The sequence below is a fragment of the Adiantum capillus-veneris genome, chromosome 10, assembly GCF_014529385.1.
Source record: "Adiantum capillus-veneris isolate H3 chromosome 10, ASM1452938v2, whole genome shotgun sequence".
Lineage (NCBI taxonomy): Eukaryota > Viridiplantae > Streptophyta > Polypodiopsida > Polypodiales > Pteridaceae > Adiantum > Adiantum capillus-veneris.
The window spans coordinates 160981203-161053291 of NC_140940.1; the positions used below are offsets into that span (position 1 = coordinate 160981203).

Here is a 72089-nt window from a genome sequence, read left to right on the forward strand (position 1 = left end):
ACAATATAGAAGGTTTCAAGTACTACAATCAAAAAGTGCCTTTACAAACAGACTCAACATCTTGTGGATGGAAGGTGCTTGCCGATGCATGGAGATATCTTGAGTCAAGGTGCAGAATGACTACACTCACTGTAAGTGTGTATCTCATGTGCCATTGATTTATTTTGATTTCTTAATGTATGTATGTACTCATATCCTTTAATTTCTTTCTTTATTTGTTTCAGTTGCATGACTATCCAGAGTCTTGGGTCACGTGGGTGAGAGAGAAAGTTGTTTCTATGGTTTTGGAAAGATCAATAAACCCAAATGATCCAGAATCTCCTTTGCCACCAAAGAAAGGTGGAGCCACCAAGGGTTTGGATGCAAAGAAAATGGATCAGAAGAAGAAGATTCCTGCAAAGAAGATCCCTACAAAGAAAATCCCTTCAAAGAAAAGGGATCACAAGAAGAAGAGTCCTACAAAGAAGAGCCATGCCAAGAAGAGTCCTGCCAAGGGGAAGAGTCTCACCAAGAAGAAGAGCCCTGCAAAAAAAAAAAGAGCAAATACAAAGGGCCATCCATTCCACTCACCATTGAAATTCAAGGCTTAAAAGCGTCGTACAGCTAAGAACGGTAAGGGGGAGGCACACAGCTCACCTTTCAAGCTACCATTCATGTTGCCAAAGAAGGTTGCCAAGTCACCCAAGCCAACCACTCCTCAGGATCCCAAAGCACCAACCCGTGCCAATACCGCCCAAGTCACCACCACCCACTCCTGAACTTTCACCCCCTCCTGAACACAAAAGAAAAAGGGTCTCTGAGGATGCAGAGTCCTCTCAGGCAAAAAGAAAAGTGGAGTTTCATGATTGATTACTGCACAAAAGTTATGTACACTTTTGTTCAATTTTTTCATATGAACATATACCCTTTGGTGATTCATAATTTTGGACTTCAAATACTTAATACCAATTATCGATTCTTAAATGTGTATCATGGTGTCACGTAAGTTTAAAACAACATAAATAATGATCACAGTAAGGCAGAGAAAAGATAAATATATTTGCAAAATGCAATGATTACAATATTGAACTTGTTTTTCCAAGTCCTTGCAAGTGGCTCAAATACAACTTTTTTGGGGAGAAGGCATGTGATGCAAGAGGTTGAATTCTCCATCCTTGTGCTCACCACAATTCCATCCACTTTGAATCTATACTCAGGAGATGTTTCATCAAGAAACTCAAGAGATTCTCTAACGTCATGTAGTCTCCAATTTGTTGTTACTATAAGGCTCTATACTCAGTGTGTGGATGGACTGTAACCTTTAGTTCAAACTCTGGACAATTTTCCTCAGAGTTGAGAGGGGCCCAGCTACCTAATTTGCTTCTCCATCTCCTATAGTCGTAGCCGAGAACTAATGATTGACGACATAGTTGATATGAGATAGACATAGAATTTGGGCTTACTCTACAACTAATATTATCGCCAATATAGAAAGTTTCTTTTGGTACTCCATCCGTCTCCAAGTACATTATCCAGTGTTCAGTCATAGAAAGTCTTCTATTAAGCCACATCGTCTTTGTCCTCTGCAAGTCCATTGTTTCGAAACATGCCACAAAGACATGTATAGGCAAGAACCATTGAACTTTAATCCTTCTTGATATCCTACCCGGAGACATAGCTTTAAGGATGTCTTCTTTGATCTTGGATTTGAAGCTTGATATAGTACATGCATCAGGAGCGTCCCGGTCAAGTGAACTTATGGTGGGAACGGGTAACTGATGTAGTTCTCCATATGCACCTTCTCGTGATGGAACCTTGTATTCTGCAAAATAGACAAAAGGAAGGTGGCTTGTCAGCATACATAGCATATGCAATCCCTTTATGCATTGCTTTGAACGTCCCTCTTAGACTCTCCACACGCTACCATTCCATAGCTGTTGAAGGAAATATATCTAAACTGGAATCGAAAAATGAGAAAAAATAATGGGAGAATGAAAAATACATTGTATCAAATAGGAAATTTTTTTTAACTTATAGTAAGAATGTAGTGTGGGATATTCTTCCAAGTCTAACACCATATCCTTAGCCATGTACTCATGTTGAACCTTAGCTAGCCAGCCATTGCCGGTCACTTTGAAAGCAAGAACACGACCTTTCCAATGGTTTTTTACTTTATCACGTTTAATTCTCTTCACTCTGTGTACACCTTTGCATGAAGGAAGCATTGTTACCCAATCATTCACACAAAAAGATATGGGCTTCCAAAGACCATCCTCTCTAACGTTATGAAAGTCACAAGAAGTTATGTTATGTGAAGGGCGACGTGCAGAAGACGCCATGGAAACTCAGAGATTAGAGAAGAAGAAAGAAAATATAGAGACGGAAAGACTTAAACCTCTCACAAAATAGAGAGAGTGAAAAAGGTATACGTTTAAAAAAAAGTAGGTGATTTGTCATTAATGGCCTTGTTTTGAGAGCCTTCTGACATAGATTTCGTATCTTTTGACAACGCTTTTGTAAAATATAAAATAGAATAAAAGATGAGACTGCATTACTTTGGGCCGCAAATTTAATGAGCTCACTCGCTGAAAGCACTTAAATATAGCAGTTTCAACCTTATGATAAAGACATTTAGCCGTTCTCTGTCAAAATAGGACCACCAAAACCCAAAATAGAGGAGACAAGAGTGCCATACTTCTGTATATGTATCAAATGACTATTGGACTATTCTTTAATCCTTAGATTAACAAACAACCCTTTTTGAGTCGTTTTTTGTCCTAATGCATTAAGCACCTTAGTCAACAAGCACGACAAGCACCTCAAGATTGGGTCGGGTTCCCACCTCAAGCACAATCCTAGCTTGCCTAAGTCTAAGGACTTTTGACACTGACCTTTGGAGGTATTTAATGAAGCTAACCCCAAGGTCTTTAAGCTCCATTAGCTAGCCTTGCTCTTTGACAGACCATCTCTCATTTGAATCCCTTTAACCTTGGCCCCATGTTAGGATAGATCCATAAGCACATGTCTATATTCTAACCCTTCTTCCCGTTTATTCTCCCACATTAAATATTTAGTTTGATATGAGAAAATCATTTGGGTTGATTAAATATTGGATTTTATGAACAAGTTAAAGTCTCTAACTTGTTCTTTATAGTTGTTGACGCATTCATTACCCACCTGCTTTCTCCTCCTTGTTTGCAAAAGAACCCAACTCGCAATGGTGATAGTGGTGGATAGTCATCAACCATGGTCAAGATCGAAGCTATTGAACAGTTCTTCTCACTTGATACATATGGACCTACGACGAAATCGTCGACTCTCCATTTATGCTTTCTCTATGTGTATAGTGCACAACACAAAGACGTAAACAACAGTGTCTGAGAGAGCAACATCAAAGATAATCGATCGTTAAGAAGATGGTAAGCAAAGCGCAAACTAGAGGAAATGAGTGGAAGAACCATAAGAGCTCTTAATCAAAAAAGACCTACACGCTTCAAATCCGTATGCCTGCAAGCGAATACATCCCAATACTTCTGAAACAATTGCACTTGCATTCGATATGATTTATGCCACATTCATCCTTACCAAAGGAAGATTCATGCAGATCGCAATATATCTCTAGTGTTACATTTTTTAAGCGATTGAATATTGTTTTCACAAAACACAAAAAGTTGAAATATAAATGAAATAAATTGAAGCGACTTTACGATAACCTAACCTCAATTGGTTGAACCACAATTCTCTTTGTAGCGCCTAGACAAATATCAACAAACGAGAGTTTTTGTAGAAAACAGCTACTCTACATACATATACTAAATTTACTCAACAAGTCTCTTAGGATATGGTGACCATTTAAAGCCAATAACGGCTAATCTCTATACATCTACAACATCCTATTCAACATGTCTCTTAAGACTCTCTCTCTCTCTCTCTCTCTCTCTCTCTCTCTCTCTCTCTCTGTGTGTGTGTGTGTGTGTGTGTGTGTGTGTGTGTGTGTGTGTGTGTACACATGCCTTGCGAGCACAACACAAAGCAGTGAAAGAAAGAGTAGCATGCTTGATCAAGAAAGTGTAAAAGAATTGTAAATATATTGTAAAAATTTGATAAGCACAAACTATACACATGGCTAAAAATAAGTGCAAAAATGAAATGCATACTTTCGCGGATGATTATCACATCTTGCAACACAATTCAAACTTTTATGCTTACATAGAAAGAGACCAACCTTTTGTCATGTTGGAGGAACATACTGCATGTTTGAAGGATAAAGGGGACAATATTAACAAGGATGCATTAACGCACATGAGAGTGTCGCAAAGTGTAGAATATGTAGATTGGTCATCTTTCTCATTCTCACTTATGAGAACGCACATTCATGTGGTAAGTTTTGAAGAATCTCAAGGAAAGTGTAAGGAGAATTTGGGAAAAATTGATACTCACACACAAACGTATGCATTGTAAAAAACTGTACAAACAACTAGACGTAGGCAAGGTTCACAATCCGATTGCATGCAACTTCGCATACATATGAGAGTGATATACTGAGTTTGCTTGGGAGAGAGAAATCCTATTGGTGTAAAGCAAGAAAGCCCACTTTCACCACAACCACTAGGGAGCTATGGTTCAAGAAATAGTTAAACAATGAGCTATAAATATTCAATTGGGTGGAGGTCAATAAGGGTCATTGTCATCAATTTACTTACTTTGGATAATTTAAGCATGTAGACAATGATTTATCGTTTCTCACATATAAATGCTTATTTAATTCTCGCTTTCAATTGCAATAGTGTGATTATGTGATGAGAACTCTTCTTGCAAATGTAAGTCCATTTCAACTACTACTTTTGGAGTTTAAGAACAAAAAAAGGTGACTCTGTTTTCGAAGCAAACACAAATGAGTATCCACAAAGCCCCGGGAGTGATGAGATCTTTAAGGGTGCTTTTTGTTGTGTTTGCTTCAAAAATAGAGAAGGTAACTTTTTTTTAAAACAATTAACTCCAAAAATAGCAGTTGAAGTGGACTTCTATTTGCATAGAGTGTTTATCACATAATTACACTTCCCGCTGTAAGCGAGAATCAAATGAATTAACAAGTGTGAAACAATAAATCATGGTCTAGATGGCTAAGATTATCCAAAATAAGTAAATTGATAACACTCATACATGAATGTGCTATACATGGTCCTGATGCCAAGAAGAGAGCCTACTATGCATTTGCCAAGCAAGGGAATAATTGAATGTAGATATCTCAAAAAATATCGAGTTGACACCTTCATTGGCACATTCAAGAACTACGTAGCTGCAGACTTTGGCCCGTCTTTAGTAGTCAAAGCACATTGAATTAGAAACAAAGAAATAAAGGTACCAACCCACATATATTCCTGCTGTGTAAAATGTAAAACAAATTAATACAACCGGTCTTAGTATACAAGTGCACGAGATGGTTGCCTGCACCTCAACATCCACGAATTCACAAATTTTATACCTCTGCAACAAGCAGCTGAAGTTATACTGCTTTACAGAACTTGTAACTTCTGTAGAATTTCATGCAAGTGGCCTAATTCCTCTTAAAAGCTGCATTGCCTGCAATGTTTTCATCGGAACCTAAAAATTCAAAGGAGCATTATATTTTAGTGAGAAATCATAAAGTGAAAGCTAGATGTAGAAGTGAAGTACCACAACCTGCTCCAGCATTTCATCTATCTGTCCACATGCAAGCTCTAGAAACTTGGAGCAGTTGTACAAGCCAGAAGTTGGATTGGTCGTAAAACAACTCCTTATAAACACATCTTGTGCACATGCAACACTTTCGAGCAACTGCCAACAATCCAAAGAGCCAGAAAAAACGTTTTAGAAGTAGAGTACTAGAGATTGTACTATGCAGTATATCGTGCGCAACGGTAAAGTACTTCCTGGACAATATCCTCCTCAAGCTCAAACTGCTCTGCCACCTTTGGCAAGCTTGTTTCAAGGCTCTCATAAATCTCACCAAGGGCTCTGCAATGCACCAGATTGCAAAGAACATACACTATTAGAAGTCTAATACTTACTCAGAAGTTTTCAACGTCGGCATTAAGCTTCAAAGCACTGTTGCCAGGCCAAATGACAAGGCAACTGATCATTGCACAACACAGCTGCTATGTAAGGAAAAACAGCAGCAACCTAGACATGAGTCGACAACTAAAGCTCTAGTTCAAATGCTTTGGTAACGATGGAGAAAAAATATGCTTCGTTATTGCAAAGAATGCCAACACAAAGTATACGTATAAGGCAGGAAAGGCACTACAGGTAAGTACTGAGTATAAACATTACCCACTTAAACCAACTTAAAACTAAGCCAATATGACAATTCACATCAGCTAAAATGATTCCCATTGAATGCTTGCCCACCTTCTTGGGTTTTGAAGATCTGCATTCGACACAGTTTTTTGTGTAAAAGACTTGATATCCTCACAAAGCTCCGTTAAAGAATCTCGCGCATCTAGAGTCTCAACAAGTGCTTGCTCAGCTGGATCCACGAAATCTTCACCAGGTGAAGAATGGCAGTTCTGCAAGAATCCTAAGCAAAGTGATATTAGTGGAATGTTAAAACAGGCATACAAGGAAAGAACGCGCTGCAAAAAGCATGAGCTCTAAGATAGATTTCATGAAAACCAGGGCTTTACGAGCCTAGCAAATAAAGCATAAATTTATTCCATGATCATGGAAGATTTACTAGCATCAGCACGTGATAAAAAATTCTCTCGTGAAAATAGCATCAAAGGAAACCAAGTACAGAACTTTGAGCTGCTAACGGAACAGAAAAGTGAAATTGCTTTGGCATATATTCCAAACGAAGTGCTGAACTGCAAAACTCACGTGCACATCTAGCCCTATGTGCATATGGACAAGCTAACTCCTACTTCTAGCGTTAAGGACAGCCTAGGAAGTGTTTGAAGTGTTCTGGCACCCTTGTGAGCATGTACGCAAGACGTCCATGTTTGGGCACTTTAGTATAGTTGTTGTAACAAACTTGGACACCCAAGTCAAGATTCTACTGGGACACAGCAGAGATTCACTTCACAAAATAAGAGAGTCGACACGGCCCGGCATAGTTCCGTGCCAAGAGATATTGGCCCCAAAGACTCGCGCCAGGCTGGACAAGACCCTTTTCCAAGAGGTCTTTCACTTCCTTTCGGTATTTCTTTTATATTAATCTTTGAGCAAAGTACAATAGCCCGCGGGTGCTCGCTCTGAGACTCTACGTCCAAATGCTCTGCAAAGTGAGCCCCTTGGGTCACTTATAAAGGTTTTACAAGGGTTGCTAAAAATAGAGCCCAAAAGCATTAAACTCTTAAAAGCAATGGCTCCCAAAAATAGCGCTGCCCAAAAGCAGCAACGGAAATCGTGGAATTTCCATACAACTTTGCCACGTCAGCAGCCAGCGCGTTTTACGGCAGTCCGTACAGCCAACGCATTTTTTCCCGGGATTCCGTACACACTGCCGCATCAGCCAGTCAGCGTGCATTGCGGAGATCCATACTGTCAACCACTTGGGTGCGTATGTGTGTCCGGGCACTGCCACATCATCAATTTGTGACAGTTGCATAGCCTCTAATTGCACAAGAGCACCGCCAATGTCTGCGAGGTGTAGGCAAGGGGGAGTGTTCCCATTCTAGTCTATAGAACCCAACCTGGGTATTTACCTGCATGTGAAGCACCTCTTATGATGAGTTTAATAACTTATTATTACCCAGCATAAGCAAAGTCATGGGGCTCTCTTTGGCACTATGCTCGACCCACTTATTTTGCAGTATAAAGATGACCCCCAGGGTCACCATTTGGATTATCCAGCGCGGCACCACCATAGGCAGCCTTACCCACAGAACCCAATTCCCTTGCGTTTTGCCAAAACCTCAGCGTTTTTCTCCCGGTATCAACCTCAGCCATCATCACCATCTTCTCCAGCATACCCATCCCCAACCTAGCGACAGCAATTTCAGCCATAAGTATCATCAACCCTGGTGCTTTTGCACAAGATCAGCCTCAGACAACAGATCAGCCTAGCGTTTCCAGCTTCAGCCAATAGCATCCTCAGATCGGCGTCAAGTTGCAGATCCAAGCCACAAACACCAGTGTTTTCAGTTCTCAGCCCATAGCCTCGTCGAGTTTGCAAATCCCAGACAGCCTCCCTAGCGTTTTGCACTTTCAGATCTTAGCCTCTCAGATCCAAGCATCAATAACAAGATCCCATTAACATCTCAGCATCTAGGACAGTTGTATCAGCACTTGTGCAATCTAAAGCAAATACCTCTCTACTGATAGAAAGGGAGGTCCTGTTGTGTCACAAAGTGATGACATGGCGGACAACAGAAACCCTAATTTCTGCTAGAAACCCTAATTTCCGGAAATCGCGGAGACTATTATAAATAAATTAAAAAAATTTGGAAAATGATGAGCGACACGAATTTTGCTTTTTTTTAATAAAAAAAGAGAAAAGACTCTCTGAGAGAGAGAGATAGAGAGAGAGAGAGAGAGAGAGAGAGAGAGAGAGAGAGAGAGAGAGAGAGAGAGAGAGAGAGAGAGAGAACTGATGCTTTTTATTTTAAAAGCTTTTGGGGCTCTGCTTTTGGGCATCCCTTGTAACCTTTAAATTAGTGGTGAGGGCCTCACTTCTCAGAGCATCTAGACGCAGAGTCTGAGAGTGAAACCCTAGCCACTCTCTTGTACTTTGATCTGATTAATATAAAAAGAAAAACCGAAAGGGGCGCCAGTCTTTGGGGCCAATATCTCTAGGCACGGAACTCCGTCGGGCCAGTGCAAATCTATTGTGATCTGTGAATTGTTTTGAAGTGGGTATTTGGTGCTGTCGCGGTTGATTCTTGACTTGGAGTGTCCAAGTCTGTTACAGTGGTATCAGAGCACGGCCAATTTCTCTTCTACGGGAAATCCGATCCCCGAAAAATAAAAATTCCGCGGCACCTATGGCTTCAGGCAATGATCAGTCGACTCCCTCTGCATCTGGAGATGCGGGCTGGGATCACAACGAAGATTCTGGCAGAGAGTATGGTCCGCCTCGGCCTACTCAGGCGGAGCAAAGAGAGATGGATTGGCGATGCAACAAAGATGATGCTCAAGTTTGCCAAGGACCCAAAGATGGCAAAATATATGAACCAGACCTCTTTGGAAGAGGTACAAATGGAGTGGCAAAGAACCACAACACCACTTCCGAAACCCGCTAAACCTTCTGCCTCCAAGAAAATATACGGAGAAGGAACTGGAGAACATGGTTGATGCACGGATTGCTCAGCTTTTTGACGCGCAAAAGAAAGCCAAAAAGCACGGCAAAAAGCAAAAGAAAGGCACTGACTTCCCGGGATATTTGGGTCGTCGGTCGACATTCGACTAGTCAAAGAAACAGAAGAAGCGTGTTCGATTTGAAGGAGTACCCAGTTCTTCTTCTTCTTCTTCTTCTTCTTCTTCTTCTTCTGACAGTTCTTCGAGCTCTTCAGACTCGAGCGAAGAAGACAGGAAAAGCAAAAAGCGAAGCAAGACACAAAGCTTCGGAAAGGGCAAGAAAAAGGCAAAGAAGGCTACATCTCGCCCAGAGTCTGACAGTTCTACTAAGGACTCGTCTACAGACAGCTCAGATTCCGATGACGGAAACTTTTATGCGAACAAGAAGAATTTTTTTAACAAAGCTAACCAATATGACTTTCTCGAAGATAAAAGCAAGAAAGTTCGAGAGATTAAGGAAGGTGGCCACTTGATCAAGTTTGATACTTTTTCAGGATACTCAGATGCTTCGAAGGCTTTGTCTTTTATACAGCAGTTTGACATCGCTTTCGCGAGAGGACGCTATTCAAAGCACTCCAAGATTCGGAGAGTTGCCTCTTACTTTAAGAGGAATGCTCGTACTTGGTGGTCCACGCTTCTTTTAAACAAGACTGCGCCAGTTAAATGGCTGAAATTTAAAAAGCTTTTTATTTCTTCTTGGTTGACGCAAGAATATGAACGAGATGTACGAGCTGCTTGGAACCATCTTCGCATAACCAAGAGCGATACAGTAAATACTTAATGTGAAAGATTCTGGAGCTCTTTCTACCCGCCTCTTCATTCAAGAAGACCTCGTTCAAAGAACAGATTGAGCGGTTTACCTTGGGTCTACCTACAGAGATCCAAGATCACTGCTTGGAACAGAAGTCAGCTTCTATTCAGGAGTTGATGAGTCATGCGAAGCGGGGCTTTGCCATTCACTCTGGCAGTTTGACCTACCCCACAGATAAGGCCATGACACAACGAGCCAAACAGACTTCTGGGAATGAGAGTAGAAAGAAAAAGAGCAACACAGAGAAAAAGGCTGCACGACCCAAGCTTACTCCTGAGGAGAGAGCTCGCTTTATCAGAGAGGGGAAGTGCTTTGGATGCGCGGAACATGGACGTATCTCCGCGAAGTGCCCTAAAAAGCCACAGAAAGAACACAATGATAAGAACGACGACAGGCCTGAGAGTTCGAGAGCAGCTGAGGAATGTTGCAGAAAAGGCAGATAGAAAAGCAGAACTGGTACCACATGGCGTGGGACCTGTACCGAATCTAATGAATGAAAGTACAAACTTTGCCGCTTTTGCCGCTTTTGGGGCAAAGTGAAGGATCAGGAAGCTCTTTTGAAGGAGTAAAGGCCAACTTCTTTTCACTTGGAATTGGCGGCTCGATTTGGAATTACGCCCGACAGACTGACGCCACAGGCACAGGTAGTTCGACTGGCACCCGGATGGGATGTTGCCATTACACTGAGCATTGGCAAACTTTGTTTGCAATGACAGGGGTGTTCAGGGCACGCGAGTGACGTTCTACTCAGGATCCCTTGGTACCACAAGAACTACGCCATGGTTGACTACCGGGCCGAGAAAGCGACTTTGATAAATGAAGGGCTTAGAGATTGTACTTGATGAGCTTCAGTTTCTTACTCATTCTTTTGGGAGAGAACTAAACGATGGATAAAGGTTGAATATGTTTTGACCTGATCAAAAGAACGCCAAGATTTTTCTCCACACTCATGCCGATTGCTTTTCAGAGGGCCTGAAGATCAAACCATTGATCTGATACCTGGAAGCACGCCACCGAATCGGCCACCTTACCATGTGGGCCGAGTACAGAATGAAAAGATTATGAACCCAGTGAAAGACCTCTTGGAAAAGGGTCTTATCCAACCTAGTACTTCACCGTATTGCTCTCCAGTGTTGTTGGTTTTAAAAAAAGACGGATCTTGGAGAATGTGCATTGATTATAGCACTCTCAACGAAATCACCATCAAGAACAGATTTCCGATTCCTAGGATCGATGATATACTCGACAGGTTACAGGGATCCTCGTGCTTTAGCAGGATTGACTTGAAGAGTGGATATCATCATATCAGGATAGCGCCAGGAGATGTCTACAAGACAGCTTTTCAAACGACTTTTGGGTTATTTGAGTTTTTGATAAGCCTTTTGGCTTAACCAATGCTCCAGCGACATTTAACCGGATGATGGAAAGGATTTTTCGAGAGTACAGGCTATTTGTTGGCACTTTCTTTGACGACATCATTGTTTTCTCCAAGAATGAGGCAGAACACAGAGATCATCAGCAGCAGGAGTGCAAATGGACCCGGCCAAGATAGAGACTATCCGTGATTGGCCCAATTTGAGGAATGTCCATGAAGTTAGAAGCTTCTTGGGACTGTGTTCGTACTACAGGTGGTTCATACGAAAGTTTGCAGAGGTTGCTTCCCCTTTGCATACCTTGACACAGAAAGGAGTATCTTTTTCGTGGGGACCCACAGAGGTGACTGCCTTTCGGACATTGAAAGAGAAATTGACTACACGACCAGATTTGACTTTGCCGGACTTGCAGAAGTCATTTGAAGTATTTTGTGATGCTTGTGGTCGTAGTCTGGGTGCGGTCTTGATGCAAGAAGGCCATGTCATAGCTTATGAGAGCCGTTTGTTCTCTAGGCCGGAGATGACAGCACAAATCTATGAGAAAGAGCTTTTGGCGGTTATCCATGCTCTTACTCAGTGGCGGTATTACCTAATCGGAGCGGATTTTACTGTCTTTACAGACCATCACAGTTTGCGCTACTTCTTGTCACAGAAGCAGCTTTCGGAAAAGCAGATGCGGTGGGCGAACATCTTGTCACAGTTCCACTTCTAGATTGTCCATGTGCAGGGTTAGAAGAATGTGGTGGCAGATGCTTTGTCTCGGAAACCGTTGGTTCTAGCTGTTTCCGCGATACATCATAGGAGCTTCGAGGATATGGTCGATCACTATGCCACAGGTACAGATTTTGCAGATATTTTCACACGGATACGGGATGGGGAGACAGTAGCTGGATACTCCCTTCGGAAGGCTACTTGATGAAAAAGACTATGTTGTGCGTTACATAGCCGTTGAGGGATAAGGTTATGACTGAATGCCACTGTCCACCTTTTACGGGTCACCGCGGCATTGCTACCACCATGAAGGGGGTAGAGAGATACTTCTTTGGGCCGAGACTCAAAAAGGATGTGGAAGAGTTTGTGCGCAGTTGCTTGGTATGCCAGAAGGTCAAGTTTGACAAGCATAAGGCACAGGGATTGTTACAGCCTTTACCCATACCCACCCACCCCTGGGAAAGTATTGCAATGGATTTCATTTTTGATCTCTCGAGAACACAGAAAGATCACGATGATTTTCCGATTACATGGCACGTCTGAGACAATTGTCTCCGACAGAGACCCCAGATTTATGAGTTTGTTTTGGAAGGCAATTTAGAAGAACATTGGCACGCGGTTGCAGTTCTCGTCATCATTCCACTTGCAGACTGACAGGCAATTTGAGATTGCCAATTCAGTGATTTTAGATTTATTGAAGTCTTGTATCTCGGATCAGAAGACTCAATGGAAAAAGAACTTACCTTTGGTGGAATTTGCCTACAATAACACGATACACTCTTCGACGAGGAAGACGCCATGTGAGATTGTTGAAAGTGCTACGAAGGTTCCATCCTTCCTGAGCACGAAAGATTAGATATTTGAAGTGGATGAAAATTCGCGAGATTTGGATACGGCTTTTGCCGAGGTTTGCGAGACTTTGCAGGAGTCTCAAGAACGACAGAAAAAGGCAGCGGATCGCCATCGTCGCGACTTGAAACTGAAGGAGGATGATTGGGTGCTCTTACTTTTGAGAAGGCACGCCTACGAAAGAAAAAGGGAAAGGAGAGGCTTTTTCCAAAGCTTAGTATGCGATACTACGAACCTTTCCAGATCACTGACAAGATACATGATGTCTCCTTCCGATTGAAACTGCCAGATACTTGGAGGATTCATAATGCATTGCATGTGAGTCTCTTGAACCCTGTTAAGGGTGATGTGCCTAATGATGGGGAGCCTGATGAGCAACCCGAAGTGGAAGAAAACGAGGAGATCCTTGTTCCTAAACAGATTTTGGCACATAACGATATGAAGAAAGGTAAAGTCCGAAGGCGGTTCTTGGTTTAGTTCAAGAACTTTCCTGCATTTGATGCGAAGTGGATGGAGGAGGAGGATCTAGCAGATACTCCTCGGATTGTGAAACTTTACCTCAATGTTTTGGTTTAGCATAGTCTACTCCAAACGGAACCCAGAATTCAGCTTGGCCGGAGATCTGGTGCAGTGGGATGCACAAGAGGGGAGTCACTCCGCTCCCTTGTCAACAAATGCCTCGATTTTGATACTAAAGTCACTGATGTCTCTTTGAGCTTCAGGGATACTAGAGCTGACAGTATTTTGTTGGATGACTTTATGAAATGGAATTCCTGATTATGATACTGATTTGTTCTTAACTTCTTGTGAGTGCACGAACCGATAGCCGAAATGACTGCAGAATTTTGGTCTGATTGATCTTGAATAGACATGGTTGCAATAGGGGTTAGTCAATCCGACGTCGATGAGGTCCCGATTGGACCTAGATGTGATTGCTAGCTACATTGCCGATAAATCAAGGTCTAAGATCCGAATGAATGTTGCATGTCATGTGATGTCCTGTGATGTCTGGTGATGTCGTGTGATGTGACTGTTGTTTTTGTACATGTGTTAGATGTATGTTCCTAGTACGTAGGTACTAACAATCAGTGTCTGCTAAGACGGTTTATGGCTTTTGTCGGTTTTGCAGGCGTAATCGCGGTCGATTACAATGCTTTCAAGAGGGGGGTATGTCACAAAGTGATGACGTGGCGGACAGCAAAAACCCTAATTTCTGCCAGAAACCCTGAAATTCTTGCAAACCCTAATTTCTGCCAAAAACCCTAATTTCCGGAAATCGTGGAGACTATTATAAAAAAAAAAGGAAAATGATGAGCAACGCGAATTTTGCTTTTTCTTAATAAAAAAAGAGAAAAGACTCTCTAAGAGAGAGAGAGAATTGATGCTTTTTATTTTAACAGCTTTTGGGGCTCTGCTTTTGGGATCCCTTGTAACCTTTAAATTAGTGGTGAGGGCCTCACTTCTCAGAGCATCTGGACGCAGAGTCTGAGAGTGAAACCCTAGCCACTCTCTTGTACTTTGATCTGATTAATATACAAAGAAATACCGAAAGGGGCGCCAGTCTTTGGGGCCAATATCTCTAGGCACGGAACTCCGCCAGGCCAGTGCAAATCTATTGTGATCTGTGAATTGTTTTGAAGTGGGTATTTGGTGTTGTCGCGGTTGATTCTTTACTTGGAGTGTCCAAGTGTGGTACATGTTGTCACGAGGACGTGGCAACTGTTAACTATGTCACGAGGACGTGGCAACTGCTAACCTTAGTTGTTGGTTTCTTTCCAATGATTTTTGTTTTATTTTTGAGACCCTCTTTTTGAAGTTGCGGCCAATGTAAACGGTAGTTTCACCCGCAGACGGGAAGTTGATCGGCACTGGAATTCGTATAGTAAGAGGATGTCCAGGCTCAGTTCAAGATCACGTAGGTCCCCCCGTCGCACTTAGCAAGTTGGTGGATACTAGGCAATAAAGGCATAAAGTCAAGGTGGGGTCACCAAAGGAAAGTACCCGATAGTTAGCCACATTGCACTTTTGGATGCGGTCCCAATGGGGATAGATGGTCAGAAGACCAATGGGAGCCCAACAGAAGCATCTCCTAAAAATTAGGGAACTGCTATTTTGGGCCATGAATCTATTCGCGTCATTATCTCCGGAATGACAAGGGAAACATTTTAGAACTCTACCGCAAAGTCAACTGGGCAACCAGTCGGGATATTTTTAGGCGATAGCCCCGAAACGAGAAATTGCTTGTAAACGCGCCGAGTGGCACAATTTGGTGCACTTTCCTCATGCAAGAAGAAGAGGCGCTGAATTTCTAGCTGGGATGCTCATTTGCAAGCTCCTGCCACAGGTTAAGAGCTATTGTGTGCAAGCTTTCCCTCTCATGTACAGTGTAGTGCAAGAAGTGATGTCCTGCACACTCTACACTGCTCTCTCTCTCCCCTACGTGCAGTAATATGATGCCCCACAAGAGGGCTCTTCATTTGACTTGTGTACAGCTGTGTGGTTACATGCGTTTTTGTTGAGGCAAGAGCCTCTCTGAGCAGGAACAGGAGTAGCTAACTGCTGCTCCAAAAGCAGGCACCGATGAAGGTGATAACCTCACCGTACAGGTGCGATTCAAGCATTGGTTGTGCGCTGTATTTTGACTGTTTTTCAGCCATACGCACGCTAGAACCCTTGGGAATAGTGCCCCACTGCTAGAGGGCAGTTCAAGGACTGTTTAGGGCTGAAAACAGGGCAAAAACTAGCAAATACAGCGAGCTGAATTTACTGTTTTTGGGCAAAAATCAGAGGGTTTATGCCGGTCGAAGTGAGTTCTAGCAAGGGAATTGCTTTCGGGCAAGTTTTGGGGCTGTTATGCTGCCAAAAATTTTGCCAAAACAGGTGGTATCTAGCTGGATATAGGTAAAGAATTCCCGGGACTCTTCTTTGTAATCTACCCTCTTAAAGTATAAAGAAATACCAAAAGGGGCACCAATTTTGGGGCCTACAGGTTGTCGGCATCCGCTCAGAGCATATTAGCCTCCGAGCCGTGTGTGTGCATAAGTGTTAATTCTCATTGCAGGTTACCTTTCTGAAGTGCTCTCTGTGTGTGTCTAAAGTAAAGAATTTCGGGTGAAAGCCAAAAAGCCTACCGCCCCATGGGCCGGTTTCAAGGTTCTCTTGCCGAGACATCAATCACTTTTTCCTCAAGAATTGAGCCTCGGTTGTTTTGGGTAAAGACACAGAGTACAAGAACGCGGGATTATACTAGGGCATTATGGAAGAGGGTTCCTCTTCGAAGGACAGACAGGAAATTCATATGGTGTTCGAGATTGGCGAGAGCTCACGACCACGCCTGTCTATACCTCCTGTTGACGTGAATGTCCCTCCAGTACAGGGGCTTTATGACTGGGCAACTTGAGGATGATGCGTTCCGGACTCAGTTAGTTGCCGCGGTGAATGTGTTTTCGCAACAAGTGCAGAACCCAAGGTTTATGGAGTTCTTGCAAGCGCCACCAGTGCCGCAGCAAAATAGGCAACCTACACTGCGAACAGAGCTTGTTGAGGCTCAAGCCCAAGTACTTCATGCGTCTCAGCAGGATAGGGAACACTCGCATGTTGCGGAGTCAGGGGCTCCAAACAAGTTCCTCCCGTCCTTGAGCAGGTGGTTAGAACGCCTATTCCACAGGTTATGCCAGTTCAGCCCGCCACCTTTTAGAGCCTACATGTTGTTTAATAGACAGGGAACTGGTTACCAAGCAATGCACCAAGTTTTTCCACCACCCACGGTACATCCTGGATATTTCGGGGGTGGATCTGTGTTCTAGAGAGTCCTGCTTCTTTCGTCTTCAAGAATCTCCATGGCTGAAAATTCCTGAAACCATCTCTAACACAAAACCATGAACATACCCATTCCATGTAAAGTGAAGGAAAAAAATCTTGTCTTCTCTAGAGACTGTGTATGCAATGTAGATGAACATAGAGACGGAGTGACAACCCGTTCATCAAACACATGCAAACAATGCGTTCGAATCTTTTCTGTTTGATCGAAATCAATCAACTGTGGCAAATCACAATGGAAATGCCCATGCTTGGTGCTCATACTGTCATGTGATCTTTCGGAAACTGTGTCATGCCAAGGAAGAGACATGGAATGTGACTTCCATACATACAAACCTTTCAGCTTTTCATGAACAATCCGCATACATTCGTGCTCATCCATGAGAGAAACGTGCTCAACATACAATATGTCATGCCGAGGAAAAGGGATCACATAACGATGCTGACTAAAATACAGGAAACCTTCACGAATGAAACACTCAAACAATGCGCGAGTATCAATCATGCGAACACATAATACTTCCTCTGAAGGTTCTTTGGACCAAGGCTCAAGAGCCAAGATCGATCCTTCATGACTGATCGAATCTACAACGAGGTTAGCTTCGCTAGAAAAAGCATCCACTAACACATCATCCTTGTGAACAATCACATCTTCTTCATGCAACTCATCATGCTTGTGAGAAATCACATCTTGATCATGCAAATCATCGTGCTTATCTTTGTCATCCAAATCATCATGCAAATCATTATCCTTCAAATCATCATGCTTCTCATAATCATGCAAATTTTGTGTGTCATGCTGTGGAGAAAAAGAGACCGATAGAGTCTCCTTCTCCTGAATCCTTTCAATCTTGTCCTGCATATTAGCAATGAGAGATGGAGAAGGAACAATGTCCTCTCCATGAATGACAATGGGAGAATCGCTTTTGGCATTGAGAGTAAAGGTGTTAGCCTCCCAATCAATAAGAGGGTTATTATCACGAAACCATCGAATGCCCAAAATCATATCACATCTTAAGAGAGGAGAAACGACAAATCTTCTAGTGAAGGCAGCTTTTTGAATTGCAAACAACACATCAAGGCATTCCTCCGTGATGAGAGCGTCCATACCGGAAAGAAAGCTAGAGACCTCCATAGGAGATCTCGGACTAACTTCGAGGCGGGCTCTCTCAACAAGAGAGGGACTGATCACATCATGCATACTACCTGGGTCAAACAATATGACAAAACGCTGCCCCGACGTACGACCATAACATTTAGTGAGAGAATCATCAATGGGAGGGTCCTGAGAAACTTGGGATGCACTCGTGTTATCATTCATTGCATTAAAGATGTAATGGGTACTGTGGGTTCTTTAGATTCATTCGATTCAAGCTTAGGACATGCTCTTTTTATGTGACCCTTAAATGTGACAATGAAAACAACGACCTTCCTTAGAATAAGTGCTTTGTTCTTCCGAAGTGATGTAACCTCCTACAATTCCTTGTGCTACCTTTTCATCTAGAGTAAGCTTAGGTTTAGCAGTTGTGTTAGCCTTACCCTTAGATTCATTGGAAGAATTCTTTGATGAGATATTGTTGGTAGATTGGTTAGAAGAGTTATCATTCTTACCGTTCTAAGAAGTCTATGAAGTACTTGTAGAAGTCTTGTTCTCCTTAGGCTTTCCCTTGTTGTGCTTCATCTCCTGTGCGAGAGCAATCGCTACCGCCTTGTTGAGATCGATTGGATCGAATACCTCGACATCGTACTTGATATACTCGTCCAATCCAAAGAGAAAAGCCTCTTTGCGCTCATCATCCGACATGCGTAATTGGGTACCTAGTTGCAAAACACGATTAGAAAAAGATATAACCAGCATACCATTTTGCTTGAGAGCGCGCCAATCGTCCTTCAATCGTGCGAGGTACTACGGTGGCATAAACCGCGCCTTGAGCTTGTCTTGGAAATCAACCCAACTAAAAGAGAGGGACGTGAGCGTCGGCTGCCTCTAGATGCGCGGCTAGTTGTGCCTCTTGCCATGCATGGTACCAATTGATGGCATCACCGGCAAGGTACATAGCTGTCGTCAAAACTTTGCTATTTCCTGTCTTCTTAGTTGTCGCAAAATAAGCATTAAATTGATGCAACCAAGAATGAATAACCATAGCATCCATCTTACCGTCATACTTACTGAAAGTCAACTTCTCTGTGATTGGATGGTTGGAATCCACATCGTGGCTTGCGCCACTTGACGAACTCCCACGATCTTTGGGTGGTTCGGTCTTCGAGGCTAGGACTTGGGCAAGCAATTCTTGAGTGCGTAGCTCTCGTCGAGCTTCACGCTCTGCCTCCAAGGCTGCGGCTCGTGCTACCGCTTCTTCATTTCGTAGTTCTTTTCTTTCTTTTCTTGCGTCGCGTTCGCGTTCTAGAGCAATGCGATTTTCTTCTTGTTGTGCGACCTTGGTTGCGTGGTCTACGGCCATTCTTGCAATTCTGTCGTCGCGCTCACGGTCCTGAGCAAAGCGCTCACGTTCCTGAGCAAGGCGATTTGCTTCTTGTCTATCCATCATAACCATCATCTGCTTGACAATTTCCTCCATAAGGTTTGGTGCACTTGGTGGCGTAGATGGCGAAGAGGGAGGGTTGAAGAAATCATCTCAGGGTAGGGACGAGTCTTTGTCGCCTCTCTCATGCTCATCACCTGTATGCGAAGTATCCATTCCGCTTCGGGTAACGACCATGCACTATGATCTTGGGTTCTTAAGCTCGCGAGCAACTTGGGTTCTTTGAGGGTCTTGAGGTTCTTGAGGTTCTTGAGTCTTGAGGGTCTTGGGTTCTTGAGTCTTGAGGGTCTTGGGTTCTTGAGGTTCTTGAGGTTTTCTTTCGCTTGCAAATCGCGTTTGAGAAGGATCTTCTCTTCATCCGAGTTCTACTCCTTTCTGCGGGCGCACCCCTTGGCGGTATTGCGCTCACACCAAGGTTGCTTTTTCCCACCTCACGTCGATTGGCCGGCCGCTAAGTTTTCGGTCCGCTCTCAATGAGTGAAAAGAGACACAAAGGGAGGCTGGACAAACCCTTCTTTCTTGGGATTCCTATCACTCTTCAACAAAACACGATTAGGAATCGCCACGCCCAAGTAAACTTGGGTTCGTGCGACCTCAACAAGCAAAAAAAATTCTTCTGGTTCTTTCCTTGAGTAATGCAGAACACTTCCAAAGCTCTCATACCAATGCAAGGTGCAGCGGAATGAATGTTGTATTTTCTCAAGATTAGTGATCTTTATTGCTCAAGGTTCCTTTTAGTTCTTAGGGAAGGAGAGAGCCTTCCGTCTTATGGAGAATGCTATGATCACGAACAAAGTGAGTGGATATTGTGCATGCAAGTAAATGAGACTGAGAGAAGGAGAGAGAAGAGATACGACACCGAGAGGTTGTAAAACCCTCCTCCGAAGGCCCCACTCTCATCGGCGAAAGTGGTCTACTTTGATTGCACAATGGTGTACAATGCGAATGCAATGGACTGATGCAAATTGGACTATGCCGATGATGAGGACGTGATGAAGACGACGACTTGATGGCTGAAATCTGTGTTCTTCTAACTGCTGAATTTCGAGACTGTTTCGGTGTCACGAGACACATCCCAACCCTATGTGTCCGTGGACAACACGGACAAGCTACACCACAGCAGGGTTCAGTCAGTTCAGTCAAGTTAGATTAGCAGTGATCTAGCACTTTTGTGAGTCTATTCGTAGACCGTGCATGCCCAGTCACTCAGCATAGATGCATATCCTCCGGTTGCACACAGCATGATCATCGGAATTCCCATCAGAATCCATTAGCATCAGTTAGGGAAATTTTCCAGTGCATTTAGCCTATTTTCCTATTTATTGGGATTTTCACTTATTATTTTTAAGTGACTTTCCAACAAAAGTAGGTAGGGCAATTTTGCTGAGTTTCTATATAAGCAAACCCAAGTTAGCACTAAATGGCAGAAGAGGCAGCAGGAGCACCTTGCTCAACAGGCAACTTCTCAGCAACACCAACCCCCGCGACTACTCTGGCGTTTTCTCCACAGAAGATCTAGCGTTTTTGCATCAAATCAGCCTTGGCGATTTGTGCACAGCAGATCAGCCCCGGCGTCATCACGACACAGCAAGTCAGCCTAGCGTTTTTGCATTTGCAGAACCCCGACGACAGAAGGACCAATTTCAGCCCTTGGCGTTTTTGGATTTCAGCAGCAAATTAAGACCGGCATCATTCACCTAAAGTGTAGCAGATTCAGCCCGTAAAGACCATCAGTTTTCAGCCCTAAGAAACCTCATTTTTCAGCCAAGAAAACGCAGCGAAAACAGTCATTTTCAGCCACCGAAACAGTCCCGAAATTCAGCGATTAGAAGATCTCAGATTTCAGCCATCATCGCCGTCGTCGTCGTCATCGGCATAGACCAAGTTGCATAGTCCATTGCATACGCATTGTACACCTTTGTGCAATCAAAGAATAGACCACTCTCGCCGACGAGAGTGGGGCCTTCGGAGGAGGGTTTTACAACCTCTCGGTGTCGTATCTCTTCTCTCTCCTTCTCTCAGTCTCATTCACTTGCACGCACAATATCCGCTCACTTTGTTCGTGATCATAGCATTCTCCATAAGACGGAAAGCTCTCTCTTTCCCTAAGAACTAAAAGGAACCTTGAGCAATAAAGATCACTAATCTTGAGAAAATACAACATTCATTCCGCTGCACCTAACATTGGTATCAGAGCTTTGGAAGTGTTCTGCATTACTCAAGGAAAGAACCACAAGAACCACAAGAATTTTTTTACTTGTTGCGATCGCACGAACCCAAGTTTACTTGGGCGTGGCGATTTCTAATCGTGTTTTGTTGAAGAGTGACAGGAATCCCAAGAAAGAAGGGCTTGTCCAGCCTCCCCTTGTGTCTCTTTTCACTCATTGAGAGCGGACCGTGCACTTAGCGGCCGGCCAATCGACGTGAGGTGAGAAAAAGCAACCTTGGTGTGAGCGCAAGGCCGCCAAGGGGTGCGCCCGCAGAAAGGAGTAGACCTCGGGTAAAGAGAAAATCCTTCTCCAACGCGATTTGCAAGCGAAAGAAAACCTCAAGAACCTCAAGAACTCAAGAACTCAAGAACTATAAGAACCCAAGACCCCCAAGAACCCAAGTTCCTCGTGAACTCAAGAACCCCAAGAACCCAAGTTCCTCGTGAACTCAAGAACCCAAGTTCCTCGTGAACCCAAGAACCCACAAGAACCACGATTGCAGAATGATCATCACTCGAAGCGGAATGGATACTTCGCTTGGAGATGATCAGCATGAGAGAGGCGAAGAGAATTTTCCCCACCAGGAGGTTTTTCCGACCCTTCCCCATCTACGACAAAGATTGCACTAACTCCTATGGAGAAGTTGGACAAAGCAAGAGAAGCAGAAAGAAAAGCCTACGAAGAAGATATGGAAGCCATCGAGCGTAAGTACCAAGAAAGAAGGGCAGCCATAGAAGCAGAATTTTATCCGAGAACAAAGCACGAATGCAAGAGATGTTGCGACTCTTTTCTCAAGTTCAAGCACCGATGCAAGAGATTCGGGAAAAGAAGATTCTCTCAGTCTCTTCTTCTCCAAAGTATGACACACAAGATTTGCATGATTGTGTGAAGCATGATGATGATTTGATTGACAATGCCTTGCATGATGATTTGAATGACAAGGATAAGCATGATGATTTGGATGCCAATGATTTGCATAATGATTTGGATGACAATGACAAGCATGATGAATTGCATGATCAAGATGTGATTTCTCACAAGCATGATGAGTTGCATGAAGATGATGTGATTGTTCACAAGGATGATGTGTTAGTTGATGCTTTTTCTAGCGAAGCTAACCTCGTTGTAGATTCGATCAATCACCAAGAATCGATCTTGGCTTGCGAGTCAAGGTCCACACATCCCCCACAAGAAGATTCGATAGATCCCGAAGAACCGATCTTGGCTCTCGAGCCTTGGTCCAAGGAACCATCACAAGAAGTATTATGTGTTCGCATGATTGATACGCACGCATTGTTCGAGTGTTTCATTCGTGAAGGTTTCCTGTATTTTAGTCAGCATCGTTATGTGATCCCTTTTCCTAGGCATGACATATTGTATGTTGAGCACGTTTCTCTCATGGATGAGCACGAATGTATGCGGATTGTTCATGAAAAGCTGAAAGGTATGTATGTAAGGAAGTCACATTCCATGTCTCTTCCTTGGCATGACACAGTTTCCGAACGAGCGCATGATTGCATGAGCACCAAGCATGGGCATTTCCATTGTGATTTGCCACAGTTGATTGATTTCGATCAAACAGAAAAGATTCGACCACATTGTTTGCATGTGTTTGATGAACGGGTTGTAACTCCGTTTCTATGTTCATCTACATTGCATACACAGTCTTTAGAGAACACGAGATTCTTGAAGACGAAAGAAGCACGACTGTAGACGAAGTTGAAGCAAGAAAGGAGATACAGAAGACTTTGTGTCGCTTTCGGCGCGGCCCAAAGAAGCAAGCGTTGCAGACCTTTATGAAGTTCAAGTACCGCACGATCCACACATCAAAGTGGGCCGGCGAAGAGTCTCTTCCAGGATTCCGGATGCTGTTGGCGATCTCCCTCGACGCCATACAGTTCGGTACCAGTACCTCACTTTGAAAAGGAGAGGATGTCACATGACACATCCCAACCCTATGTGTCCGTGGACACGCTACAGCACAGCAGGGTTCAGTCAGTTCAGTCAAGTTAGATTAGCAGTGATCTGGCACTTTTGTGAGTCTATTCGTAGACCGTGCATGCCCAATCACTTAGCATAGATGCATATCCTCCGGTTGCACACAGCATGATCATCGGAATTCCCATCAGAATCCATTAGCATTAGTTAGGGGAATTTTCCAATGCATTTAGCCTATTTTCCTATTTATTGGGATTTTCACTTATTATTTTTAAGTGACTTTCCAACAAAAGTAGGTAGGGCAATTTTGCTAAGTTTCTATATAAGCAAACCCAAGTTAGCACTAAATGGCAAAAGAGGCAACAGGAGCACCTTGCTCAACAGGCAACTTCTCAGCAAGACCAACCCCCGAACCCCCGCGACTACTTTGGCATTTTCTCCACAGAAGACCTAACGTTTTTGCATCAGATCAGCCTTGGCGATTTGTGCACAGCAGATCAGTCCCGACGTCATCACGACACAGCAGGTCAACCTAGCGTTTTTGCATTTGCAGAACCCCGACGACAGAAGGACCAATTTCAGCCCCTGGCGTTTTTGGATTTCAGCAGCAAATTAAGACCGGCATCATTCACCTAAAGTGTAGCAGATTCAGCCCGTAAAGACCATCAGTTTTCAGCCCTTAGAAACCTCATTTTTCAGCCAAGAAAACGCAGCAAAAACAGTCATTTTCAGCCACCGAAACAGTCCCGAAATTCAGCGATTAGAAGATCTCAGATTTCAGCCATCGTCGTCGTCGTCGTCGCCATCATCATCGTCATCGTCATCGTCGTCGTCGTCATCGGCATAGACCAAGTTGCATAGTCCATTGCATACGCATTGTACACCTTCGTGCAATCAAAGAATAGACCACTCTCGCCGACGAGAGTGGGGCCTTCGGAGGAGGGTTTTACAACCTCTCGATGTCGTATCTCTTCTCTCTCCTTCTCTCAGTCTCATTCACTTGCACGCACAATATCCACTCACTTTGTTCGTGATCATAGCATTCTCCATAAGACGGAAAGTTCTCTCTTTCCCTAAGAACTAAAAGGAACCTTGAGCAATAAAGATCACTAATCTTGAGAAAATACAACATTCATTCCGCTGCACCTAACATTCGGTGGCTGAAAATGACTGTTTAGGCTGCGTGTTTATGGCTGAAAATGGGGGAACATCTGCAACCATCTTGGGGCTGATCTACTGCTGTCCATAGGGCTGAAAACGTTGTGGTCTGATGCGGTAAAGGCTGAGAATCAAACACGCTGGTTGAATCTGTCGCTTGCCAAAAACGCTAGCTAGGCTGGATCTGGTGGCGACAATGGTAACCTGCAGGCACTAGGGTACTGATGTTGATGGCGATAGCCTGCTGTGGAAGGAAGCGCCAAGGATGGGGTGAGGATGCAAAAACGCTAGAGGGTCATGAGGGGGTATTGCTGAGAAGTTGCCTGTTGAGCGGGAAGCGCCTGCTGCCTCTTCTGCCAGAAAGTGCTACCTTCGGTTTGCTTATATATTAACTTAGCAAAATTGCCCTACCTACTTTTGTTGGAAAGTCACTTAAAAATAATAAGTGAAAATACCAAAAATAGGAAAAATAGGCAAAATGCACTGAAAAATTCCCCTGACTGAATCTGATGGATTCTGAAGGGAATACTGATGATCATGCTGTGTGCAACCGGAGGATATGCATCTATGCTAAGTGACTGGGCATGCACGGTCTACGAATAGACTCACAAAAGTGCCAGATCACTGCTAATCTAAATTGACTGAACTGACGGGAACCCTGCTATGGTGTAGCTTGTCCACGGACACATAGGGTTGGGATGTGTCACGTGACACAGACATGGCACCTCTGATGCAAAATGTTAATGGCCAAGATGTGCCGATGATGCCTACTACAGTGCCCATGTTGCAGACTATTCCTTATGACAATTTGGGGGCACTGGAAAAGCCGAAAGCTTACAAAGAAGGTGGTGCAATTGTAAAGTTCAGCACTTTTAGTGGCTTCGAGGATAAAACAAAGGTTCTCACTTTCCTCCAACAGTTTGATACAGCTTATGCAAGAGGGAATTTTACAAAGGCCTCTAAGGTCAGGAAAGCTGCCACTTTCTTGAAAGACAATGTGCTTACATGGTGGACGACATTGTTAATGCAAGGACAGGCACCCGCCACTAGGGTTTACTTTAAGCAAATGGTTGCATTTGCTTGGCTGTCAAATGAATTTGAAGCCGACGTCACGAGAGATTGGCACCAGCTTACTTCGGCTACATGCAAGAGCTTGCTGGAGTACAATCGGAAGTTTTGTAAAGCGTTACTCTCAATGACCTCCTACAGATTTGTGCCATTGACAGAGCAAATAGAGAAGTACTGTTGTGGGCTGCCTAAAAGGCTTCGGGGCTACTGTACCAAGAACAGAGTGGCTACCATCACCCAGCTCATGGAAGTTGCTAACACTGGTCTTGCCTTGTTGAAAGGAGAGGACAGTGGGTTTCCGAGCAACGAGAAAGGAGGACAGCAAAAGAAAAATTCAACGAAGAAGTCCTTTGTGAAAACGGCTCCTGAAGCATCACAGTGGTCAGAAAAGGCCACAACATCACAGGGGTCAGAAAAGGCCACCAAAGACAAGGATTCAGCCGAGACTTCTGGAGCGCAGGCAAAGAAACAGAAAAGAAAGCCTTTTGTGCGTAAGTCGCTCGAGGAAAAGAAGGTCTTAATGGATGAAAATAAATGCTTTATATGCGAGCAGCTTGGCCACTTTGCTACCAATTGTCCACAAAGGAAAAGACCAGCTGACTCAGATGATAAAGAGGACCAGAAAGGCAAGAAGCCTAAACCCACGGCAGGTTTTGGTGCCAAATATGGTGGGTGATAGGCCCAGTACAGATGCCAACGAGTTATGCAGAGCATGGGGTAAAGTTAGAGATCAAACGGCACTCCTCATCTTCTTTGATCCAGGTACCAAAGCAAACTTGATCTCATCAGAGTTAGCTATGAAGCTCGGCATTAAAGCTGAAGAGATGGGGTACACAGTAGAGGCAGGGTTGGCATGTCGTGGCCGCTCAGAGTGTGTTACTCCCATTATTGGAAAGCTACGTCTGCATATTTAGTCATATGTAGACAGAAGAATTTTATATCATGCCACTGGAAGGGTGCGATGCGCTACTTGGAATTCCGTGGATGTTCAGAGTACATGGCGTGTTGGATGCCTTCGGCAATACGATCACCCTTCAGCATAGGGACAAAACTCATGTTTTGGATGTAAAGCTCAAAGGGGAGTCTGTCCCTATTGTATCTGCTTCGGCTATCACTTCTGAATAAAGAATCATCTTTCTCTGTACTTGATTTTTGGATGTGATGTCTCAAATAATTGTCAAATTTATCTGTGTTAGATAAAGAAAGGTCAACATTTTTGCAAAAGTTTAGTGACCGTTTTTCTGATTCATTACCGTCACAATTGTCGCCAGAGCGACCTGAGGACCATCGGATAGATTTGGTGCCAAGGTGTAGCCCACCAAATAGACCTCCCTATAGGGTTAGCGCGGCGCAGCAGAAAGAGATTATGGGCCACGTTGAGGAGTTATTAGAGAAGGGGTTGATTCCGCCTAGTTCCTCACCCTTTTTCTCCACAATGCTCCTAGTGCAAAAAAAGGATGGCTCATGGCGCATCTGTATTGATTACCGAGCGTTGAATAAGAATACTGAAACTAGCCCGTGGGGCGATAGGCGTTGGCTTTCACCCGAAATTCTTTACTTTAGACACACACAGAAGGGAACCTACGACGGGAATTAATACTTTAGCACCCACACGGTTCGAAAGCTAGAATGCTCCGAGCAGACGCCGACAACCTGTAGGCCCCAAAATTGGTGCCCCTTTCGGTATTAGCACCCACACGGTTCGAAAGCTAGAATGCTCCGAGCAGACGCCGACAACCTGTAGGCCCCAAAATTGGTGCCCCTTTCGGTATTAGCACCCACACGGTTCGAAAGCTAGAATGCTCCGAGCAGACGCCGACAACCTGTAGGCCCCAAAATTGGTGCCCCTTTCGGTATTTCTTTAGACTTTGAGAGGGTAAATTACAAAGTAGAGTTCTGGGAATCCTTTACCTGTATTCCGCTAGATACTACCTGATTTGGCCAAATTTCGACAACATAACAGCCCCAAAACTTGCGTGAAATCAATTCCCCTGTTGGATCTCACTTGCATTGGCGTAAATATCTGATTCCTGCCCAAAAACAATAAATTCAGGTCGCTGTATTTACTGGTTTTTGTCCTGTTTCCAGCCCTAAACAGTCCCCAAACTGTTCTTTGCCAGTGGGGCACGATTCACAAAGGTTTTGGCGTCCGTATGGCTAAAAAACAGTCAATTTTCTGCGCATACACAGCGCTGAATTTGCACCTATTCGGTGAGGTTATGACCCTCACCGGTGCTTGCTTTGAAGTAGCAGCTAGCTATGTCACAAAGTGATGACGTGGCTACCGAGAGTAGAAACCCTAATTCCTGCAAACCCTAATTTCTGCCAGAAACCCTAATTCCTACAAACCCTAATTTCTGCCAGAAACCCTAATTCCTACAAACCCTAATTTTTGGCGGCTGAAATGCCACGTGGCAAGCAGTACGGATTCCCAGAAATTGCGGCGGATATTACGTGCTGAAAATCCCGCTTTTGAGCGACACAAAATTGCTGCTTTTCTCTACGTTGGGCCAAGAGAGAGAAAAATTGATTGCTTTACTTCTTTTCAGGAAGTGCACGAGCAGTGGCAAAAAACCATTACACCACCCCCGAAACCCGCTCTCAAGAAACCTTCTGCTCACAAGAAATATTCAGAGAAGGAATTAGAAGAGGTGGTTGATGCACGGATTGCTCAGCTTTTTGACGCGCAAAAGAAAGCCAAAAAGCACAGCAAAAAGCAAAAGAAATGTCACAATTGTGACTATGTTAACAGCAATACATCTCTTCCTAGTCGCAGATACGCAAAGTGCCATGCCAAGGAGGACCCTTGCGCTTGGATGGTCACACCCCTTCGCCCAAGCGACGTGCCTCTTCGCCAAAAGCCACACTCCTTCGACGAATGGTCACACTCCTTCGCTCTACGAGTGCGACTCTTCACCCAATGATTGCACCTCTTCGCCGAAAGGATGTGTCTTTACATATAAAGTCGTGTCTCTTCACCAGTAGACATGTCTTTTCATTTGTGCCTCTTCGTCTCCTATATAAGGAGCCCTTGTATCACATTCATTCAATCAATCAAACACAGAGTCTTCTGAGTCTTTCTTTGAGTTCAATTTCTTAAGTCTTAATCATGAGTTTAAATACTTAATAAAGGATTAGTACCTAGAATCCTCACAGTGGTATCAGAGCAAATTTTTTTCCTCCTCCCGTGGATTATGCAGACCACTTAGCCTCTTCGCTCAACGTACCCCCCTCGACAACCCGCACGTGCGTTGTATGGAAGAAGGAGAACGAATGAAATGCCCAAGATTTTTCCCGCTTTTCCCCCACACGTGTTAAATTACCACTTTCGGGCAACACTAGTGCAATGCAAGATGCTCTCTTAGAGTCTCGTAGGTTCAACATGGCAGTGATGGCAGTGCCCTGTCCCGCGTGACGCATGGAGGTACTCAAACTAGCCCCCCCATGTCCATTTTACCCTCTCGGAGCCTCTCCAAGTGATGCACCCTTCGAAAGGACACATCTTTTAAAACATGCCCTTTCACATGGAAATGACCTTTTTCTTTAAAAAAAAGTGACCCTGGACTCTTTTTTTAAAACCTAACCATTGGGCACCCTCTCCTACCTCAAAAAACGGACAAAAAACATACTTTTTTTTTCAGTCCCCCTCTTTGACGCGCGAGCATATCAGTCCCCCCCCCTCTTCGATTGCGTGCAAGAAATCAACCCCCCGTCCCTTCCTTGGGTGCGCCTCATCAACGGCCAGCCCCCCCCCCCCCTTTCCTTGCGCGTGATGTGGGCTCGCAGTGTGCTCTCGAAGGTGGATTTGCATGGCTGTCCAGATATTACAGCAGCAAAATACTTCAATTTTCAGCACCAAATGATCTTCTTCTTCGCCACTTTTACCTCCCAGGAGTGATGGTTATCAATCTCCCTTTCTAATGCTTGAGTACTACATGCTTTTTCAGCCCGCTCTATGGTGAACAGTTTTCATTCCCCTCAACAAGAAGGAACCCCTTTCATTGGCGTCCGAGCAAAGCCTTCCTTTTCATCAACGGTTCATGCTCGAGTATGGACTCTCACCTCTCATTGTGGAAGCAACGGGTAGCCGCCTTGAAACAAGACATCTCCTCACTTACAGTGAAATTGAAGGCTCTTCCGGCGACAATTGCAACAACCTTTTGGTATCAAACAGTTTTCGACAGTTTCTCAGCAATCTATGTCTCACCCTCAGCATGTTTCTTCAGAGACAACCCAACACAAACTCACTTTGCTTGAGCAACAACGTGCTCAGAAGCAACATTCTTTGCAGCATGATTGCTATAACAAGCCTCAACCTCAAAATGATCATCGGCAAAAGCAGCAACATGAAGCTTTCAGAAGATCTCCCCTTGAAGAGCATTCAACCTCTTCGAAGTGGGCTCACATAGTGGCACATATTTCCGACCCTAGTCAAGTACTCGGTCGTGAGCGCCGCAACACTGGACAAGTTCCCCCTTGCGAGCCATGCCATGCTCCTCCTAATCTGGAAGCCTTAATACCCGCTGATAAAGCTGAAGATTCAAGAGATTTTGGTTCATGTGTGGCATCCCAAACGCACACAACTTCTTTGGTTGTGATCCAGGCAAAAACAAAAGCCTCGTCACCGCCCTTGCAGAATGAAGTCTTTGTTTTTCATGAGATAATTGATGCTGTGGTGAATGATAATTCTTCAAACTTGAAGATACCAATTCTTACCTTCAATGATACAAAGGATAAAACGGATACAGAATCTTGCAGCACGACTTCAGTCGCTGCAATTGAATATTTGGACACAACTTGTTTCACAGATAAACCTTTAAAGATGGATGTACCTCCAAACACTACTCTGTCTCAATCTACAACATCCCTTCAAGAGGTTCTTATTGTTCCAAACAAACCAATGAAATACCTTACAGATTTCCAACCAGTGGTCATCACTCAACAGAAAACTCAAGTCAATCTACCAATAGTTTCACTCGAAGCAGATACAGATTCAATCTTTTATTGGACAAAGCTCAAAGTTACAAATAACTTTGACAAAGGCACTTATCAAGTTCAAAATATAATTAGTTTTCAGTTTGGCAAAATAGTCATGGTCAATAACAGTGCCATGACATGGCACTTAACAGAAAGAGCTTTGGATGCAGAAGCACTACAACAATACATTTCCTTCTCCCGGAGTTTCTACAACTACCCTGGGTTTTATTTAAAGAGGGAGGGAATGTCACGATTGTGACTATGTTAGCAGCAATACATCTCTTCCTAGTTGCAGATACGCGAAGTGCCATGCCAAGGAGGACCCTTGCGCTTGGATGGTCACACCTCTTCGCCCAAGAGACGTGCTTCTTCACCAAAAGCCACACTCCTTCGACGATTGGTCACACCCCTTCGCTCTATGAGTGCGACTCTTCGCCCAATGGTTGCAGCTCTTCGCCGAAAGGATGTGTCTTTACGTATAAAGTCATGTAGGAGCCCTTGTATCACACTCATTCAATCAATCAAACACAGAGTCTTCTGAGTCTTTCTTTGAGTTCAATTGCTTAAGTCTTAATCATGAGTTAAAATACTTAATAAAGGATTAGTACCTAGAATCCTCACAAGAAAGGCACTGACTTCCCGGGTTATTTGGGTCGTCAGTCGACACTTAACAAAGCAAAGAAACAGAAGAAGCGTGTTCACTATGAAGGAGTACCCAGTTCTTCTTCTTCTCCTTCTTCTTCTCACACTTCTTCTAGCTCTTCAGATTCGAGCGAAGAAGACAAAAAAGGCAAAAAGCAAAGCAAGAAACAACGCTTCGGAAAGGGCAAGAAAAAGGCAAAAAGGTCTAAATCTCGCCCAGTGACTGACAGTTCTAAAGAGACTCGTCTACAGACAGTTCAGACTCAGATGACGGAAACTTTTATGCGAACAAGAAGAATTTTTATAAAGCCAACCAGTATGACTTTCTGGAAGATAAGCAAGAAAGTCCGAGAGTTTAAGGAAGGTGGACACTCCATCAAATTTGATACTTTTTCAGGATACTCAAATGCTTCGAATGCTTTGTCTTTTATACAGAAGTTTGACATCGCTTTCGCGGGAGGACGCTACTCAGAGCACCCAAGATTCGGAGAGCTGCCTCTTACTTTAAGGGGAATGCTCGCACCTGGTGGTCCACGCTTCTTTTAAACAAGACTGCGCCAGTTAAATGGCTGAAATTTAAGAAGCTTTTTATTTCTTCTTGGTCGATGCAAGAGTATGTGTCACGAGGACGTGGCAACTGCTAACCTTAGTTGTTGGTTTCTTTCCAATGATTTTTGTTTAATTTTCGAGACCCTCTTTTTGAAGTTGCAAATGGTCGAACATTGTATGGCCAATGTGAACGGTAGTTTCACCCGCAAACGGGAAGTTGGTTGGCACTAGAATTCGTAAAGTAAGAGGACGTCTAGGCTCATAGCAAGATCATGTAGGTCCCCCTGTTGCACTTAGCAAGTTGGTGGATACTAGGAAGTGAACTCAATAAAGGCATAAGGTCAAGGTGGGATCACCAACAGTAAGTATCCGACAGTTGGGCCACATTGCACTTTTGGATGCGGTCCCAATGAGGATAGATGGTCAGATGACCAGTGAGAGTGCAATGGAAGCATTTCCTAAAATTTAAGGAACTGCTATTTTGGGTCGTGAAATGTGTTCGCGTCATTACCTCCGCTATGACAAGGGGAACATTTTAGTACTCTGCTGCAAAGTCAACTGATGCACTAGTTGAGAGATTTTTAAGCAGGAAGTCCAATGCGGGGAAATTGCACGCATGAGTGCCAAGTGGCACTTTTTGGTCAATTTACCAAGTCTGGGAGAACAGAACCCGTAACTGACTTTCTGGAGCAGTTTTGGAGGCTGATAACTATGATTTTTAGCCATTTCTCTCCATTTTTGAGCTTCCCATGACTTTACCTATGACTATGGAACTCATTTTCAGCATTGGAAGGCATTAGATGCGTGTTTACAGGGCTGTTTTGCTGCATTTTCAGCGATACGCAGGTTTTGGCAGCCATGGAAATCTTCTCCTTTTTGCATCTATTTGTTCACAGATGCATTACAGGTCAAGGGCAGTAGAGGGGACGCTCGATTTATGCTTGGGGGATGCTTCATTGCTGTCTCACAGGTTAAGAGCTATGGAGTGCTTGCTTTCCTCTCTATGTATAGTGTGGTGCTAGGAGTGATGACCTGCACACTACACACTGCTCTCTCTCTCCCCTACGTGCTGTTATGTGATGCCCCACAAGAGGGCTCTTTATTTGACTGATGTACAGCTGTGTGGTTTCATGCTTTTGTGCTGAGGCAAGAGCCTCCTTGAGCAGGAACAGGGGTAGCTAACTGCTACTCCAAAGCAGGCACCGGTGAGGGTCATAACCTCACCGTACAGGTGCGTTTTCAGCGCTGTGTATGCGCTGTAAATTGACTGTTTTTCAGCCATACGGACGCCAGAACCATTGGGAATAGTGCCCCACTGGCAGAGGACAGTTAGAGGACTGTTTGGGGCTGAAAACAGGGCAAAAACCAGTAAATACCGCGTGCTGAATTTACTGTTTTTGGGCAGGAATCAGAGGGTATACGCCAGTAGAAGCGAGTTCCAGCAGGGGAATTGGTTTCGCGCAAGTTTAGGGGCTGTTATGTTGCCGAAATTTGGCCAAACAGGCGGTATCTAGTGGGATACACTCAAAGGATTCCCAGGACTCTTCTTTGTATTTTACCCTCCTAAAGAATAAAGAAATACCGAAAGGGGCGCCAATTTTGGGGCCTACAGGTTGTCGGCGTCTGCTCGGAGCATTTTAGCTTCCGAGCCGTGTGTGTGATTAAGTGTTAATTCCCGTTACAGGTCTCCTTGGCAAAGTGCTCTGTGTGTGTAAAGTAAAGAATTTCGGGTGAAAGCCAACACCTACAGCCCTACGGGCCGGTTTCAGTATGAATGCGATATACGAGCTGCTTAGAACCATCTTCGGATGACTTCTTGGTTGACGCAACAGTATGAACGCGATATACGAGCTGCTTGGAACCATCTTCGGATGACCAAGAAAGATACAATCAATGCTTACTATGAGAGATTCTGGAGCTCTTTTCTACCCGCCTCTTCATTCAAGGAGACCTTGTTCAGAGAACAAATTGAGCCGTTCACCTTGGGTCTACCTACAGAGATCCGAGATTACTGCTTGGAGCAGAAGTCAGCTTCTATTCAGGAGTTGACGAGTCATGCGAAGAGGGGCTTTGCCATTCACTCTAGCAGTCTGACCTACCCCACAGATGAGGCCATGACACAACGAGCAGAACAGACTTCTGGGAATGAAAGTAGAAAGAAAAAGAGCAACCCAAAGAAAAAGGATGCACGACCCAGGCTTACTCCTCAGGAGCGAGCTCGCTTCATCAAGGAGGGGAAGTGCTTTGGATGCGGGGAACATGGACATATCTCCGCGAGGTGCCCTAAAAAGGCACAGAAAGAACAGAATGATAAGGACCACGACAAGCCTGAGAGTTCGAGAGCAGCTGAGGAACGTGGCAGAAAAGGCAAGATGAATACAGGACTGGTTCCAGATTGTGTGGGTACAGATCCCAACACCATGGACGAGAGTACAGAACTTTGTCGAGCTTGGGGCAAAGTGAAAGATCAAGAGGCCATGATCTTCTTTGATAGAGGAGCCAAGGCCAACTTCATTTCACCGGAATTGGCGGCGCGGCTCGAGATCACTCCCGATCAGATGGGACCACTTGCGGAGGCAGTTCTAGCGGCACCCGGCAGGGACGTAGCCATTACACCTGTCATTGGCAAGCTTCGGTTGCATCGTCAGGGGTATTTGGGGCATGAGGACTTCTTCATAATGGCTTTGGAGGGTTGTGATGTTCTCCTAGGGATTCCCTGGTACCACGAACAACGTCGTGGTCGATTATCAGGCGAGGAAAGAGACTTTGACTACAGAGAAGGGTTGAACCATTGTACTTGATGTTAAACTGAAGGGCGAGTCTGTCCCTATTGTATCGGCTTCGGCCATTTCAAAATTAATGAAATGCGGTCTGTTTGTTTACTCGATCTTTATGAAATAATTGAGCGATAAGGATAGGACAAATATGTCTAAACTTGATAAAGAACGCCAAGATTTTCTCCACTCTCACGCCGATTGCTTCTCAGAGGGCCTACCAAGCGAGTTACCACCTGCTCGTCCTGAAAATCATACCATTGATCTGATACATGGAAGCACACCACCGAACCGGCCACCTTACCATGTGAGCCGAGCACAGAATGAAGAGATTATGAACCAAGTGAAAGACCTCATGGAAAAGGGTCTTGTCCAGCCTAGTACTTCACCGTATTGCTCTCTAGTGTTGTTGGTTTTGAAGAAAGATGGATCTTGGAGAATGTGCATCAATTATAGAGCTCTCAACAAAATCACCATCAAGAACAGATTTCCGATCCCGAGGATCAATGATATACTCGACAGGTTACAAGGATCCTCGTGCTTTAGCAGGATTGACCTGAAGAGTGGATATTATCAGATCCGAATCATGCCGGGAAACGTCTACAAGACAGCCTTTCGGACTACTTTTGGGTTATTTGAGTTTTTGGTGATGCCTTTTGGCTTAACCAATGCTCCTGCAACATTTAACCGAATGATAGACAAGATTTTTCGAGTACAGGCTATTTGTTGGCACTTTCTTTGACGACATCATTGTTTTCTCCAAGAATGAGGCACAACACAGAGATCATCTGCTTCAGGTCTTTCAGGCATTACGAGATCACAAGTTAGTGATTAATGCAAAGAAAAGTGAATTTTTCCTACCAGAGATACACTTTTTGGGACATATTGTATCAGCAGCAGGAGTGCAAATGGATGCGGCCAAGATAGAGACTTTACGTGATTGGCCCGATTTGAAGAATGTCCATGAAGTCAGAAGCTTCTTGCTGTGTTCGTACTACGGGCGGTTCATTCGAAAGTTTGCACAAGTTGCTTCCCCTTTGCTTGTTGTCACAAGACGGGCACTGTCACAAAGTGATGACCTGGCGGACAGCAGAAACCTAATTTCTGGCTGAAACCCTAAAATTCCTGCAAACCCTAGAATCTGCCAGAAACCCTAATTTGCAGCAAACCCTAATTTCAGGCTGAAACCCTAATTCTGCCGGGGGTGCCACGTGGCAGCAGCAGTACGAATTTCCGTAATTTGCGGCAAAATTTGCGCTGGCAGCTTTTCTGCTTTTTCTACGCAAATAGCAAGAGAAAGAGAGAGAAAAAGTCTTTTTGCTTTTTCTTTGGGTCTCTCAGAGAGAGAGAGAAAGGGCAGATGCTTTTGGCTTTCAGAGCTTTTGATTTTGAAGCTTTTGGGGCTTTGCTTTTGGGCATCCCTTGTAACCTTTAAATAAATGGTGAGGGCTTCACTTCTCAGAGCATCTGGACGCAGAGTCTGAGAGTGAAACCCTAGCCACTCTCTTGTACTTTGAACTGATTTATATAAAAAGAAATACCGAGAGGGGCGCAAGTCTTTGGGGCCAATATCTCTAGGCACGGAACTCCGTCAGGCCAGTGCAAATCTATTGTGATCTGTGAATTGTTTTGAAGTGGTTATTTGGTGCTGTCGCAGTTGATTCTTGACTTGGAGTGTCCAAGTCTGTTACAATGGTATCAGAGCACCGCCAATTTCTCTTCTACGGGAAATCCGATCCCCAAATTTTTTTCCGCGGCACCTATGGCTTCAGGCAATGATCAGTCGGCTCCCTCTGCATCTGGAGATACGGACAGGGATCACAACGAAGATTCCGGCACGGAGTATGGCCCGCCTAGGCCTACTCCGGTAGAGCAGCAAGAGATGGAGCGTCGTAAATTGATTGATGATGCAACAAAGATGAAGCTCAATTTTGCCAGGGACCCGAAGATGGCAAAATATATGAACCAGACCTCTTTGGAAGAGGTACAGACAGAGTGGCAGAGAACCACAACACCACTCTCGAAACCCGCTCTCAAGAAACCTTCTGCTTCCAAGAAATATACGGAGAAGGAACTGGAGAACGTGGTTGATGCACGGCTCAGCTTTTCAACGTGCAAAAGAAAGACAAAAAGCGGAAGAAAGGCACTGACTTCCCGGGATATTTGGGTCGTTGGTCGACATTCGACAAGGCAAAGAAACTGAAGAAGCGTGTCAAGTTTGAAGGCTTACCCAGTTCTTCTTCTTCTTCTTCTGATAGTTCTTCTAGCTCTTCAAACTCGAGCAAAGAAGACAGGAAAAGCAAAAAGCGAAGCAAGAAACAACGCTTCGGAAAGGGCAAGAAAAAGGCAAAGAAATTAGGGTTTCGATTGTCCGCCACATCATCACTTTGTGACAGGCACCACATGCCAATAGGAAAGAACAGACTTTTAACACTTCAATAACAACTGAACTGAAAGGGAGAGACGACACGCGACACGGAGTGGCGGAATTCCACCCCAGAGAGTATTGGCCCCAAACATTGGCGCCCCTTTCAATATTTCTTTATATTGCATCAACACAGTACAAGCCGGTACTCCAAACTCTGCACCTTTGCCAAGAAGCAAGCCAGAGAATGAGCCCTAACCTCATATTTAAAGGCCCTTGGCCTAAAAAGCAATTACAGTGAAAAGCCTTCAAAACTTAAAAGCATCTGGTTCAAAAGCAAAGCCAAAAAGCTGCCAGCGTAAATCACGAAAATCCGTACAGCTTGCCACTTCATCAACCAGCACAAAACGCGAAAATCCGTATAGCCTACCACGTCATCATGCCAGCGCAATTTTCGGAAATCTACCACGTCATCAGTTTTTGCGTGTGTGCAGGTCCTGCTTTATTTTAATCCCTTTATGTCACTGGGGCCCCATCGGACGGGCCCCCATAAGTTGGTAGCACTTCTTCTTCTTCTGCTACTTGTTCTTCTTAGGGTTTAGGCCCCTCGGCCGGCATATGTAAGTTGGCTATAACTTGGACACTCCAAGTCAAGAATCAATCACGACAGCACCAAATAACCACTTCAAAACAGTTCACAGTTCACAATAGATTTGCACTGGCCTGACGGAGTTCCATGCCTAGAGATATTGGCCCCAAAGACTGGTGCCCCTTTCGGTATTTCTTTATGTATTAATCAATGTTCAAAGTACAAGAGAGCGGTTAGGGTTTCACTCTCAGACTCTGCGTCCGAATGCTCTACAGAGTGTGTGCCCAAACCACTTATTTAAAGTTTACAAGGGATGTCAAAAGCAGAGCCCCAACAACTTAAAAATAAAGCAAAACTCTTTTTCTCTCACAAGCTTCTCTCAGTAGGGCTTTTAATAAAATAAAAGCAATCAAATTCTCTCTCTAGCGTAGAGAAAAGCTGACGCAAAAGGCTGAAATTCCGCCGCAATTCACAGGATTCTGCCACATCATCAGCTCGAAAATCTGTTATGCTACCCTTTTAGGGTTAGGACTAGGGTTAGAGTTTCTGTTGTTTTTAGGGTTTCTAGCAGATTTTAGGGTTTGTAGGTTTTAGGGTTAGGGTTTCCACATTTAGGGTTTTCAGGTTTTAGGGTTAGGGTTTGCAGTTTAGGGTTTTCAGCAGCAGTCATGGTTTCGGCTCCCGGGCAGACACGTCATCACTTTGTGACATACCCCCTTCTTGAAAGCATTGTAATCGCCCTCGATTACGCCTGCAAAACAGACAGAGGCCATAAACCGTCTTAGTAGACACTGACTGTTAGTACCTACGTACTAGGAACACACATCTAGCACATGTACCAATCGACAGTCACATCACACGACATCACAGGACATCACATGACATTCAACATTCATTCGGATCTTAGACCATGATTTATCGGCAATGTAGCTAGCAATCACATCTAGATCCAATCGGGACCTCATCGATGTCCCATTGACTAACCCCTATTGGAACCATGTCTATTCGAGATCAATCAGACCAAAATGCTGCAGTCATTTCGTCTATCAGTTCCTGCACTTAAAAGAAGTCAAGAATAAATCAGTATCATAATCAGGAATTCCATTTCATAAAGTCATCCAGCAGAATACTGTCAGCTCTCAGTATCCCTGAAGCTCAAAGAGACATAAGTGACTTTAGTATCAAAATCAAGGCATCTGTTGACAAAGGAGCGGAGTGACTCCCCTCTTGTGCATCCCACTGCACCAGATCTCCGGCCAAGCTGAATTCTGGGTTCCATTTGGAGTAGACTATGCTAAACCAAAAGCATCGAGATAAAGTTTCACAATCCGAGGAGTATCTGCTAGGTCCTCCTCGTCCATCCACTTCGCATCAAATGCAGGATAGTTCTTGAACTTAACCAAGAACCGCCTTCGGACTTTACCTTTCTTCGTAACCTTATGTGCAAAATCAGGAACAAGAATCTCCTCGCTTTCTATCACTTCGGGTTGCTCATCAGGCTCCCCATCATCCGGCACATCACCTTTAAAAAGTTTCAAGAGACTCACATGAAATGCATTGTGAATCCTCCAAGTATCAGGCAGTTTCAGTCAGAAGGAGACATCATTTATCTTTTCAATGATCTGGAAAGGTCCGTAGTATCGCATACCAAGCTTTGGAAAAAGCCGCTCCTTTCAATTTTTCTTTCTCAGGCGTGCCTTCTCAAAACGTAAGAGCACCCAATCATCCTCCTTCAATTTCAAGTCGCGACGATGGCGATCCGCTGCCTTTTTCTGTCGTTCTTGAGATTTCTACGAAGTCTCGCGAACCTTGGCAAAAACCGTATCTAAGTCTCGCGTATATTCATCCGCTTCAAAAATCTTATCTTTCGTGCTTAGGAAGGGTGGAACCTTCGTAGCACCTTCAACAATCTCAAATGGAACCTTCCCCGTCGAAGAGTATATCGTGTTATTGTAGGCAAATTCCACCAAAGGTAAGTACTTTTCGCATTGAGTCTTTTGATCCAATATATAAGACTTCAATAAATCTAGAACCACTGAATTGGCAATCTCAGATTGCCCATCAGTCTGCAGGTGGAACGATGACGAGAATTGCAACCGCGTGCCAATGTTTCTCCCAAATTGCCTTCCAAAACAAACTCATAAATCTAGGGTCTCTATCGGAGACAATCGTCTCATGCATGCCATGTAATCTGAAAATTTGGGCCACAAACAGTCTCGCTAAGTGATCCCGCTTGACTATTTTCCAAATACCATCGTGACTACTCTGTGTTCTCGAGAGATCAAAAATGAAATCCATTGCAATACTTTCCCAGGGACACGTGGGTATGGGCAAAGGCTGTAACAATATCTGTGCTTTATGCATGTCTAACTTGACCTCCTAGCATACTAAGCAACTGCGCACAAACACTTTCACATCCTTCTTGAGTCTTGGCCAAAAGAAGTATCTCTCTACCCCTTTCATGGCGGTAGCAATGCAGCAGTGACCCGTAAAAGGTGGACAGTGGCATTCAATCATAACCTTTTCCCTCAACGGCTGTGTAACGCACAGCATGGTTTTTCTCATCAAGTAGCCACCCCGAATGGAATATCTTGCTATTGTCTCCCCATCCCGTATCCGTGTGAAAACGTCTGCAAAATCTGTATCTGTGGCATACTGGTCGACCATATCCTCGAAGCTCCTATGATGTATCGCGGAAATAGCCAGAACCAACGGCTTCCGAGACAAAGCATCTGCCACCACATTCTTTTGTCTCTGCACATGGACAATCTAGAAGTGAAACTGTGACAAGATGTTCGCCCACCACATCTGCTTTTCCAAAAGCTGCTTCTGCGACAAGAAGTAGCGCAAACTCTGATGGTCTGTAAAGACAATAAAATCCACTCCGAGTAGATAATGACGCCATTGAGTAAGAGCATGGATAACCGCCAAAAGCTCTTTCTCATAACTCTGTGTTGTCATCTCCGGCCTTGAGAACAATCGGCTCTCGTGAGCAATGACATGGCCTTCTTACATTAAGACCGCACCCAGACTACGACCACAAGCATCACAATATACTTCAAATGACTTGTGCGAGTCCGGCAAAGTCAAAATTGGTCCCGTAGTCAATTTCTCTTTCAATGTCTGAAAGGCAGTCACCTCTGTGGATCCCCACGAGAAAGGGACTCCTTTCTGTGTCAAGATATGCAAAGGGGAAGCAACCTCTGCAAAGTTTCGAATGAACCGCCTGTAGTACGAACACAGTCCCAAGAAGCTTCTAACTTCATGGACATTCTTCAAATCGGGGCAATCACGGATAGTCTCTATCTTGGCCGCATCCATTTGCACTCCTGCTGGCTGAGACAATGTGTCCCAAAAAGTGTATCTCTGGTAGGAAAAATTCACTTTTCTTTGCATTAATCACTAACTTGTGATCTCGTAATGCCTGAAAGACCTGAAGCAGATGATCTCTGTGTTCTGCCTCATTCTTGAAAGAAAGTGCCAACAAATAGCCTGTACTCTCGAAAAATCATGTCCATCATCCGATTAAACGTCGCAGGAGCATTGGTTAAGCCAAAAGGCATCACCAAAAACTCAAATAACCCAAAAGTCGTCCGAAAAGCTGTGTTGTAGACGTCTCCCGACGCGATTTTAATCTGATGATATCCACTCTTTAGATCAATCCTGCTAAAGCAGGAGGATCCCTGTAATCTATCGAGTATATCATCAATCCTAGGAATCGAAAATCTGTTCTTGATGGTGATTTTGTTGAGAGCTCTATAATCAATGCACATTCTCCAAGGTCCGTCTTTCTTCAAAACCAACAACATTGGAGAGCAATACGGTGAAGTACTAGGCTTGACAAGACCCTTTTCCAAGAGGTCTTTCATTTGGTTCATAATCTCTTCATTTTGTGCTCGGCTCACACGGTAAGGTGGCCGGTTTGGTGGTGTGCTTCCAGGTATCAGATCAATGGCATGATCTTCAGGCCCACTAAAAAGCAATGGGCATGAGTGTGAAGAAAAATCTTGGCGTTCTTTTCTTCATGTCAAACATATTCGACCTTTATCCATCGTTCAGTTCTTTCCCAAAAGAATGAGTAAAGAAACTGAAGTTCATCAAGTACAATCTCTGAGCCCTTCATTTATAAAAGTCGCTTTCTCAGCCCGGTAGTCAACCACGGCGTAGTTCTTGTGGTACCAAGGGATTCCGAGTAGAACGTCACTCGCGTGCCCTGAACACCCCTGTCATTGCAAACTAAGTTTACCAATGCTCAGTGTAATGGAAACATCCCGTCCGGGTGTCACTCGAACTACCTCCGCCTGTGGCCTCAGCCTGTCGGGCGTAGTTCCAAATTGAGCCGACAATTCCAAGTGAAAAGAAGTTGGCCTTGGCTCCTTCAAAAGAGCTTTCTGATTCCTTCACTTTGCCCCAAAGGTGGCAAAGTTTGTACTTTCATTCATTTGATTCGGTTCAGGTCCCACGCCATGTGGTACCAGTTCTGCTTTTTATCTGCCTTTTTTGCCACGTCTCTCACCCACTTTAGAACTTTCTGGCCTTTCTTCATCTTGTTCATTCGGTCCCTTGTTAGGGCACTTTGCGGATATATGTCCATGTTTCCCGCATCCAAAGCACTTCCCCTCCCTGATGAAGCGAGCTCTCTCCTCAGGAGTAAGCTTGGGTCGTGCATCCTTCTTTTTTGGGTTACTCTTTCTCTTTCTACTTTCATTCGCTGAAGTCTATTCGGCTCGTCGTGTCATGACCTCATCGGTGGGGTAGGTTAGACTGCCAGAGTTAATGGCAAAGCCCCGTTTGGCATGACTCATCAACTCCTGAGTAGAAGTTGACTTCTATTCCAAGCAGTGATCTCGGATCTCTCTAGGTAGACCCAAGGTAAACCGCTCAATCTGTTCTCTGAACGAGATCTTCTTGAATGAAGAGGCAGGTAGAAAAGAGCTCCAGAATCTCTCGCAATAAGCATCCACTGTATCTCTCTTGATCATCCGAAGATGGTTCCAAGCAGCTCGTATAACGCATTCATACTCTTGAGTCAACTAAGAAGAAATAAAAAGCTTCTTAAATTTCAGCCATTTAACTGGCGCAATCTTGTTTAAAAGAAGTGTGGACCACCAAGTTCAAGCATTCCCCGTAAAATAAGAGGCAGCTCTCCGAATCTTGGAGTGCTTTGAGTAGCGTCCTCCCGCGAAAGCGATGTCAATCTGCTGTGTAAACGACAAAGCCTTCGAAGCATCTTTGTATCCTGAAAAAGTGTCAAATTTGATCGACTGTCCACCTTCCTTAAACTCTCGGACTTTCTTGCTTTTATCTTCCAGAAAGTCATACTGGTTGGCTTTATAAAAATTCTTCTTGTTCGCATAAAATTTTCCCGTCAGCGGATTACTCCCCATCCAAGCCAGCCTCGAAGATAGCCCGTCTAGCTGCTGCAGCAGCATCTATTCTCTCTCGTTACCCATGAGGATCGTCTCATGGAACGTGCAGAGACTAGGTGGGCCACAGTTTCAGTGTCAGCGGGGCTGACTGCGTCAGGAGCTTCAGCGTTGCCTTATGGGAGGAGAGATTGATCTCCTTATGCTTCAGGAGCACCATCTGTGTGAGAGCCGTATTAGACGTTGTGGTCAGCTCTTGCGTGGACGATATGATACTTTTTGGTCAGCTGCTTTTGGACCTGGAGGCATCCAAGGTGGGGTATGTATGACTATTGCGAACTCTTTGCAGCAGGCCATTCTGGGCGGAGGGATTATTGTGTCAGGCAGGGCTCAGTGGATTCTATGCAGGTTCAGGGTGGCCTAGTGGGTTTCCTGAACATCTATGCGCCCAATGTGGCGAGTGCTCGTGCAGAGTTTTGGTCACAGATAGTTGAGTCTCTGCCGCAGGCAGAACATTGGTGCATAGGGGACTTCAACATGCTGGAGGACCCTTCTGACAGGATTGGTGGTAGCCATGCTACTGTGCATGGAGTTGAGTTGGCAGCTTGGGAGAGGTTTTGTATGACTTTGAGGGTCTCGGATGTTTGGCAGCACTCTGGTTTTGTGAGGCCCCCAGGCAGCCTTGCCTTCTCTCGATCGGACCGCAGAGTGGGAGGAGTGAATCTATCGCGGATAGATCGCTTCTACACTAGTGACCACTTCAGTGACTTGGGAGGGACAAAGGGAATCCTAGCAGGGACTTCTTCTCGGACCATGCACCAGTGATCCTCACAGTGACAGACACGCAGAGGAGTGGAAGCACGATGCTTCGCATCCCAGAGAGGGTCTTGTTGGACTCAGCACTCAGAGAGAGGGTAGAGGCTCTCTGGACAGAGGCTTGGACAAGCAGGACTCTCCTACTGACAGAGTGGCCTCAGGCCTAGCTCAGATTAGTCGTTTTTTTCTCCGGGAGTCTCTGGCTCGCCGGGCTGTAGCGAGAGAGGAGGAGCAGCGTCTTAGACGGGGCATTGCTTCGTTACAGAGGATGCAGGAGCAGCATCCAGACAGTCCTTGGTTGGAGGAGCAGTTACAGCAGGCTCGGCAGGAGCTTGCTAGCACAGAGGAGAGGCGACATGAGTTTGCTTTCCACCAACATGCATCTCAGTGAACCCAGATGGGCGACAGAGTGACTGGTGCTTTCTTTGAGGCAGTTGGACCTCGGCACTCGCATGCCAAGGTCAGTCAGTTAAGGAGGCCCAACGGGTCAGTTGCTTCTGAGCCCCAGGATATGCGTGCAGTTGCTACTGACTTTACTGTGAGTTATTGTCTGCCCTGCACAGTCCCAGTCAGAGCGTCAGGATGCATGCAGGGAGCAGGTTTGGGCACAGATGCCTTGTCTTGTTCCTAAGGAGATGCGTCAAAGGCTTGAGCTGCCACTTCAGCTTGAGGAGCTGCACATGGCTCTTAGGGCCCTCCCCCGTGGTAGTTGTCCCGGTGAGGATGGGTTGACTCCCAGTTTTTTCTTGGAGTACTGGGACCTGCTTGGCCCAGATCTCTGCAGTGCTTTTCAATACATTTTGCACACAGGAGTGATGCCTGACAGCATGAGTGAGGGCCTGATCTACCTCATTCCCAAGGAGGGTGGCTCCTTGGATGAGATTCGACAGTGGCGCCCCATCACCATCCTCAACTCAACCTACAAAATTCTTGCCGAGGCTTTGAGTTTGAGGATTCAGCCACTTCTAGAGAGCCTTATACATGGGACTCAGACAGGTTTTGTCGAGGAGCGCAGTATCCTTGACAACATCTTTACTTTTTGGGAGGCTTCTGCCCTGGCACGGCTCCGTGGTGAGGACCTCGTGATTCTTCTTCTCGATTGTGAGAAGGCATACGACAGAGTTGACTAGGACTTTCTAGAGGGCACTCTACGCAGGATGGGCTTCTCAGATGCTTGGATCAGAGGGGTGTCAGCTTTGTACAGACAGGCTCATAGTCAGGTACTCTTGGCAGGAGGTAGAGGTGATCGCTTCATGCTTACACGCTCGGTCAGACAGGGCTATCCTCTTGCCCCCTTCCTCTTTCTGTTCTATGCGGAGGCAATGAGCAGGTTTTTGGTGTCGCAGCAAGTTGGTCTACGAGGCTTAGCACTCCCTATTCGGGGAGATGAGCTTCCGGACATTGAGTTTGCCGACGACTCAGCCTTGTACTTAGATGGCCAGGAGGCCAACCTTCACAGGTGTGAACGGGCTCTGGAGACCTTCTATTATGCATCGGGCGCACTGATCAACTGGAGAAAGACAGTGGCTTTCTCAGTTGGTAGTGCTCCTGTGTCAGATTGGATGCCAGGAGAGGGTTTTAGGTGGATTCCCCCAGGGACTACAGTTCGGTACTTGGGCTGTCAGATTGGTTTGGACTTGTCTCCCGAGCAGCAGATTGCTCCCCTTCTCCTGTCTATCAGGAGAAAGTTGTTACACTGGAGCTCAGCACGACTTTCTTTGGCTGGCAGAGTAGTAGTTGCCAACCAGGTGTTGTTGGCGACTATGTGGTACATCACTTCCTGCTGGATCTTCTCGAGTTCTTGTATTAGCCAAGTAGAGAGGCTGATCAAGAACTTCCTTTGGTCAGGACGTGACACTTAGATAGCCCGAGCCAAAGTGGCTTGGCAAGTCATCACTCTTCCTTATTCACAGGGAGGGCTTGGGATCATTGGTCCAGCACAGCACAGCAGAGCCCTTCTTGGGAAGTTCATCATCAGAGGACTTCTTCCAGGTGAGGAGCCCTGGAGGCTGGAAGGAGTTCTTGCTACAGCGGCTTCGTGCTAGGGTGCCTCAGCCAGGAGGCCCTTGGCAACCTTCGACCAGATGGATCTTTACAGAGATGCGCAAAGTTGGTTTGAGCAAGAGACTGGAGGACCGCTTCGCTGTGAGTTTGCTTCGATCTTGGGAGCACTTGCGGCGTGGCCTGGAGCAGAGATAGCCTACGTGCACGGAGGAGCGCCTACGGCAGCCCCTCGTCTGGAACCCCATGGTTAGCACTCAGAGAGGCCACTTGGTTGGTAGTCGGTCTCATGTTTCCTGGGGTCCCATGGCAGCAGGTCCAACGCGCTCTCTACGTGACTGGCTAGAGTTCACAGGTTTGTCAGAGGAGGTGCAGGGTCTCCCGCTACAGGACATGAGAGGGATGCAGAGCATGTGCCAAAACATCTCAGAGTCAGTTCCAGCTGAGTGGCTCACGCCCCTCGAGCCAGTAGCACCCCGATGAATGGGAGCCTTCACACGACTGGAGGTTCTCATCTCAGTCAGGGCCTGCTCAGAGACTGTCCCAGCCCTTTTCTTCAAGCTTCGGGGTGGGGGACGCCTTCAGCGAGTTGCAGTAGAGGCCCCGCAAGTAGCAGAGTGCAGCACAGAGAGAGGCCCACCCCGCTACAACACCTCATTGGCAGGAGGAGGGTCTCACAGCTGAGTTCTTGGCAGCTTTTTGGGAGAGGTTGTGGGACTCCAGACAGCCGAGGAGAGTCACCTTGTTTCAGTGGCTGGTCGCACACAGAGCTACAACAGTTGGGAGCTGGCTAGCATAGTGGTCTTTCGGCCGCATGTGCAACTTGTGACCACCTTGTGGAGAGTCAGCATCACTGTCATTGGGACTGTCCCTCAGCCCAGCAGGTGTGGCTACGAGTCTTCGGTTCATGCCTGCTCTCTCCACGGCTCGACAGTACACTTGGGGAGCAGCGGCTTGGTCCACTCTCTCAGGCCCGGGACTTCAGTTTGAGCTATCTTCCACCCGCAGGATGATAGTGATGCAGGAGGGGCGACCTACACTCCAGCCTGCTACAGAGCTTACCCCACAGGAGTGGTGCAGTGAGAGAGGCGTGTCGGGAGCTCGTCAGTGGCCTGACACTCTGGTTCATTTGGCGGGCCCGTTGCTTCTGCATCTATGAGGCTCGCCCCGTGCCACCAGGAGAGACTTCGCGATTTTTGGCTAGAGCTGATCCACACTCTCAGAGGACAGCTCGAGGGACTACAAGACAACTCCGACCGCATGCGGGAGCGCAGAGAGGCTTTCCTTCGACTCTTGGCGTTCTGGGCCTTTCTACACCATGGTCCAGGGTGTACTCAGATAGCATTACCGACCACCTGTGTGGATTTTCCCTCCCCCCATTTCTTGATTTAGCCCCATTGTACATATGCTGGTTTTTCATTGGGAGAGTCTCCCACCATGGTTGTTGTAACCCTCTCTTGAAGAGGTGATTGTAGCCCAACGGGTAGTTTCAGTAACTAATAGAAGAATCTTTTTCTCGAAAAAAAAATCCCGTCATCAGAGTCTGAACTGTCTGTAGACGAGTCCTCTGTAGAACTGTCACTCACTAGGCGAGATTTAGACTTCTTTGTCTTTTTCTTGCCCTTTCCAAAGCGTTGTTTCTTGCTTCGCTTTTTTGCCTTTTCTGTCTTCTTTGCTCGAATCTGAAGAGCTAGAAGAACTGTAAGAAGAAGAAGAAGAAGAACTGGGTACTTCTTCAAATCTGACACGCTTCTTCTGTTTCTTTGCTTTGTCAAATGTCGACTGACGACCCAAATAACCCGGGAAGTCAGTGCCTTTCTTCTGCTTTTTGCCCTGCTTTTTGGCTTTCCTCTGCGCATCAAAAAGCTGAGCAATCCGTGCATCGACCACCTCTTCTACTTCCTTCTCTGAATATTACTTGTGATCAGAAGGCTTCTTGAGAGTGGGTTTCGGGGGTGGTGTTGTGGTTTTCTGCCACTGTGCATGCCCTTCTTGAAAAGAAACGCATGCACTTCTTGAAAAGAAGTCTCGCTCATATTTTTTGCCAATTTCGAGTCCTTCGCAAAACTGAGCATCATCTTTGTTGCATCGCCGATCAATTGACTACGCTTCATCTCTCTTTGCTCCACCTGAGTAGGCCAAGGCGGGCCATACTCTGCCACAATCTTCATTGTGATCCCTGCCCGCATCTCCGGATGCAGAGGGAGTCAACTGATCCTTGCGTGAAGCCATAGGTGCCGCGGAAAAAAAATTGGGATCGGATTTCTCGTAGAAGAGAAATCGGCCATGCTCTGATACCACTGTAACTTGGACACTCCAAGTCAAGAATCAATCACAACAGCACCAAATAACCACTTCAAAACAGTTCACAGTTCACAATAGATTTGCACTGGCCTGATGGAGTTCCCTGCCTAGAGATATTGGGCTCCAAAGACTGGCGCCCCTTTCGGTATTTCTTTATGTATTAATCAATGTTCAAAGTACAAGAGAGCGGTTAAGGTTTCACTCTCAGAATCTACGTCCGAATGCTCTGCAGAGAGTGTGCCCAAACCACTTATTTAAAGTTTACAAGAGATGCCAAAAGCAGAGCCCCAAAAACTTAACAATAAAGCAAAACTCTTTTTCTCTCACAAGCTCCTCTCTGTAGGGATTTTAATAAAATAAAAGCAATCAAATTCCCTCTCTCTAGCGTAGAGAAAAGCTTACGCAAAAGGCTGAAATTCCGCCGCAAATCACGGGATTTTGCCACGTCATCAGCTCGGAGATCTGTTATGCTGCCCTTTTAGAGTTAGGGTTAGGGTCAAGGTTAGGGTTTTTGCTTTTTTTAGGGTTTTTGTCAGATTTTAGGGTTTGCAAGTTTTAGGGTTAGGGTTTGCAGATTTAGGGTTTTCAGGATTTAGGGTTTTCAGGTTTTAGGGTTACGGTTTGCAGATTTAGGGTTTTCAGCAGCAGTCATGGTTTCGGCTCCCGAGCAGACACGTCATCACTTTGTGACGTTGGCTCCCTTCTTTAGGCTTTGACACGTCAACAGTTTGTTACATCTCCCCTTCTTAATCGTCCGCGATTACAGCATAACTCCAAAACAACTCAAGTTAGCTATAAAAAATTTCTGAGGGACATTCCGAGGGACAATCAGTTTGCGCTTTTTATTAAGGAGTTAGCTTCTCCTTTCTGCTCTTTTGATCAAGGAGTTAGCTTCTCCTTTCGTCCAGATCGGAACTCTTGATATTCCGGTGTAGTAAAATTAGCCATCACACCCAGACCGTACTGGTCTTCCACGGGTGTCTTGATGGACTAAAAAATTTACATACCCAGGCAATCTCATCCAATTAGGAATATTCAGTAATTCGCACATCACAATGCAACACAAATGCTCACATATGCATGTTACAAGACAATGAAGCATAAAGCCGCCGATGAACTAGCAGCCTGATGCAAGAACGCTAGGCCTGATCTGCAAAACACACAGGTATGGCTGAACATCCGTCGCGATGGATATTGTCCAGGTGATGGTGCCACCCTGTTTGTGCAGAGATCGCTGGCTGATCTGGTGGTTATTGGAAAAAACGCTGGCTGTTGTTGTTCTTGGCAGAAGTACGCGCTGCAGATGATAAAGCGTTTGTCCCATGGAGAGCCTGAAGCTGTTGATACCATGTGAGTGCACATGTGCAAAAGAGAGAGAGAGAGAGAGAGAGAGAGAGAGAGAGAGAGAGAGAGAACACAAACGCTATATGTGGAAGAGGGGGCAATCAGCCCCCCACTGACCATCAAACAAAAAAACACCAATGAATGGTTGTGTACAGACGATATGTGGGTAACCCCCTTGGCTCCATATACAGGTGCCCAAGGAGGGGGTCGAGTAGTGCTAGAAAATGCTCCACGACCCAGCATAACAAAATTGGAATATCAGGGCGCTCGGACAAAGTGGGCAGTCGGCCCAAACGATGGGCGGCCGAACGATGTAGTCTGTATGCGTATGCAAAGGGTGGCCAGCCCGAAGGCACACTAGCCGTATATGTATACCCTAGACCTATGTGAAGCAGCAGAGTGGTGTGTAAGTCTAACAAAACCAACACTAGGCCAGTAGTCAACTTCTCCTTGAGTCTTGAAGGTTGCAATCTCAAATGGTCCCCATGTGAAAGGAACCCCTTTTCATGTCAAAGCATGCAAAGGAGAAGCAATCTCCGCAAACTTTCGAATAAACTGCCGATAGCAGGAGCACAAACCCAAAAAGCTTCGAACCTCGTGAACATTCTTCAAATCTGGCCAATCTCTGATGGTCTCAACCTTGGCCAAATCCATTTTGACACCCTCCGCAGAGACAATGTGTCTCAAAAAGTGGATCTTTGGTTTAAAAAAACTCACTCTTTTTACCCTTCATCACCAACCGATGTTGCCTCAATGCTTGGAAAACCTGTAGCAGGTGGTGTCAATGCTCTGCCTGTAACCACGACGGCTGTAACCGGCCCGTAGGGCGGTAGGCGTTGGCTTTCACCCGAAATTCTTTACTTTATACACACACACAGAGCACTTTGCAAAGAGAACCTGTAATGGGAATTAACACTTCAACTCACACACGGCTCGGAAGCTAGAATGCTCCGAGCAGACGCCGACAACCTGTAGGCCCCAAAATTGGCGCCCCTTTCGGTATTTCTTTATTCTTTAGGAGGGTAAATTACAAGGTAAGGTCCTGGGAATCCTTCACGTGTATCCACCTAGATACCATTTGATTTGGCCAAATTTCGGCAGCATAACAGCCCCAAAACTTGCGCGAAACCAATTCCCCTGCTGGAACTCGCTTGCACTGGCGTATACCCTCTGATTCCTGTCCAAAAACAGTAAATTCAGCACGCTGTATTTACTGGTTTTTGCCCTGTTTTCAGCCCCAAACAGTCCCCTAACTGTCCTTTGCCAGTGGGGCACGATTCCCAATGATCCTGGCGTCCGTATGGCTGAAAAACAGTGAATTTACAGCGCATACACAGCGCTGATTTTGCACCTGTACGGTGAGGTTATGACCCTCACCAGTGCCTGCTTTGGAGCAGCAGTTAGCTACCCCTGTTCCTGCTCAAGGAGGCTCTTGCCTCAGCACAAAAGCATGAACCCACACAATTGTACATCAGTCAAATGAGTAGCCCTCTTGTGGGGCATCACATAACTGCACGTAGGGGAGAGAGAGAGCAGTGTGTAGTGTGCAGGGCATCACTCCTAGCACCACACTGTACATGAGAGGGAAAGAAAGCACTCCATAGCTCTTAACCTGTGACAGGTTGCAAATGAGGCTTCTCCCAGCTTAAAAATCAGCGTCCATTTTTCTGGAAGAGGCAAGTCCCTGAAAATGTGACACTTGGCGCATTTACAAGCATTTTCCCGTTTCGGGTTCGCCGCTTAAAAATATCCCAACCGACGCGTCAGTTGACTTCGCGGCAGAGTTATAAAGGGTTCCCCTAGTCATACCGAAGGTAATGACGCGAACACATTTCACGGCCCAAAATAGCAGTTCCCTAAATTTTAGGAGATGCTTCCGTTGGGCTCCCACTGGTCTTCTGACCATCTATCCTCATTGGGACCGCATCCAAAAATGCAATGTGGCCCAACTGTCGCATACTTTTTGTTGGAAGTCCCACCTTGACTTTACGCCTTAATTGAGTTCACTTCCTAGCATCCACCAACTTGCTAAGTGCGACGGGGGGACCTATATGATCTTGCTCTGAGCCTAGACATCCTCTTACCATACGAATTCCAGTGCCGACCACTTCCCGTCTGCGGGTGAATCTACCGTTCACATTGGCCATACAATGTCCGACCGTTTGCTACTTCAAAAAGAGTGTCTTAAACAAATAAAATAAACCCCATTGGAAAGAAACCAACAACCAAGGTTAGCAGTTGCCACATCTCTGTGACATGGTTAATAACTGCCACGTCCTCGTGACATACCCCCCTCTTGAAATCGCAAACGTCCTCGATTACATACCATAAATACACGCCACTGATGATCTTGTGCTATTAACACTCTTTTATCATCGCATGTATCCGCAAGAAAGGTCGTAACATACATAGATACAAATGACTTAATGAGGCCTTCATACTTTTGCCATTTCCATCTATGGCACTGAATTCATATGTACATTTGATGTACTAGCTCTATCATTACCCCTCCTTTGCACACGTTGGGTTGGGGCATAAGTAGACTGTAACCCAAAGGCTTCAAGGTAAAGCTGCAATACATTTGGTGACTCTGACAGTTCATGCTCTTCCATCCACTTTGCATCCACAGGCGGATAGTTCTTGAACTTCACCAAATAGCGTCTTGCAACTTGTCCTTTAACTTTTCTGTCCTTATGTGCCAAAACTTGCTCAGGTACCAAGATCTCATCAAGTTCTTCAACTTCTTGCTGATCCTCAACTGGCATATCTTCTGGCACATCACCCACGAAGGGTCTTAGAAGACTCACATGAAACGCATTATGAATCTTCCATGCATCAGGCAATTTCAGCCTGTAAGCCACATCGCTGATCTTGTCAAGCACTTGAAAAGGCCCATAGTAACGCATGCTGAGCTTAGGAAACAGCCGTTCCTTGCCCTTCATCTTCTTTAACCTTGCCTTTTCGAACCTTAAGAGAACCCAATCACCAGGTGATAGTAGCAATTCACGACGGTGACGATCAGCAGCCTTTTTCTGTTTTGCCTGAGTCTTCTCCAAGGCAACTTTAATCTTCTTATACATCTCATCCATGTTCTCAACATATCGATCTGCCTCAAAGATCTTGTCCTTTGTGTGCAAAATGGGAGGAACCTTTTTGCCGCCTTCAACAATTTCAAAAGGTGCTTTGCCAGTAGACGAATGCACCGTATTATTGTACGCATACTCAAGCATAGGCAAATACTGTTCCCACTTGCCCTTATTATCTGACACATAGCATTTCAGCAGATCTAAGACAGTAGAATTGGCCTCTTCTGACTGTCCATCAGTTTGTGGATGAAACGAAGACGAGAACTTGAGCGTAGTACCCATGTTCTCAAACAATCCTCTCCAGAACAAACTGGTCATGCGAGGATCACGATCACTGATAATCGATTGTGGCATACCATGGTACTTAAACACATTGTACATGAACAAGCGTGCCATCTGATCAGATTTTATCTTCTTCCTGACAGGGATAAAATGGGCCTGCTTGCTGAACCTGCAGATAATGGTCCATATACCATCATTCCCTGTTGGCGTTCTTGGAAGATCAAAGATAAAGTCCATAGCAATGCTTTCCCATGGCTTATCCGGAATCGGCAGTGGTTGTAACAACCCTGGTGCCTTTTGCCTGTCAAACTTGACCTTTTGGCAAACTATGCATGCTCGCACAAAGGCATCCACATCTCTCCTCAAGGTAGGCCAATAGAAGAACGTCTCTACCGCTTTAACTATTGCATCCATGCCACGATGCCCTGCATACGGTGGGACATGACTCTCTTCCATGACCTTACGTCGCAATGGCCTAGTGACACAAAGTCTGCCATGCATCATCATAAAACCATCTCTGAGGAGGTAGTGCTCATGATGTTGCCCGTCTTGTAACTGTTCAAAGATCCTTGCAAAATCTTCATCAGCAGTATACTGTTCCTTCATGTCATCTAACTCATGATGATAAGGAATTGACACAGCTGAAATTTGTGGCTTTCTTGATAACGCATCAGCCACAACATTCTTCTTGCCTTCCACATGCATAATCTGGAAGTGGAACATGGAAAGAATGTTTGCCCATCGCATATGCTTTTCGGATAACTTTGACTGTGTCAAGAAGTATCGCAAGGTCTGATGATCTGTTTGGACAACAAAATCAGCACCTAAGAGGTAGTGCTTCCAGCTAGAAAGCGCATGAATCACGGCCAAGAGCTCTTTCTCATAGACTTGCATAGTCCTCTCTGGCCCTTGCAAAATTCGGCTTTCATAGGCTACTACCCGTCCATCTTGCATTAGCACTGCTCCGATGCTACTGCCACACGCGTCACACTGGACCACAAATGACTTCCTGAGATCTGGCAGAACAATAACTGGATCTGAAGTCAACTTTTCCTTTAAGAGACTAAAAGCTGAAATCTCTTTTTGGGTCCATCTGAAAGTGACCTCTTTCTTTTGCAATGCGTGAAGAGGCGATGCTATCTAAGCAAAATTTCTGATAAACCTTCTATAGTAGGAACACAATCCCAAGAAGCTTCTGACATCGTGCACAGTCTTCAAGTCTGGCCATGTCTTGATAGCTTCGACCTTTGCGGGATCCATTCTAACACCATCCTTTGAGACTATGTGGCCCAGAAAGTGGATCTCTTCAAGGAAGAATTCACTTTTCTTAGGATTGACAAGTAACCTGTGATTGCGCAGCTCTTCGAACACAATGGTCAAGTGACGCCTATGCTCCTCTTCATTCTTCGAATACACAATCATGTCATCGAAGAATGTTCCAACAAACTGTTGATGCGAGCGGAAAATCCGGTCCATCATTCTGTTGAACGTGGCAGGAGCATTTGTTAGCCCAAACGGCATCACTAGAAACTCATAAAGACCAAATGTCGTTCTAAACGCAGTCTTGTGCACATCCTCTGGGCTTACACGAATCTGATGGTACCCACTCTTCAGGTCTATCCTGCTGAAAATTGCAGCACCCTCTAAACGATCGAGAATATCATCAATGCGAGGAATAGGGAACCTATTCTTGATGGTATTCTTATTCAACGCACGGTAATCAATACACATGCGCCATGAGCCATCCTTCTTCTGCACTAGGAGCACTGGGGAGCAAAAGGGTGAAGAACTAGGCTGAATCAGCCCCTTCTCTAATAACTCCTCAACCTGGCCCATAATCTCTTTCTGCTGCGCCGCACTAACCCTGTAGGGAGGTCTATTTGGTGGGCTACACCCTGGGGCACCAAATCTATCCGATGGTCCTCAGGTCTCTCTGGCGGCAATTGCGACGGTAATGAATCAGAAAAACAGTCACTAAACTTTTGCAAAAATGCTGACCTTTCTTTATCTAACACAGATAAATTTGACTGATCACTATCTGAGACATCACGTGCAAAAATCAAGTACACAGAAAGATGATTCTTTATTACAGAAGTGATAGCAGAAGCAGATACAATAGGGACTGACTCTCCTTTAAGCTTTACATCCAAGATGTGAGTTTTGCCCCTATGCTGTACAGTGATCTTTTTGTTGTAGGCATCCAAGACTCCATGCACTCGGAACATCCACGGGATCCCCAACAAGGCGTCACAACCTTCCAGCGGCATGATGTAAAACTCTTCAGTGTCCACATACGACTGAATATGCAAACGCAGTTTTCCAATGATGGGAGTAACACACTCTGAGTGGCCAGGACATGCCAACCCTGCCTCTGCTGTGTACCCCATCTCTTCAGCTTTGATGCCAAGCTTCATAGCTAACTCTGGTGAGATAAAGTTGGCTTTGGCACCTGGATCAAAGAAGATGAGTGCCGTCTGATCTCTAACTTTACCCCATGCCCTGCATAACTCACTGGCATCTGTGCTGGGCCTGTCACCCACCATGTCTGGCACTAAACCTGCCGTGGGTTTTGGCTTCTTGCCTTTCTGGTCTTCTTTATCCTCTGAGTCAGCTGGCCTTTTCCTTTGTAGACAATTGATAGAAAAGTGACCAGGCTGCTCGCATATAAAGCATTTGTTCTCAGCCATTAGGACCTTCTTTTCCTCGAGCGACTTGCGCACAAAAGGCTTCCTTTTCTGTTTCTTTGCCTGCGCTCCAGAAGTCCCAGCTGAATCCTTGTCTTTGGTGGCCTGTTCAGACCCCTGTGACGCATCAGGAGCCGTCTTCACAAAGGGCTTCTTCGCTGAATTTTTCTTTTGCTGCCCTCCTTTATCACTGCTCGGAAATCCACTGTCCTCTCCTTTCAACAGGGCAAGACCAGTGTTCGCAACTTCCATAAGCTGAGTAAGGGTAGCCACACTATTCTTTGTACAGTAATCGCGAAGCCCTTTAGGCAACCCACAACAATACTTCTCTATCTGCTCTGTCAGTGGCACAAATCTGTAGGAGGTCACTGAGAGTAATGCTTTACAAAACCTCCTATTGTACTCCAGCAAGCTCTTGCACGAAGCTGCCGTAAGCTAGTGCCAATCTGTCAAGACATCGGCTTCAAATTCATTTGATAGCCAAGCAGATGCAAACATTTGCTTGAAGTAAACCCAAGTGGCGGGTGCCTGTCCTTGCATTAACAATGTCGTCCACCATGTCAGCGCATTGTCCTTTAAGAAAGTGGCAGCTTTCCTAACCTTCGAGGCCTCTGTAAAATTCCCTCCCGCATAAGCTGTATCAAACTGCTGGAGGAAAGTGAGTGCCTTTGTCTTGTCCTCGAAACCACTGAAGGTACTGAACTTTACTGCTGCACCACCTTCTTTGTAAGCCTTCGGCTTCTCTAGTGCCCCCAAGTTGTCATACGGAATGGTCTGCAACATGGGCACTGTACTAGGCATGATCGGCACGTGTTGGCCATTCACATTTTGCGTCAGAGGTGCGATATCTGGCTGCTGTCCAGAAAAACCAGCCATGCCAAAATGACCCTGTGGCACCCCAAACTGGCCCTGGTTGCCGTGGAAACCTTGCTGCATGCCGATAGTACCATACATGGGGTTTGGCATGATGCCTTGCATACCCCCGAACACTGTTCCTGGCATGTACGGCTGACTTCCAGACGCATAACCAGCCATACTTTGGAACACTGATCCACCCCCGAAATACCCAGGATGTACCGTGGGTGGTGGAAAAACTGAGTGCATAGCCTGGTATCCAGCTCCCTGCCCATTCAAGACAGCATGCTGGCTCTGAAAGGTGGCGGGCTGAACTGGCATAACCTGTGGAATAGGCGTTCTAGCCACCTGTTCAAGCACGGGAGGAACCTGCTTTGGAGCCCCCGACTCCGCAACATGCGAGTGTTCCCTTTCCTCCTGCGCCTCATGAAGTACCTGGGCTTGAGCTTTAACAAGCTCCGTACGCGGCGTAGGTTGCCTATTTTGCTATTGCACTAGTGGCGCTTGCAAGAATTCCATAAACCTCGGATTCTGCACCAGCTGCGAAAATCATTCACCGCGGCAACTAACTGAGTCTTAAACGCATCATCCTCAAGTTGCCCTGTCATAAAGCCCTGTACTACTGGAGGGACATTGACGTTGACAGGAGGTACAGACTGACGTGGCCGTGAGCTCTCGCCAATCTCAAAAACCATAGGAATCTCCTGCCTGTCCTTTGGAGAGGAACCCTCTTCCATAATTCCCTTCCCCTTGTCGGCCATAGTGTAATCCCCGCGTTCTTGCACTGTGTGTCTTTACCCTGAACATTCCAGGCTCACTCTTTGAGGAAAAAGTGATTGATGTCCCGGCAATGGAACCATGTAACCGGCCCGTAGGGCGGTAGGCGTTGGCTTTCACCCGAAATTCTTTACTTTATACACACACACAGAGCACTTTGCAAAGAGAACCTGTAATGGGAATTAACACTTCAACTCACACACGGCTCGGAAGCTAGAATGCTCCGAGCAGACGCCGACAACCTGTAGGCCCCAAAATTGGCGCCCCTTTCGGTATTTCTTTATTCTTTAGGAGGGTAAATTACAAGGTAAGGTCCTGGGAATCCTTCACGTGTATCCACCTAGATACCATTTGATTTGGCCAAATTTCGGCAGCATAACAGTCCCAAAACTTGCGCGAAACCAATTCCCCTGCTGGAACTCGCTTGCACTGGCGTATACCCTCTGATTCCTGTCCAAAAACAGTAAATTCAGCACGCTGTATTTACTGGTTTTTGCCCTGTTTTCAGCCCCAAACAGTCCCCTAACTGTCCTTTGCCAGTGGGGCACGATTCCTAATGATCCTCGCGTCAGTATGGCTGAAAAACAGTGAATTTACAGCGCATACACAGCACTGATTTTGCACCTGTACGGTGAGGTTATGACCCTCACCAGTGCCTGCTTTGGAGCAGCAGTTAGCTACCCCTGTTCCTGCTCAAGGAGGCTCTTGCCTCAGCACAAAAGCATGAACCCACACAACTGTACATCAGTCAAATGAGTAGCCCTCTTGTGGGGCATCACATAACTGCACGTAGGGGAGAGAGAGAGCAGTGTGTAGTGTGCAGGGCATCACTCCTAGCACCACACTGTACATGAGAGGGAAAGAAAGCACTCCATAGCTCTTAACCTGTGACAGGTTGCAAATGAGGCTTCTCCCAGCTTAAAAATCAGCGCCCATTTTTCTAGAAGAGGCAAGTCCCTGAAAATGTGACACTTGGCGCATTTACAAGCATTTTCCCGTTTCGGGTTCGTCGCTTAAAAATATCCCAACCGACGCGTCAGTTGACTTCGCGGCAGAGTTATAAAGGGTTCCCCTAGTCATACCGAAGGTAATGACGCGAACACATTTCACGGCCCAAAATAGCAGTTCCCTAAATTTTAGGAGATGCTTCCGTTGGGCTCCCACTGGTCTTCTGACCATCTATCCTCATTGGGACCGCATCCAAAAATGCAATGTGGCCCAACTGTCGCATACTTTTTGTTGGAAGTCCCATCTTGACTTTACGCCTTAATTGAGTTCACTTCCTAGCATCCACCAACTTGCTAAGTGCGACGGGGGGACCTATATGATCTTGCTCTGAGCCTAGACATCCTCTTACCATACGAATTCCAGTGCCGACCACTTCCCGTCTGCGGGTGAATCTACCGTTCACATTGGCCATACAATGTCCGACCGTTTGCTACTTCAAAAAGAGTGTCTTAAACAAATAAAATAAACCCCATTGGAAAGAAACCAACAACCAAGGTTAGCAGTTGCCACATCTCTGTGACATGGTTAATAACTGCCACGTCCTCGTGACAACGGCACCACATGCCAATAGAAAAGAACAGACTGAACAGACTTTTAGCACCTCAATAACAACTCAATTGAAAGAGAGGGAGAGCACACGCGACACAAAATGGCGGAATTTAGAGAGTACTCGCCCCAAACCGTGGCTCCCCTTTCGATATTTCTTTATATTGCTTAAACAAGATACACTCTATAGCTCTTGCTCGACATTTTCCGCGGCAGACGGATTGTCAGAGTGAGAGCCCACGGTTCATATTTAAAGGCCCTTGGCCATTCAAAAGCAGTTTATACGAAAAGCTATAAACTCAAAAGCATCTGGTCCAAAAGCGTTGAACCCAAAAAGCTACCAACGCGAATTTCGAAAATCGGTAAACCTGCCACGTCAATAGCACGATTCGCGGAAATCCGTATTGACTGCCACGTCAACACCTGAATTCGCTTTGTGTATGTGTTGGTCCCGCTTTGATCTTTAGGTCCTCTGGGCCCATCAAACGGGGTTCCATAAGTTGGTAAGATTTCTTCTTAGGGTTTAGGCCCCTCGATCGAGATGTGCAGATTGGCTCCGTTCTTCAGTGGCTTGACACGTCAACAGTTTCTGACATTGCCTCATTTTTTAAGAATACAATGATATCATAGAAAAAGTGCCTCTCCAGGAACAATCCTGATATGATGATAGCCACTTTTCAAGTCACTTCTACAATTAGAATCTTGTAACATGTCCACTATATCATTGATCTTGGGAATTGGAAACCTGTTCTTGATGGTGATTTTATTGAGAGCCCTGTAATCAATGCAAATTCTCCAAGATCTATCTTTCTTTAGAACCACTATACGAAAATAAAATCGTAATTGTCCCGCCATGAGATCTAAAATCGAGTGCTTGCAGAGTGTGAGACAAGGATTGGACACACCAAGCATCCGTACCAGAAATAAGTTTATCTCGTAAGAATCGGCTCTTCATATGAGACCCAATTCCCGCACCAAGAGGGAGATAAGTGCTTATGTGGTGCCTGCTATAACTTAGGGATTGATGTATTTGCAAGGAGTCCATGAGGCTAAATCTTCATGTAAAACGGTACGGTTATGATGAGGGTCTAATGAGAGGGACACTCTTGAATGATTAGCATCTAATCGAGGATGCTCCTCTTCTCTCTCTCTCTCTCTCTTTCTCTCTCTCTCTCTCTCTCCGTGCATGCCCCCCCCCCCCCCCCCCCCCCCCCCCCCCCCCGGAACAGTTAAAGAGGGTTATAACAGCATCCTGAAGAAGAAACATGTTTTTTGCAAAGGAGATTATCCCTTGAAGCTTCAATTGAAGCTCGAAAGAGCAAAGATGTTTGCGAGAGCTTACACATGTTCAGGTAATGGACGGCTGACTTAGATAAATCCACAGAAAGGTCAGAGATGTACCTGCGTATGAAGCAGTAGAGGCAAGGCGATAATGGGAACAAAAAATGAGCGCCGCAGGGTGTGACGAGCTGCAGGGCTATTGACAGAGAAGGAAGTGGAGGAGCAAGCGTGAACGAGAAGGCGGTTGCTGGGGCTGACATGGTGGTTCGACGCTGCGAAGGAGGAGATGGAGCTGGCAGCTGTTGCCTCCTTCCACGCCATCACTCCAGGATCGCTGGAACAGGTTAAGGTGCCCCAAAGGCATGTGGCCTTAGGGCGGTTACAGACTGGCTGCCCAAACATGGGCGGTAGGTACGTGAGCTGAGCTGGCCGCCAGATGCCAAAAGATTATTCGCTCCGTGAGATGCGTGATGGACAACTCCGTGGACTGCCAAGCTCCCCCGCCCATCTACGGGCAGGGGTTGAACCTCAGGCCCCGCCGAAAAAGACAAAGTGTGTAACCAATAGAACAAGACTGATGTACATGTAAGTGGGGTCGCTTTTATTAATATATTATGACTTAGGCATATTAGTGTGTAAAGCCTCCCCGCCCGTCCCCTGAGTGGATGGGCAGAGGCTTCGGCAGTCTGTAACCGCCCTTAGGATGGGTTCAGACTGCCGGAGTGCGCATGGCATTTACTGAGTTGGACCAATGGAAAGAGACGCCTTGGGAGTGGCGATTCAAACTGCGCACAAAGTTGTCGCCCACATTCTGAGGCGATGTGCCCTAAGGGCTAGGGGTCTTCAATGAAGACCCCGTCATGGGATCCATGGCAAGGGAGTGTGTGCACAAAAGCAGAGGTAAGCTCGGTCGTCTGATTTTAAACGAACGTGGTCGAGTTTATATTTTATGTCCTAGTTTATTTTTGCATGCGTGAGTTCATCATATAAGGTTTATTTTGCGCCTTGATGGCAATGAAATGCTGCCATGGCCCACGTTGTGGGTTCGAGTCACTGGCCGGGTGTTGACCTCGCATTTTTGTTGGCCGTCTGATCGCCCTCGAGATGCGTGCATCTCCTCTGTCATCGATCCCATGACGGGGTCTTCATTAAAGACCCCGTGTTCTTTAGTCATGAGGGTGGTGTGCTGACATGTGCCCAAGTGGCGGCGAGGGTGTTCCGGGCTAGAAGGCTGCCCATGGTTGAGAGACTCCCTTCTCAACCAATTGGGTGGAGAGAGAACCTTGCACACAAAGAGCCCAACTTTAGCGAGCTTTGGTGTGTGAACAAGCCATTGGACATGCGTTGCGTCTCAGAGAATTCCGAGTGGAAAAGGAGGGATCACCCATTGCACACTTTGAACACAACCTTAGGGAAAATTCACAAACATAAGTGGACGTTTGTAAAATCCTAGCCATAGCCAATCAACTCTCTATGCGTCAACGGACACACTCCACAACGATTCAAACACATGAAGTGTGGCGCACGTTGGTAGTCCAGTCTCACTGCTGCTGACTGGCGTCCCTCTTATGCAAAATGTTGGGCGGCACCCCCCCTCGCCCATTTAGGGAATGAGCCGAACATGCGCAAAAAGCTAAAACCGTCATAATTTGATCGTTGTCGTCACCCACCAATGGTTGCATTCGATTCACCAAAGCGTGTTGCTGATCTTTAAAGAACATAATTGGACACCTTGCACGTACAGAATCCAGGTGGACGTAGCTTTTTGGGTTGCACGACGTCCACGGACGTTTGTGAATCTACCCTTAGTAATAGTGATGCCTTATCGTTTTCCTACTGGAAAAAGGAAAGGTTGTTTGCAAAAAATGTACAATTTTTTGGCTTGCCCCAAAGGGGTGAGGCCTTAGTGATGCCTTCTCTTTTTCCTAATGGGAAAAAAAAAGTTATTTTCAAAAAATGTATAATTTTTTGATTGGTTGGTGAGAGAGAAGACACTCATTACATAGATAGAGCTTAGAAAACACTCATTACAAGGATTGAAGACTCCCTTTGTTGTTGTAACTTGTATCATCTCAATAAGTCATGAATTTGTTAATCAGATTCCAACCGCATATTCTAACCAAATCTTCTACTTCCAAAGGGAAAAGAGGGCCGCTATCGTCATCAGTCATCTACCAATGCCCACCCCTCGCCATCATTGCTATGCCTCTCTGCCTGCTATGTCCCATTTCACCTATGCTTCAACGCGATCTCCCTCGCGCCCTTCTCGTCGGGTCCCTGCCAGGATGGATGCCACCTCATGCACTGGTCCAGTCTCTCTCTCTCTCTCTCTCTCTCTCTCTCTCTCTCTCTCTCTCTCTCTCTCTCTCTCTCTCTCTCTCTCTCTCTCTCTCTCTCTCTCTCGCGCGCGCGCGCTCCTCTCACCACAACTCGGGCAACATGGCGGGCATGCTGTAAGTGGCAGGTAGAGAGAAAGAGATGGTGTGCCCCCAACAAACCCACAAGCCAACACCCTCCCCTCCCCTCCCCCTCCCTCTAAGTCTCCCTTTGTCTTTGCGTCCCTTTTGTATATCTCTCACTCTCTTCCACTCTCTCTGCGATCTCACTCAAAGACGCAGTTGTCGCCATCGACCCCAACAACCCTCGATCTTCAGTCCACCATTGCTCACTCTGATGTGTTGACTACCCTCCGCCATTTACTCCTTTTCCTCCGTGCCCTACTTTGCAAATCAACGCACAACATCGTCTCCTTGTCTCTCTCTTCTAAGGAGGTCGATGGCAGTTGACATACAAGGGTATGCACCTTCTTGTTGCCCAAGTAGATGTAATAAATCTCATAGATATCTTTCTCTTCCTTTGCATTCCCATTCGGCTTCCATCTCCCCTTGTCTCTCAATGTCTCTCTCTTGCAAGCAAGTCAGTGAACGGCACCTCTCTGTCTCTCTCTCCCTATCTTTATCGTATGTGTGCCACCTCACTGCTTTCTCTCCTATGATTAGCTCTTGAACAACAACAGGTCAAGCTAGTCAAACTTGCAAATGACGGAGACACTGATCCAGCCGACTAGTAACCTGCAGCCGCACAGAGTACAAGCATGTCCATCCCATTTGAACTCAAATGTATGTCGCTATTGGAGAGAACCTGGAACATAGACTTGGACACATATGATGCCCGAGTTATATGTAATAGATCTTGGAATGATAATGCCTCTATACCATTGAAGTCTTGTCCCGAGTGTCAAAGCTCAAATAGTATGTCAAGTAGGAAGAAAGTGATTGAAAGCAAAAAATTCGCTTGGTGGTGCATAAATCCTCCACAAAGAAGCCTGGATGCCAGCGAGTGAGTGTTATGAAACTAGGCACCCTCCTATTGTATGTGGTTAACTGCAATTTGGATAGCTGGCATAATGGTTAATTATGTGCTATCTATTTGATTTTACTAATAGTGAGTTGATGATGATTTGTAGATTGGAATTTTGGAAGTTGAAGAGGAGGCACTGGCAAATAATAACCCTCTTAGCCATTTTACCTTTGCACAGTATTTTAAAATAAGCTAATATGGCTGCTTGTAAATAGCTCTAGTGAGAACTCACCCTTATGGGACATGCAATAAGTGATGTGCTCCACTCAAGTACTAAAGTGGACTAGATGTAAAAGAGGGGCTTCCGATTTTGGCACCCAAAAACTCAAATAATAAATTAAATACCAAACTCCACAAGAAGGGGTGTCGTGGAGTTTGGGGCTATCATTTTAGGTTTTTCTTGTGTAGATGCTCTCATTTTTTCCCTTTCCCCTCTCTTAACCTATGTCTTGGGCTATGGAGTTTCTTTGTGTCGTAAGAGTGTGTAAGAGTTTGTCTCCCTCTTTCTTTTCTCTATGTACTAGTATGTGTATATATATATATATAGACATGGAAAGAGAAGACTCGGATTTTGAAGAAGCTCGGAACAGAGAAAGGTGTTTAATTGGGTCGGTTAAGCAACATGAAGGCTTTGAAAGGGCGTCACAGAATTGACAACAAGCCACAAGAAAATCTAAAATATTATTGAGCACAGAATTCCCACAAGGGCGCAATTGGATAGAGAGAAATCAAGGAGAAATATAAGGGCGAGCAATCAAGTTTACTCTCGGTTTAGCCTTTCCATGAAAATGACGTGGACAACTTCAAGAGATCAAGGATCGAGTGGGGGTTGACCTTTGACCAGTGCAAGGCCTTAAAGTAATCGAACCAACAAGCTACAAGTTGCACCTTCCCTACATGTCCAACACGTGCAGATCGTCGTCCTTGAAATTGCATGCAAAAGCCACCAATGAGGTCTCCTTGGATCGTTGGGTATTTTCCTAGTCGTGCACGCATGCCAGAAACCTTTACATGTGTTGCCATCTCTCCCTCTTCCCATGTGCGCTGCCTCTTTCTCTCTCAATTCGTTGTCGACTAATCTCGTCACGTCTTGTTCATACACACCTTTGATTTAAAAGGTGTGGTTTAAGTGATTCAATGATTTCGATCAATTGCCCACCAAAACCCCATGCCCAATTGCCTATCTCAAACCCCATTCACACAACCTAATTGGCAAAACACCAAGTCCCATTTGTTTGGGTCAAATGTTGGCCAGCTCAACATATCCATCAAGGTTTTAACCGGTCGATCCGTCCACCCCAGCTAAGAACCAACCCAAACTCCTCGAATAAGCCAAAAGACAATTGAACATTGTAATTCTTGTGCTAGCCATTATCAAGTATCTCCGATAGTAAGAAATTTCCACTTCTTCTACGAGGCAAAGCAAGATCCAAAATCATATTGCAGACTTCCAATGTATTGAAAATTATCATATCCAAAAGCTTTCAACTTATTTATTGTCGTCTATCATTGGAACACAAGAGTCTGGATGCCGAAAAGTTCAATCTACTTGCATCCAACTTGTTCAACCGATCGCCGCTTTCAACTTTGCCAAGGGTACTCCACATTTGGACTATACGTCACCCCCAATCATCGCGCTAAGTACAAACTATTTTGGTATTTTTCTTATTTTCTTATTAACTCTTAGTACCGAGCATATATATTCCTATATAGCCATCTTCTATTATTTAAAAGAGGGAAAAATCTATAAATTTTATCTATTTCATTAGTTGCCTACCATCAACAACTCACATTTCGGTCGCTCCACTCTAACCACAATCAACGTCTTTAAAATTCTTAAATTTTGGTCTTTCATTTTTGAGAGCCTTCAAGGTTTATAGGAGAACTTGAAGCTGTCAGTAATAAATTGACAATCATCAAAACGAGAACTCCATTGATGATTACCATCTAAGGAGGAAGGGAGCTCGGAAGTGAAAACTTCCAATTTCTCGCAAGGAAATCTACTAGGTTTGACAACCATGTAAATTAATTTAAACTTATTACATTTTCTTGATTTTTTTTCAAAATCCATGTTTTTTAAGCACATTTTGGAGCTCAATTTGCACTCGGTTCCCTTGTTGATCGGATGGTACTTCTATCCATGATTTAAACGTTTATCGTATGACTTTTGTACTACAAACTCTCCATGGAGTTTTCTCTAGTTGTAAGTTGCAGACATGGCACCAAGAAGATAGTGGAAGAATCCACTGAACAAATGTCGTTATTTGAAGCCATTTGGATTGACTGACCACCAACATTCAAAAATAGGTATCTTAAAAGTTTATACCAACCTTGGGTAATGTACCTCTTTCTTTCTTTCTCTTCAATAATTGTTACTTCACTTTATACTTGTTCCTATCTCATGCATTTGTAAGATGATACAACATATTCATTGATTCCTATATTCACAAATTTATGCCTTATTTTACTCCAGTGTATTCAACATACCTTTCAAACCACCTATCATTTCTCTGCCCGTGTTTTTGGAAACTACCCAATACAAGGGATAAGACACCTGATTGTGGTGAAACTAATGACATTCCATGTTGAGTGTGTGTCTATGAATTTGATTTGTAAGTCTCTCTCCGTTCTCTCTCTTTACAACAAATATTATTGACATTCATGGTAATATTCATTTTTTGTTATTATTATGGAAAATTTATGTGAAAGTTGTAGTTAAGCATTGATGATTCCATGTTACATGTTTTTCCATCTTCATGCTACTGATCAAGGCATGAAAGCCACGTTTAGTTCTAATGTTGACAGATCACAAAAGCAATCACTCTTCCATACAAATTCTCTCAAGAATTGTGAACTCCAAACTCAGATAAGTATTTAGTTTATGATGGTTTGCACTATCTAAAAAAGGCCGAATGCAAAGCTATTGAGTGGTTGGTAAACTTGTATCATTTACTACTCATGTGATAACTTAAACAATGATTGAAAACAATGTGCTAACTTAATACAATGATCAAAACATATGAAAAAGACCAATTGTTCCATAATAGCATTTAATTATTTGATTCAAAGTTAATATACTACCACATCTTTTGAATTGTTTACATCCAAACATCAGGCTTCTAGCCCTATGATGTACTAAATTTCCAGTGAAGTTTTCTTTCCAAATATTCGCACTTGTGGTCACTCTATCGGCCACTTCCTACGGATTTTACTACAGGATATATTGGGCACGAGGAATGTTAAGATTTTGTCCATTCTCCATGCCCTCAGCTCATGCTTGGATAGCCTCAATGTTTTGGGTCATGGTGTAATGGCCAAGCATATTTAAATAGGATACCTAACCTTGTAATGTATTTTTAATAATTAATTACCTTCACACTCCCACATTCTTTTCTCTGTGTGCTATTATGTGCCCACCCTTGCTCCCAACAGTGAGAACCTTCACACGGAAGCCCAAAACTATAGGTGAACACTAGAGGAGAGACTCCATCAAGGAGTGGACCATAAAAAACCCATCCAAGAAAAGAAAACTCCTCAAAATGACATGACACAATGGACTAGGAAGACTGGAGAAAGCCTCACCTAGTTGGCTCCATCCTTATTGGGTCGATTGCCCACGATGATGGTTTGGGGGGCGGCGGAAGTGGTGCCCGATACCGGTGAGGCAACTCTTTGCGCAAGTCTATAGAGCTAATGACGAACAAATTAAAGATAGGCATGGCCCAAAGGGAAAACCCGGGTAGGCTGAAAGCAAAACACCGCAGAAACTCCTAACAGATTTATTGGAGCTTGAAATCTATGAGAATAAAAATAGCTATAGCAAGGTTGCATAGATGCATTCGGGTTCAACACTTCCTCAATCTTTATTGATTCTTTTGCTTCCACATGGTGGTTGTTGTTGCCCAGGTTAAACCACACGTACATACAAAAAATGTTCATCTCCTTGGCTAAACCGTAATTTTAAGATGTCCTTTTTGTTTTGTGTAATGAAAAGTAGTAATGCATTGATTTCATTGAATCAAGGTGCATACATTTGTCATTTAATGAACCATGGCACCATTTCTTTGCAATTTGATGCATTCACTCTCTCTGTGTCTTCTCCCCCCCCCCCCCCCCCCCCCCCCCCCCCCCCCCCCCCCCCCCCCTCTCTCTTTCTCTCTCTCTCTCTTCTCCACGCCATATTATGCAAATTTTTCCTCCTGAATCTCTCTTGCAGCTCCTGAATGGTACTCCTTGCTTTGAAGGGCAGGCCTAGTGATTTTATCACTTGTTTGGTTTTTTGCCACAATCACGATAGATGTTATACTACGTCACCAAACAATGTACAATGAACTTCAAGCACTACATGTGCCTTGAAGAGCCAGTTTTTCCACGAGGGGGGCAATATAATTCATAAGCAAGAGATCTTTTCTTTCCCTTATCTAGTCGCTCCTATCATAGAATCAGTGATCTGCTTTCTCCTAGTGGGCACCACTTGAGCACCCAATAAGGTCTCCTTTTTCTTTATCTTTTGTTGCATGTTTGGTAAGAAGCTCTCATACCTCTTGGTTATCTTATCCTTAACATCGTATGTTTCTCCCACAAGCATCAGGTAATGAGATTTTCCTTTAGTGTTTTGTCTTATGGTTTCCTTTTGTTTGTGTTATGTTGCTTTGTATTGTGCTTGTTATTTTAGTTTAATTAGGAAAGTCATAGATTTTTTCTATTTTCCTATGATTAAGTCTTTGGCCTCTCACACATTAGATTTCTTCCCATCTACATCATTTTGTAATAATGTATGCCCACAGGAACCATAAAGGTTTCCTCTATTTTAGAGAATCTCATACGGAAATCTCATTTCTCACTCGACTTCATGGTATTTCATTCTCAAGGCGCTCTTCTTTGTTGTCGGGCGGGAGCTCTCTCGAATTATTCCAACCATCTAGAGGCAAATAATGTCATATTAGTCTTCATCACAAAATCTAGTAGGGTTTATTTTGTTTACGCATACATTCAATGTGTCTTGTATTTGAATCTACTTGAGAGGTTCAAAAAGATCCTTGAAGAAAGGCTCTGGTATATAGACATTGTTACAAACCCATAACTCCAAGAATGAAATCGGTAGCATACCTTGAACAAATAAGTATACTTTACAGATGTCATGTATGGCTTCAAGAAATCTAAGATCTATCTCAGTCCCACTACTAATTCTACACATAAGCTCATATGCTCCACCAAAGCAATAGTTGAAAGTGGGCATATCACTAGTATCCACCCCATGTCATCCATCACCATGCTTGTTACCAAAATGAAGCACTTGACATGGTCCTTAGACGTATCTCATTTATGCATCACATCCAAGCCGTTATTCTATGGTTTCCTTCCTAAACAAAGAACATTTTATTGATAATAAGTGATCATTTTTCATCCTTCCTAAGTTGCTCTTTAAATTCTTAATTTGTTAGCCAAGTCCCAATTTTTATACCATGTTCTAGCAATATTATCATCCACATCCTTTGTTTCTCCATCGGACATATTGATAGATAGGGTGAAACTACCCTTCATCACAAAATACCATCATCTTCAAGAACACATTTAAGCAAGGAGAGGTCTTGTCTCAGCTCCCTTACCCTCTCATTAAGAATACAGTGACACAAAGGAGCAAGTAACATCATTCCTTTGATTAATTGTTATACCCTCCAAAAACTTTGAATGTGTGGTTTGTTTAAACATATTGTAAAAATGTCTTCTTCATCTTCTTCTTTCTCATTGCTCACAACAATTCCATCCTTTGCCTCCTCTAAATATTTGTTCGCAACTCTTTGTCCTGCTCTATGATCTCCACTTCTTGCTCAATGGAAACATCAAGATCTTTGTTTTTTTGTTTTGTTGCTCCTTTATTTAAGGTTCTACTTGTGCTCTTTCTTTTACCTAGTGGGCTAGATTGAAAAAAAAACAATAAGGAGAACCAAATGCCCCTATCCCAACATGTGTGATCTTTCAAGAAGGTTTCATCACTAAGCCCTTAAAAAATGCATTAAAAGCCTATTAAAATCTAGGGACATGAGAGTACAAGACTCAGTCAATATATAAGGAAGAGTATCAAGCTTATGTGCCTTTGCCACATCAAAAAACAATGCAAGACACAACAAAAAAAGAAGCAAGCCACATCAAAGAAATCTGGTTTCATTCAAAATATAAGGAAAACCATTTTGACACACTCAAAAAGGTCTTTTTAAGTACTCAATTTTGGATGAGATGATTTCTCAAAATGATGGCCTAAACTTGCAAAGAACGTGGCCATCAACAACACAACCAACACAAAACAAAATATGGATTTATGGGCGACAACAAGATTATTAAAAGCTACATGAAGATGATCTCTCTCGCTCTCTCTCTCTCTCTCTCTCTCTCTCATTCTCAAATGTCCTGTATCATTCTACCTGAATGATCTCTCTTCTCCATAGGTGTGCCTTGTTCATGTGTCTAGCATTACAAGTGTTCTAGATCGGAGAAGGTGACAAAACCTAGCAAATTTGGAGGAGAAAATTTCGACAAATATCCTCAATTTAACCTTACAACTTGCAAGTTGCAATAGAGCTACATAGCAAGCACGAACCTGGGTCAAGTTCGGAGCTGACCAAAAACATCTTCAGCTTCTAACCAAGTAGATCACACAACGCATGAGAGGCCACATCAAACGCCCCCTCATTCAGAACCCACACAATTGCCACCCAATCCTCCACGTTAGCCTTTGCCGTCGCCTGCTTATTAGTCAAGGAAGGGAACGCCTAGCAGTGCATCGCCAGCAAATGGCGTGATGCCGCACTTTACATGGCTGCCTACTGGCTGGCGTTTGCCCACATGAGCTGGGAGACGGCAGGTCGTAAGCTATTAGGCCGGGCCACAGGTGGCTGATGTGGCAGCTGGCCCCACATTTTCAGCCCATCTGGTGGATGTGGCTACCATAGTGAACTTTTAATGGTAAGAAATGCCCCTAGGTCAGGCTATGCCAATGCAAGCCGACACCCAAGCAATGTAAATACAACTGAGTTGCAGCAAGGGCAATGAGAATTGAGCACTGCTGCTAGGCAATTAGTAGAAGCTAGTTCAAAATCAGTGACAAGCTGAAAGCTGGCTAGAGAAGATGCCTTGTTTCACACATAAAGGCCTCCCATGGCGTGACTACACAATGTACATAGGTGCACAACCCACGTTGCTTATGCATGCAACAGACACAAGCTATTTATGCACCATGGCTGTGGATTTTTTCCTCGCCCTTTCTTGTCCCTTTCCAAAATATGTTCAATAAAGCAAGGCCATCCTAATTTATTTTATTGATCGAGTGTGGATTCATGGAGTCTTTGAAGTTTACATGGGTAAAACTGCATATGGCAGTATCGCCTCTCACAGTAACTACTACACCAATGTTTGCCTGCGTCCAATGTGCCTCACTACCTCTTTGGAGAAATATCATGATTTGCGACTCTCATCACACACTCACTCACTCTCTCTCTCTCTCTCTCTCTCTCTCTCTCTCTCTCTCTCTCTCTCTCTCTCTCTCGCGCGCGCGCACACACACACACACACACGAAAATGGATAACGTTTAGACTAGCAACCTAGGAATTTTTTTGGATGTGACTTTCACCTAACTCTCAAATTTGAATGGTGGCCCTAGTTTTCTTTTGAAGGCTCATTAAAACTACCTTTTCACTAGACGCACAAAAAAGAAATTCATATAAGTTCAAGTTCAGCCAGCCACCGAAGACCTTGAAGAAGCTCTCATTTTTTTTTTACACAAATTGGAAGGGTATAAATAAGGTATCCAAATACTTTTGAAAAGGGTAATATATTTTTTGAAAATGCAATATTTTTTAATTGGTTGGGGCAGATAGAACACACTCATTAGACAAACAAAATTGAATCATGAAAAATAATCTTTTCGTTGGTGGAATGAGGTAATAATCCCTAGACAAAAACATGTAAAGACAACAATAAAAATGTGATCATGAATATGATGAAGATATTGAAATTTACACCAGTCTTATCCGCTCGTGAACAAAAAAAATTTGCTCGATGCGGACTGCCCTCAGTTACTCTGTAGTGCCCTGTCTCAATGGCCTGCCGCTCAGGGTATCATTTGCCAACAACATGTAGAAGCTAGCATAACAGCCCTCAGCAGTTGGGTAGCCCCAGGCTCGAAAGGGCACCAGGGTCGAGAGGGCCCATTCTCTATCTCTTGTTCTGCCTATATGTAGTGAGCATCTCTCAGCCAGAGCTCCTCTTTTAGCTTGAATAGAATCAGAATAATCTCTCTCTCTCTCTCTCTCTCTCTCTCTCTCTCTCTCTCTCTCTCTCTCTCTCTCTCTCTCTCTCTCTCAGATTATGCTGGTTTCGCCAGCTGGGAAGAGGCATGGTCGATAGCTTTGTGTTTTGCAGCCCGCTAAGGGTGTTGAGGCCACAGTGAAGGAGACGTCGCCACATCCAATAAAGGCCTAGGCAACCAAGCTCCAGCCTTTCCTGATGCCCTTGTCGTTGCTTGCATCATCACATAATCCTCACCCTCCTCAGCTCCTTAGGCCCAGTCCCCCTCATTTTTCCAAGAATGTTTTGGTCGACGACTCGACTTTAGAGTCTGATTCCACAATACCCCTTACGTCACCGTCCTCCTGGCCCTTTGTATATTTTCATTTTTCCTCCCTTCCACAGGCCTTTGTGTCTCACTTTCCCTCTCGCTCTTTCTCTTCCTCTACAGAAAGCTGCTTCTA

The 72089-nt window shown here is 44.9% G+C and overlaps 1 protein-coding gene across 1 annotated transcript; it reads right to left on the reverse strand.

Moving 5' to 3' along the window:
- Nucleotides 1–5335: 5335 nt before the first annotated feature.
- LOC147449968 (uncharacterized) lies at nt 5336–60321 on the reverse strand. Its single transcript, XM_086522322.1, has 5 exons — nt 60102–60321; nt 6370–6527; nt 5889–5976; nt 5662–5796; nt 5336–5583 (listed from the first exon to the last, which is right to left on the reverse strand). Exons 1-5 carry the CDS (start codon nt 60300–60302, stop codon nt 5524–5526), a joined length of 642 nt encoding a protein of 213 aa, XP_086378448.1. The 5' UTR covers nt 60303–60321; the 3' UTR covers nt 5336–5523.
- Nucleotides 60322–72089: the final 11768 nt, after the last annotated feature.

Excerpts from the sequence above, each read along its gene's own strand:
- LOC147449968 (XM_086522322.1), bottom strand. The coding sequence starts at position 60,302 with ATGGCGTGGAAGGAGGCAACAGCTGCCAGCTCCATCTCCTCCTTCGCA. Across the intron at positions 5,977-6,369 it reads GATCTTCAAAACCCAAGAAG|AGCCCTTGGTGAGATTTATG; the intron begins GTGGGCAAGCAT and ends GGTGCATTGCAG. Across the intron at positions 5,797-5,888 it reads AGGAGGATATTGTCCAGGAA|TTGCTCGAAAGTGTTGCATG; the intron begins GTACTTTACCGT and ends GATTGTTGGCAG.